The sequence below is a fragment of the Fistularia commersonii genome, chromosome 1 (assembly GCF_037954325.1).
Source record: "Fistularia commersonii isolate RoL2024-O1a breed Wild chromosome 1, RoL_Fcom_v1.0, whole genome shotgun sequence".
Lineage (NCBI taxonomy): Eukaryota > Metazoa > Chordata > Actinopteri > Syngnathiformes > Fistulariidae > Fistularia > Fistularia commersonii.
Window position 1 is genome coordinate 23,326,123 of NC_141284.1, and position 59,505 is coordinate 23,385,627.

The 59,505-nt window shown below is 42.9% G+C and overlaps 5 protein-coding genes across 9 annotated transcripts; 4 read left to right on the forward strand and 1 right to left on the reverse strand.

Annotated features, from left to right (window-relative positions):
* Positions 1-1,965: 1,965 nt before the first annotated feature.
* Positions 1,966-9,206, forward strand: fut9a (fucosyltransferase 9a). 2 transcript variants are annotated; one of them, XM_086155315.1, is made up of 3 exons: positions 1,966-2,343; positions 3,903-4,118; positions 4,781-9,206. In XM_086155315.1, the coding sequence occupies exon 3, from the start codon at positions 4,789-4,791 to the stop codon at positions 5,869-5,871; it is 1,083 nt and encodes a 360-aa protein (XP_086011441.1). In that variant the 5' UTR covers positions 1,966-2,343; positions 3,903-4,118; positions 4,781-4,788; the 3' UTR covers positions 5,872-9,206. The 2 variants fall into 2 exon arrangements, with proteins under 2 accessions (XP_086011441.1, XP_086011450.1); XM_086155324.1 differs by having other exon boundaries at positions 1,966-2,259.
* A 6,495-nt stretch (positions 9,207-15,701) lies between these two features.
* Positions 15,702-19,946, forward strand: fhl5 (four and a half LIM domains 5). Of its 2 annotated transcripts, none has more exons than XM_086159847.1 (6): positions 15,702-15,806; positions 16,011-16,188; positions 16,385-16,559; positions 18,417-18,586; positions 18,740-18,926; positions 19,084-19,946. In XM_086159847.1, exons 2-6 carry the CDS (start codon positions 16,027-16,029, stop codon positions 19,233-19,235), a joined length of 846 nt encoding a protein of 281 aa, XP_086015973.1. In that variant the 5' UTR covers positions 15,702-15,806; positions 16,011-16,026; the 3' UTR covers positions 19,236-19,946. The 2 variants fall into 2 exon arrangements, with proteins under 2 accessions (XP_086015973.1, XP_086016048.1); XM_086159922.1 differs by lacking the exon at positions 15,702-15,806 and adding an exon at positions 15,832-15,903.
* A 512-nt stretch (positions 19,947-20,458) lies between these two features.
* On the forward strand, positions 20,459-27,575 carry LOC147237873 (transforming growth factor-beta receptor-associated protein 1 homolog). 3 transcript variants are annotated; one of them, XM_086160025.1, is made up of 12 exons: positions 20,459-20,479; positions 20,560-21,336; positions 22,236-22,430; positions 22,600-22,754; positions 23,477-23,565; positions 23,679-24,026; positions 24,137-24,194; positions 24,282-24,425; positions 24,585-24,719; positions 24,802-24,952; positions 25,398-25,819; positions 25,922-27,575. In XM_086160025.1, the coding sequence occupies exons 2-12, from the start codon at positions 20,658-20,660 to the stop codon at positions 26,063-26,065; spliced, it is 2,520 nt and encodes an 839-aa protein (XP_086016151.1). In that variant the 5' UTR covers positions 20,459-20,479; positions 20,560-20,657; the 3' UTR covers positions 26,066-27,575. The 3 variants fall into 3 exon arrangements, with proteins under 3 accessions (XP_086016151.1, XP_086016275.1, XP_086016225.1); XM_086160149.1 differs by having other exon boundaries at positions 23,483-23,565; XM_086160099.1 differs by having other exon boundaries at positions 20,471-21,336.
* Positions 27,576-44,518: 16,943 nt separating this feature from the next.
* col10a1a (collagen, type X, alpha 1a) lies at positions 44,519-48,642 on the forward strand. Its single transcript, XM_086155338.1, has 3 exons — positions 44,519-44,639; positions 44,959-45,097; positions 46,616-48,642. Exons 2-3 carry the CDS (start codon positions 44,974-44,976, stop codon positions 48,454-48,456), a joined length of 1,965 nt encoding a protein of 654 aa, XP_086011464.1. The 5' UTR covers positions 44,519-44,639; positions 44,959-44,973; the 3' UTR covers positions 48,457-48,642.
* Positions 48,643-52,369: 3,727 nt separating this feature from the next.
* marcksb (myristoylated alanine-rich protein kinase C substrate b) lies at positions 52,370-55,290 on the reverse strand. The gene is made up of 2 exons (XM_086155350.1): positions 54,871-55,290; positions 52,370-53,874 (listed from the first exon to the last, which is right to left on the reverse strand). The coding sequence occupies exons 1-2, from the start codon at positions 54,964-54,966 to the stop codon at positions 53,293-53,295; spliced, it is 678 nt and encodes a 225-aa protein (XP_086011476.1). The 5' UTR covers positions 54,967-55,290; the 3' UTR covers positions 52,370-53,292.
* Positions 55,291-59,505: the final 4,215 nt, after the last annotated feature.

The following is a 59,505-nucleotide window of genomic DNA, read 5'->3' on the forward strand; positions in this document are numbered from 1 at the left end:
CCCCAGGACGATAAGATCTTTGTTTTAATATCTTTGATTGCTTAGCTTTGCTGCTATGCTTAGATTTTTTGAGCTTTTCCCCCATTTAAATCGACACTGTGCGGGCATTTCTTTCGTTTGTCTCCTTGTATTATCTTTCGTCAACTATTGGGCTGTTTCATTTATGAATATTTATGTAGCTGTTTTAATGGAATAAATGTTATCGGTCCCGGAGCTCTGGAAAATGGGACCTACATATGTCTTGCTCAGAAGTGCCCAAAAAAACGTAATTTCAATGACAGCTTTTACGTATGTTAGTATTTTTTGTTATTCGTTAGCCATAACTTTCGTTCTGTCTCATCACTACAATTTTGCCATCCTTGCACATTTGCATGTTTAATGATAGACGCGGCATGTTTTGGTACTGTTTTATAGCCCAACTCACTTCATCGAGACGCCTTGCTTCTTGACGTATTTTCTTACTGTAAACTGTGACGACAAGGAACCTCAATATAAAAATTATTAAAATGCACAACGGACGAAGAATAAAAAAAAAAGTAAAACATAGATGTTGCAAGCAACGTGGTGATTTAACACTGCTACCTCCATAATTTCTCTTGCAGAAATGTTTCAACACTATCAAGCACAAAGACGGATGCGATGACTGAAGAGCCAAAACACAAGAAGACGTCAAGTGAGAACTTTGATGATGTTCAAATATGTGCAGGCATTCACGAATAACCTTTTTTTTTTTAAATTTCTTGGTGACATATTAGATTTGTTTTAAAAATATATACAGGGTTTTCAATTCGGGAGTGACGAGGATAGATAGGATCAGGAATGACTCCATCATAGGGACAGCACATGTTAGATGTTTTGGAGCGGTAGTTGGGTCATGCACAGTGAATATAGTGAATATATTGGTAGACGGGTGCTGGAATTGGAGGTCTGGAGGAAGACAAAAGAGAAGATTTACGGCCGTATGGAGAGAGGATACAAAGTTAGTTGGTGTGAGAGAGGAGGAGACAGAGAATAGGTTTAGATGGAGAAGGTTGGTTCGCTGTGGCGACACCTGATGGGAAAAGCCGAAAGGGAAAGAGGATACAGTGTTTTCCATACTTGGGCAGTGTGAGATATGCTCACATCAAATGGTCAATATATTCACAATAGCCCACTTTTACGATAGATTAGATTATGAATATAGATATAAGATTCTGGGGAGATGGTTAGGATGATATGTATTATGTCCGGTATTTCAGAGTGACATCTTTGTGAGTGAATCATGGATGTTACTGATGCCACAGGACAGGCTTGACCTACCATGTGATTCGCTCAAGTTTCCTGCGTGTGGATTCACTACAAACAAAACAAGGCCAAGAGAATATTGCAGATAGTAAGAGTCGCCATCAAGCCAGTGTTTAAACAGAAAAAGGCCTTGAGTTCCAATCCGAGGGCGTGGAGTTTGGGGAGAAGTGGGCTTCTTTTTCCCAGCTAGTGAATTTCCAAGCACTGAATGAAAGACACCATTGACACCTTATTTAAGGGATTGTTGTTAAATTGTGGGAGTAAACATACTCAGCTCTTGTGGAAATACAGCAGATATTTGAGAACCTTATGTGGATGATCAGGTCTGACGGGTGGTGCAGGTCAGCAGCATCTTTGGAAAAGATCCGTCTTGCAACACATGCTGTAATTACCGCGTTATAAACGATTCACAAAGGTTGTTCTGCTCAGCGCAGAATCATGTGGGTTTTTTTTCTGAAATGCAACCTCCGAGCAGATGATTAAGGTGTAAAATGCACCACCCCTGTCCGTAAGCACGTCCACACACATGCACACGCGCACACGCACTGGAGCGCCGCCACGGCCTGCAGCTGCAGTGACGGTAAACAGCAAGGTAGCGCATGGGCAGCCGACAGGGAATTATTCCACATCGCATCACATCCCTGGGCATCCATGGCGTCCACACGCACGGAGCCATGCTTTTAGTGCAAGGCAATGAAGGGTTAGTCACCATATCTGTCATTTAAATAGACTGTTTTTTTTTTTTAATTTATTATTATTGTCATCAACCAATTGCGTCGGCGTGCAGGAGCGGTGGGAAGGAGGTGGAGGAGGAGAATCAGCGCACATTTTTTTTTTTCTCCAGCAGGGTTTTTTTTTTTTTTTTTCCTGAATCGAAGCGATGGATGCGGACACATCCGGCTGTTTTCCTGCAAACGCGGCGGACGGGCGCGAATTTTTATTCCAAACGCGTCCGCATCTTCCCGATGTTGCAAGGTGTGTTTGAGGAGCGTACGGAACCTCCGGGAGGGGGTGGGGAATGACCAGGAAGGTCTATTTTGACTCACGCCTGTCGAGATGGTGAGTGAAATATACGGTTCTTTATTTTCCCTTCCTGCACTCCATGACAGAAGCGCTACCTGATGTGGGCGAAGGACCCTCGCCAGCTAATTGGAATAGATGCTCTCATAATAAAAAACAAAAAATAAACAAAAAAAACCCAAAATGATAATATCTAAATCACACGTAATAGTCTGTTGGAACTCTTTATACGATACCCTGCTTTCAATCGACATCCAATCTGCACATGTATTATTCTCTTGCAACATCCATCCGGCACACTCACTTGTCTTCTGCACGTCTTTAAATGCGCAAAGCGCTTCTGGCGGATGTCAGGATAACCTTTTTAAATAGAAAACAAAAACAAACAAGCAAAAGAAAAAGAATACATTTATTGTGTTGTCAGCACAGCGTCATGTTGAAAATGACCTTCGGTGCTTGGTGGCCTCCGATTCATTCTCACCTGAGATGGGGTGTTTTATTTATTTCTTTTTAATTTTTTTTAAATTTCACAATGTGTGCAATGGCCTTGCTCATGTAAATGCACATAAAACATGAGTGCTGTAAAAAAAAAAAAAAAAGTACTCGTGTACCAAACCATATAGGGGGAATGTGATGTGTGTTTGATGAGTGATGCTGCCAAAATCTGTGCCAGCGTCCATCCCCATCCCCCTTTCTAGCATTGTCCCTCTGCAGACTACTCACCCATGCGGTGCGCCTTCCCTGTCCCAAATACATCACAATGCATTTGCCAAAACCCCTGCTACTCACTTAAAAGCTGAATGAATGAATGAATGAAGGAACGCCGGCGCCGTCCCAGCCTGCCGTCTGATCGTCGCAGGGTGAACAACACGCTCTATAATTCCTCCTCATGTTAAACACTGTGACCTCAGCTCCATTGCCATGGCAACTTGATAACTTCACTTGCGTGCCGCACATTGAACGGGCCTCGCTTTGACCTCTGCTTAAAAGTGATATACGTGTCGGCAAAATATGCATTTACGCACGTTCACCGTCCTCCATTATGCTAAGAGCTCATCGTAGACATTGAGTACTGTAAGAGGATTTGGCGACATGAAAATGCGGGAGAACGGCATGGTGAACAGATGTCGAGCACAATCGGAGTATGATCTTTTCATATTGATTTAAATCGGTCCGGACCTTAAATGCATGTGTATCTTAATGTCCTGTTTGCACACTTGTATGGCCTCTTTATCCATGCAGGTGGGTGAGAGTCAGGGGCTCTTCAGATTCCCCTCAGCCTTAAGATGGCAGTATTCTCTTACAATACTTGATACACACCAAAACTAATAACAGCTGGAAGCTTGCACCCAAGCTTAAAGTGGCACATAAAATATGCCAGATTTTCAAGCCACTTTAAACCTTTCTTATTTATTTATTTTTTTTAAATCCATTTAATTAAAAAGGCAATATCTATCGAGATGACTGGTTTCCCCAAACAATGATCGCTCCTAAAGACCCAAAAATGGTGCAGGGATTTTTCTTTCTTCGTCCCACTCCGGCCCTAACTGATTCTCTGTTTTTTCTTCTTTTTTTTTTTTTTCTTGCTTGTGTGAAAGGCGGCATCACTAAGAAGACCCGCGCGCCCGAGATCAAACACAACTCACTAGATCGTTGAGGACCATTGTTATCCTGCGCGAGAGCAAAGAGACGACGCCTGCCTTTTCAAAAGGAAGAATCAAACGGTGGACCGGTCCTGCTGATTCAGTCTAGGAACTCAAAGTCCCACGGCCTCTATTCTTGCTTGGATTTTATCATTCAGTCAGATCCACCAGGTTTGTATTCTAATGACTTGCCTTTAGCGGCGGCACATGCTCTTTACCAGCATCGATCTAATCTATTGACTACCCTGAGTGTAAAAAGGCTCGTAGTCCAATTACGAGATAGAGAAGGAGCTCGGTTCAAAAGCAGATGTTTGCAGGCCAAATAACTGATGAGCAAATGATTTCAAGAGTCGGCGACTGAGTCCTCGTTAAACCCACCCTTTGTGTGACAAATTTTAGGTGAATTATTTCATCGGCTAAATGAAATAGTGAATTTTGTTGGCAACTTCAGCCGAGTGTTTCGGGTCATCGTGGAAAACCCTCCAATAAATTGGCCCCGAGTCACAGAGTCATCTAGCAATCATGTTTACATATCTTTAAGTCGTTTCTTAAGAAACCGTATGACATTATTTGAAGAAAAGAGTGGGCATCAATTCAAAATCAGCCAGAAAATGGAGAATAGAAATGGTTTCAGTATCATGGGGAAGTGATCTGCCAAACACGGAGGTGATATGTATTTTCAAAAATGAAAAAAAGAATGATAATTGCACGTTTGTCACAACGGTCTATTACAGACTTTAACACAAATCAGAGATGATTTCGCTTCCTGCTGAGCTGTTTCCAATCGTGACACGTGTCTCTGTGGTTTACCTTTTTTTTTTTTTTTTTCTTAGGACAGAGTATGCCATCTGCACCTTTTCACAGAATCCTACGACCCCTTCTGCTCGGTACATTCATACTGGGATGTTTTGTGACTCTGTTTTTGATGTATTTTAAACCATCCACCAGCTGGTTGTTGGGTCCCGTAGAGTCGACGGTGTCTACGGACCGGGTCAAAAGCCTCTTCTCCACCAAGAGCGATAAAAATGTGACCACCGTTCTGATCTGGCTTTGGCCCTTCGGACAAACCTATGACCTGACTGTCTGCAGTTCGCTGTTCAACATCGAGGGCTGCTTCATCACGGCGGACAGGAACCTCTACAACAAGTCCGATGGGGTCGTTATCCATCACAGAGACATCAGCACTGACTTGTCCAACCTGCCGCCGCTCCAGCGTCCGTCCTTCCAGAAGTGGATATGGATGAACCTGGAGTCCCCGTCACACTCCTCTCAGCTGCCTGGGATTGAGAATCTGTTCAATCTGACTCTCAATTACCGTCAGGATTCTGACATTGAAGTGCCTTATGGGTCCATCGTAGCGGCGGAAGGCGAGGAGGATTTTGTCCCCCCGAGCAAAAACAAGCTGATCTGCTGGATTGTGAGCAACTGGAACCAAGACCACGTGCGGGTGAAATACTACAATAAGCTGTACAAACACATCGAGGTTCACGCGTACGGACAAGCTTTCGGGGAGTACATCTCTGACCAAGACTACTTTCCTACCATCGCCAGCTGTAAGTTCTACCTGGCGTTTGAGAACTCCATCCACAAGGACTATATCACCGAGAAACTCTACAACCCGCTCTCCATCGGGACAGTGCCAGTAGTTCTGGGCCCGCCCAGGCAGAACTACGAGAACTTCATCCAGGGAGACGCCTTCATCCATGTGGACGACTTCTCCTCGCCCAAGGAGCTGGCTGATTACCTCCTGTTCCTGGATAAGAACGAGGAAATGTACCTCAGGTACTTTGAGTGGCGGCGACACTTTAAAGTGAAGAAGGCCTATTTTTGGGCCGAGCACACATGCCTGGCTTGCGATTACCTTCGTCGGCATAAGGAGTACAAGGCATTCAATAATCTAGACAAGTGGTACTGGGGTGGGTAGTGCTCCGAAGGGCTATGCAGTGCTTGTTTTGTTGTAAAAGACAGCGCTTTAAGGTTTTTCACTCTCGGTTAACATGAAACGTCATGGTGGTGGTGGCTCAGTGAGACATCCCGTTTTTTTTTTTTTTTCTTTTTTCTTTTCTTTTGTGCTCGCAAGCCAATTCATCTCAGCCTTACTTTGCCTTGTTGAATTTATTTTTGTATTTTTAAAGCATCACACGCACACATTGAATTCATTTATTTTTTTGAAATCCACCCATGTTTTGCTCAACGTGACCTCTTTTGCTGCTAATTTTTTTACTGCTGTTGTTTTGGTCGGGAACAAATGCTCGTATGCTTGTTTGCAAAACAGATAAAATTGATGTCAGTTTTTGAAGTGGCACATCGACGTAGGGTTCGGCTGCTGAGTGGGACTGACACAAAAGTGGAAATCACGTGTAATATTCATTCGAGTGAGGCATTAACCGATAGAGTTAAACAATCTCATCCGTGCTAGTGGTGCATTCCCCTATGCAGGTTTACTGAGCAAAATGTGAACATAGTTCAATTGTGTCATTGTACATATTGTGTATTTTTTGAGATTATGTAGCCGTCATCTTTGTCCTATTGTTTTTTGCAAGTTTGTGCTGCTAATCCACACGCACAGTAGGACAGACGGTCGTCATACCAAGTGGCTGTAGGTGGCATATGGTGATCATTACCCCGGTAGCCTCGGACAGCAGATGTGACTTCTGCACAAGAGGGAGGTTACTATTTTAATCCGTGTTGTGAATTGTTCAGTGTCACATGTGATGTGTCACGGCGTAGTTGGATCCTGTGCGGATGATAGTACAGTACGGAACCAGCAATATGAATCTCCCCCACACCTCACTACACTGCATTCTGATTTGATTCTAAAGGGGGGTAGGGGGGAGTGATATATAATTAAGGTGGTTAAGAGCACAAAAATAGCACATTACTGAATAGGGCTGCACAATTTCTCACTCTGGCCTCCTGCAATTTTCAGAATGCAGAAAGAGGCAATACCTGTTGAAGATGAAATGTGTGTCAATACCTGGTGCTGCAGGGATGTCCTGCTGATGTTGTAATATTCTGCATTTCATTGGCAAAGACACCCATGAATATCACACCTTTCAATAATTCATCAATGAAAATAAAGACTATTTTATCAGGGATGCACTGATTCACGGGACGATTGGCTGATATTTCCATTGCAGATTATTTTCGAAAATGTGACAGCATTCACGGATGACCGTGGGTGTTTGTTTTTTTTATTTGCAATCTATTTTTCACCAGCACGAAGTGCTCGTTTCTCGCCGTGTGGATGAGAAGTGACGGATGATGTGGATGCAACTCAGAAAATACGTAAATTTTTTCCATATCGGGGAAGTTAGAATGTGGATGAAGCGTTGGAGGATCTTTAAAACAGGGATCTCTGCTTACCCAGAGGACGAAAACACGCAAAAACAAAAATGCCATCTGTTGCCGGCTCAGTCGTTACATTAAACAGTTCAAGTGGTCAGAATTAGTGCATCCCTGAGAAAGTGTAGTAAAACCTTTGCATTTCCCCAAATATACCAGATCATGTTGCAATTGCTGTGTCAGTCAAAGGCACCATTACATAAAGCCCTGTTATTGAGTAATTCTACGTGCTGTTTTAGTTAGTATATTGTACTGTCATCCCACAGAGGTGACCCGAAAAGAATTATTGCTATATTTTCAGCCACCTGAAGCAGTTGGTAAACAAATGTGAACAGTGACGACTTTAGATCGGGGATTCGGCCCTTGTAACGCGAAGGACGTGAAGCAGCTTTCGTAGCTGCTGCAAGATTATCTCTAATTTTTCTGTTGTTGAATCATCAAACCGCCATGTTGTTTGGAGACCTCTGAGGTTGCATGCAAAGACGATTCTTGGATTTTTTTGTTTACACTCCTGTTTACAGTCGTGTGGTTTGCCAGCCGACCTAAGCCGCTCAAAATAACTCTTCAAAGACGGTTTCCCATCTGTAGATATCACATTGCATTTCAGTGTGGACAGAAAAGCAAATCCACTGAACATTGCATGTGGAACAGCACTCAGCAGCTATTGACATGATGGTTATGTTTTTACAGAGAGTACTGTGCAAATCCATGTCAACATTTTATGCAAGATGAGCCGGTGGCTTCTTGGTCAGACAACTGAAACACCTTTTCAGGTTATTGGCGTTTTTATATATCCTCACTGTCAAAGGGACCACTGATGTAAAATATGACGTGAATTATTATTTTTCATATGGACTACCATTGGAAATGCCACAGAGCAACCTGTATATAAACACTGTCGTGAAGTCACTCTTCATCTGGATCAAAGTAGACCACAGATCATTGCTGTTCGTGCACCAGACTGAGGGCACTCCGAGAGTGTTTGCATTTGAAGGAAAAAAAGAGAAGAAAAATCACCTTGTCGAATATTTTACAATGTTCTTATTTCTCTAAAACATGCAAGTAGTGTTGGGCTACCGTCGTATGTAATGCTGGTGCTTCAGAAGACTGTGACTCCGGGTAAGATGAAGAGCGGCACTTGAAAAAGAACAACCTGCGTCAGAGACAATTGCGTTCGGTGATGTGAGGTGGACATTTGATTCGAAGGAGGCAAATTTAAACCTTAAAAGACGGCTTTTTGATGAGGTGGTGATTCCGTCGCCGTGACCTGATACAGCAGAGATCTAGCACTTTTATTCATGTGGAGTTGTGCGACTCATCGTGCTGGTGGCTGTCTTAGATGAAGTTATTGTCATCCAACATCTCTACTTCCTGCAAATGAACTATGAAACTGCCACCCATGGTCTTATATTGTATCGTCCAATCTCATGTATAGAAAGAAAAGTATCTTGTGGTTGTTTTTTTTTTTTGTTTTTGTTTTTTTTTTTGTTTTGTTTTTTTTTTTCTGCTTTTTTTTCGTGTTCGTCTCTTTCATCCTATCTCCCCATTCTTGTTCCCTCTCTGCTTATTCTTTCTCTTCTCTTTTTTTTTGATTGTTTTTCATTTTATTGCACAATAAGAGGACTTGTGAGTTCTCCGCTCCCTCTTGAGTCGGAGTGAGGATCAGCACCAGCACCTGGCGCTGAATCGGCACTGCTACTGCTGATGTCATTGAAAACACTGTATATGGGATGGAATCTTATTGTGCGGTTGGACGTTAAGATTTCTCCAGAAATGCTAAGTTTCACTGAGCTGCTCAGTGAGTCAATCAGTTGAAAAGTTTTGCCAAATCATTGTATTTTGCCAAATGTTGTGTTTTAACTGTAGATGTCTAATAGTGTCAAAGAAAATAAAGATATGGTTAAATGAGCAAAATGATGCATACTTACTGGCACTTATTGTACGATTATAGCTTTAGCAACGCAGCTACAATCGCCTTTTTTTTAAGCGTCAAACGACGATTTGTAACATTCAAGATACAACAATGTTGGACCCGGAGTATTCCCATGGGACTCTGAGCTTTCCTCAGCTTTGCAAAGCTCTGCAGCTCATCTTTGTGTGACTGAACCCCAAACCGTCACTGTTCTATTCACTTTCGAGGATGTCATTGTGTTTTTCGGTGCCGCAGGCAGGTCCCCAGCAAGGCAACCGACGGCAAATGCACGGCGAGTAACATCGAAGATTACGGAAGGAATCTTAAACTGTAATATCCCTTCTTTGCATAGATTATGGAATTTAAAATGACACAATTAAATAATACACTGGTTTATCCTAAAAACCACAACAACAAACAAATAACAACCTCAAGGTCTGGTCCATATTGATGAAATCAGGATTCAACTTTAAGGCGTTAGGGTTAAGGATCATACTGGGCATCAAAACAAAATAAATAAATCAATTCAGATTTTTTTGACTTCCATTCCCAAATGACATTCAGAATGACCAGTTCATTCTCGCTATACTATCAATCACAATAAATGTCAAGTTATTTCAAAAGTTATCATGATGACATGTTAAATGTTATGTCAGGACTGTGCACGCCCTTAGCCTCTCGCTGTTGTGAGAAGAGATGTAGTTCTGATTTTGACACTACTTTTGAAACGGTGAAAGATAAGTTAGTGGATAACGTTCAGTGAGACGGACATCGGACGTTTAAAGCGTTTTCATAATGACGCAATAAAAGTAAATGTTCATTCGCTCTTAAACCAAATTTTAGACATAAAGCCATTCAGTCTCATTCTCAGGTCTGTGCAATTTAGTCTCCAATGAACCTACTGCATGAGTGCGCGCATAAGTGAATGATGTATGTGTAACTGCATCAAACAACTCTGAGGATCTGCTGTGAAACAATCACACAGTGTAAGTGAAGCTAATTTTCATGGTTGGTTGCTGCCACTCATGTGCAAAGACGAGCATCCTGTGACTCTTCTTGTTTCAATTCATTATGTCAAATGACATTTCTATTTCAATGAATGTTTGAGCGTATTCAAAGGGAACCCGTTTAAATGCATTTTACTTCGCACTTGACTATCACCAACCCGTCGCGTTCCTTGATGTAGATCAAATGGAAATTCTACAGTTGTCGCACGCACTGTGCCATGCAATTCAGGCAAAGGTATAAATAGCAAACCAGAAGCCTTGATAAGTGATTGATGTGAGCAAGGGAGGGTGTTGTGTTGGTTACGAGCTGATCCTCTGGGTGTTGTTAGTTACCCGAAATCGGCCCGGGCACTTTGGTATTTGCGAACATCTCTTCCGCCACGTAGACATGAATCACACATCTTTCCACACATCACCGTAAACTGTCTTCACTTTACACTGCAGGGCAAAGTGTCTGCTGAGCGTACGCGATGCTGGGGCCAGTGGTGTAAATAATCCATCAATGTTATTTGGGGATTGGAGTTAAAGTTCAGTCAGCGGGGGTTGTTGCCTCTCCTGAACTCAAGGAAGAATAGCCGATTCTACGCTCGGCATCAGCCCTGGATTTAAGGAACCTCTCAAAACTCAACTGTATCGACCGATTCTACGGAGCACACATAATCACGAGGTTGGAAGGAAAACTGTGTACAATAGTATGTGGTGATACAGTTACGGTACAAAAATATCGGCGCTGAAATGAGGTCAAAACTGTCGGAATGGAGGCGCAGCGGTTGGCACTTCAACCTCGCAGGGAGAAGGTCCCCGGCTTTCTATGTGGCATTTGCAAAAAAAAAACATGCATGAGGTTCATTGGAGAGCCTAGATTGCCCAGACGTGTGAATGAGAGGGTGAATGGTTGTCTGACTGCACGTGGCCCTGTGTTTGGCTGGACACCAGTCTGCCCCGCGCCCTTTGACAGTTGGGTCAGGCTCTAGACCCCCGCCACCCTGAATGCTGGATAAGCAGTATAGATGATGAACAAGTGAGGTCAGTACATCCACATTTACACGTCTCTCTGCAGCTTTCATAAAATTTTCCAATAAACATGGAAGGATATAGTCATTTGGATCGCAACGATCGAATTGCTGAATATATTCTAATGCCGAGCCTTTTCAAAAAATTAAATAGATTCGGTTTTGCATCTCAGATTTAATCCAAACTGAATCTGCCTTAAAGGCTAAATCTATACCTCGTATCAGGTATTGCGTGTGACAAACTGATCAACCATCTCATCTTTTTGACATTCAGCCACTCCTTGGATCAGTTCCATTAAAAACAAAAAGTTTGTGGTTAGCCTCATAACCATGAGAGCCGTGGCAGATGGGTGTGTAGGCCAAGCTAATCTGGTGACCAACTTGCCAAAAAGGAAGGCTTTGCAACTGACGAAAAGGAGGGTGTCAGTATCCTGTAAACAATTATTTAAACGTTTACTGTGCGTTTGACTTCCTCATGGAAAATTTCGTGCAAACAATTCAGAGGATTATGAAGCCGCTGAGTAGATTAGTTTCCCAATACACTGACGGCTGCTCTGTCTTTTGGATCCGTCTAAGAATTTCATTTGTAGTAATCCTCAAACTTTTTTTTTCACGATGCAGTATTGCAGCGCATGAAATTGAGGATGAAAATACAGAAAGCTTGTCAAAGCTGGACGAGCCCCTTCATACTTGAATAAAAGCGTACAGAAATAGTGTGTTAAATACTGTAATATGTGTATATCATGGCAATACTGCAGACTCCCTCTGTCATTTGAAAATCCAGAATATAATGAATATGCACACGTTGTCAATTCTGGACATGAGATGACTGCTGCATGTGTCTCTTCAAATCAAACTTAAGTAGAGTTGTAAAAAAAAGACCACTTTGCACAAACACTGATCTGAATCTCCCATTTTCAAAAGGGTTAGGGTTATCGTTAGAAACAGCAAGAGAAGAAAAATTTTCAGACCATATAGACCTCCCATTGCAGGTCTGATGCTGTAAGTCAGGGGTCCCCAAACTTTTTCCTGCGAGGGCCAAACACTTTTTTCCCTTCTCTGATGGGGGGGTAGTTTGTAACAGTTTGTAACAAAAAGTGTGATGATCACAGAGGTGTCTAAACTTAAACATTTTTTGTTATCCAGAAAGCCACGCATAACCAAAAATCACCCCTTTCCTGGATCTTGACAGGAAAAAAAAAAAAATAAATAATAACATTATCAATGAAATAAATGATAATATTTATGAAATAAATGATTACCAAATGACCCTTTTCAAGTTTTTCACAGAAAAAAGGACCAGATAAGGCACAGACTGCAGAAAGGTGGAACAGAACGTTACGTTCTATGCATGTACAAAGTTACGACTACGTGGCCTGGATGAAAAAAAAATCATAACGCATCTCTGTTATTGTTCAGGGGCCGGGCAAAATGTGGAGGCGGGCCGTATCCGGCCCCCGAGCCATAGTTTGGGGACCTGCTGTAAGTAATACATTTCATGGTCATGCTTTGCTTTGCAGACTGTGAATAACTTCAACATTCATAGCTGTACAGTTTAATCCAACCGATCAACTGACAAACCCATTCCAGACCTGCCGTTGTCACCTGTAGTTAGTTAGCTGAGCTTTCTCTAGAAAGAATGTGGATTGTCTTCTCTCCTTTGCAGTAGAGATCACATGTCTGGATCTACAACTGGTCTCTCATACCATTACTCATTTTGGTGAGAACTTAGTGTAACTGCATGCCATTGTGTGTGTGTCTGTGTGTCTGTGTGTCTGTGTGTGTGTTATTGCTCGCAAAACCTCCCTGAAGGAGTGTAAGATTTTGCGTGAATTTAGACTCCTCAGATTGTATCTGCCAACCCCCTGTGTGGTTCTCCTGTTCATCTGCATTGAAATCAGGCTCTCCATGTGGCAGGATATCACATAGGCCGGCTCAGAATGCCAGGTTTGTATGAGTCCTCTCATTAAACACTAGAGCCGGTCCACATCTCTACCTAATGGAGTCCACTTATGCTGTCATCGCCATGCGAACCGGTTGTCAACTCGGGTGCAGTGAAGCTTTTGTTCACCTGCGCCATGTTGACCTGTCTCACTCTGCAACAAGTCCCCATCTCAAAGGAGCCCCCCAAGTAAATGCCTCTCATCTTCTCACATCTCTTTTGATTAAGGGACAAACAAACAGCGCCTGACACCTAATTGTTAAGGCTGAATACGTTGCGATAAGACATCCAAGTCTTGCTCAAATAAAGGCCTATTTATCGGGGCTCGACAGACCACATAGGAAATCTATTCGTGGCTGCCCGCCTGCTGACTCCAGTGGATTAAGCAGGTAAAAGAGTATGCAACATCAGCAAGCCTTTTGCTTCACAAGACAAAGACCAACATCTGTTATGTATAGGATGTGAGAAATAGCAAACATGTGTAGATTAATACAGCTTAACTTTGACAATAAGCAGAACACTGAATCATCCGAGCTTTAATATTCCGTGAATAATGCCATCTGCTGTCATGCGATTTTTTTTTTTTTTTTACGTATCTCATACTATGCCTCACTGCAAGAGATGATGATTTTTGTTTGCTGGTGAATATCGGTCACCTCCACCCTTGCATGATGTCACATGATGGCAGACATTCTTTGCAGGAGACTATATTCGTCCTTCAATTGGTTTGTGGGTTTATTTAAGGTCTTCACAGCTTTGTGATTTGCTCCCGTGATCAGGACACTGCCAGGCAACAGGAGTAGAAAGCAATTGTGATTTAATCCAGAGCTGCGCATAACTTGCTGTAATCTGCAAAATCCACCTACTTACAAATAAGCAGAAGTCGAACCAAACCAGAAACAGTTTCCTCTTCAACGTAGAACACATCTCACCGTTGCGCGCCGAGCCACAAATAGCCGACATTTAATTTATTTATTATAGGGTACAATTTCCGTACAAGGAAAGAATAGAGGTGAATGAGAAGATCGGCAGGGAGAGAGTTTATCTTGGCAGACTTGGCGCTCATTTCAGCCTCATCTGTGTCATTGACCTTCCTGTGTGTGCATAAGAGGGATTATCCTTGTTGGCTGGCCTGGTGGTCTTCCCAGGCTATTTTTATGAAGATGTCCACCCCTTGATCCTTTTGGAAAAATAATACGGGCACATGCTTTAAGATTCAAATTTAATTTGACACATACCAATTACAGGGCAGAAGTTTATGTACATGTATATGTATATTCACATCTACATTAAGTGTGGTATAAAGTGCATCTATGTTTGCATATTCGTAACGTAGTTGTGACAAAAAAAGATTCGCTAAATGACAAAGCAACAACTAGATTTGCTGGTCATGGATAGGATGTTGACTGAAAACCAATTAAAAGGAATAAATAGCTTAAAAAAATGACTGATAAAGAATAATTAATAATTGACTAACATGTCTCAAATGACCCAAAAATAATTAACAAATTTCCCTCAAATTAGCAAGAAATGGTGTGCAAGCGTGGAATTAAAACGCAGAACATGCAGGAGAGGCACTCGTTTGTAATTCATCTGTATTACATGTTACCAAATATTCCGCGGGAAGAAAGACATTGGAAGGAATAAATTAACAAATAAATAGATTAATAAATAAATGCATTTCAGAATTTTCTTAAAACTATGAAACATAAGTACAGAGGATGTGAAAATGAGGATTTGTGTTGTTTTTGACACACATGAAAACTACTGTACAATCACTAAAACTAAAATCCGTACATGCATACAAACAAACAATAACTTCCTAATATGCTAAAAAACCCATATAATGTTGTAAGCTTTTATTTTGTGCCAGATCTGGACATTAAATGACAGCAGTATCACCATCAGCAAGATCAAACGTCTCAGTCCCCCATCATTTTGAAAACAGAGTGAACATCCACAGACCCACGGCTTCGCCCATCTGAGGTGCTGCCAAGCCTCCCTCAAAATCCACCAATAGGTCCTGGCAATATAGTTCAGTACCTGGCAACCGCGAAACTGTTGGCACTTACATCTCATGAGCCATCTGCAACTGCTTGTGTGTAGCGGGTATCGAAAAAGGCCGCGAGTGTGTCCGAGCACGTCACGGCATCCAAATGGCCCCGTTCCTGTTCCGGGACAAATATCCAAATTGATAGTATTGCATAAAAAGAAAACATCTTGCGTGAAGAGGCTCATAGCTCTTACATTTCACTCGAGCGGCTCGAGCGGTCATCCGACTTTTTGGCCCCGTGACATGGCACGGCATACAAGCACGGGGTCTCATATAATGTTCTTCTGTCTCTTAAGTGCATCTCTGATTGCTCTCCTGCATTTCTGTGATGAGGCAACAGCAGTGATACAGTTGAAAGGCTTAATGATCTTTGCACCGTCCACTCCCTAAAAAGGTGTAGAATGAGTCATTGGAGAATGTCCATTCTCCCCGGAGATTACCGCTAATAAGAGGGCCAGTATTTATAGAAGACCCCCCTTCCCCCCAGCAGATACCCCTAATCCGTGCCTCACCCTCGTTTTCATCCCGCTGCCCGAACAACTGGCGCCGCGGAGCTTCCAGCTCATCCTCATCCTCGCCCGACCGAGGTACAGACTTTTTACTCCATTCATACGCCTCTTTTCAACAATTCCTTTCAAAGACGAGATAAAAAAAAGTACTGCGACATCTTTACTCGTAGAGATAGTGAGTAGAGAGAGAAAGATTGCCAGGACTATTACTTGCCATTTTCCATCCCACCTATTATCCTTCATTGTCCAATTTTCTTCCTCTTGCCTATTTCTGACCCGCAGCTAAGAAAAGAAAACAATGTCCAGAAGCGAGCGTTTCGACTGCCATTACTGCAAAGACTCCCTGCTGGGAAAGAAGTACATCATGAAAGAAGACACGCAGTATTGCACTAAGTGCTATGAGAATCTGTTTGCTAATTGCTGTGAGAGCTGCTCTTTACCAATTGGCTGTAACTGCAAGGTAAGGGAGCAACAGTGAAGCCATTAAACCGAGAGTGTGATGTAAGTAACGTTCGGAAATGTATGTCGTTTGTAAAGGTATTAAAAAAAAATGTTGTTTTTTTTTTTCGATTCGCAACCAAGCTTTGTTTTTATTTTGTTTTTTTTTTTCTTTTCCTGACAAAATCACCTTTTAAAATCTTCTTAAATGTTAACAGGACCTCTCCTATAAGGATCGCCACTGGCACGAGGAGTGTTTCAAGTGTGCTAAATGCAGCCGCTCCCTGGTGGAAAAGGCCTTCGCTGCGAAGGATGAGTTGCTGCTCTGCACAGAGTGCTATGCCCATGATTACTCCTCCAAGTGTGCCACATGCAAGAAAACAGTTATGCCAGGTATGGGCCGCAACTGTTTGAGAACAGGATCGGGCGGGATTAATCATACTGCGTTGGTAAAAATGCATTGCGCTGACAAATCTGGACGTCTTCCATTAAAATCAGTTTGTTAACTGCCTTTATCAGTTAAGAGGTGAAGAAGCCTGGCACATTCTCCATTAGTGAGGAATGCAAACGAACTCGGGCTACAAAGGCTGAACAGGAACGATCGAATATGAGGTCATTGCACATCTCTCTGATAGATGTGTGGTAAATAAGAACGCGTTGCGTAACACAACAGGCAAGGCAAGAAATAGGATAGAAAGGTTGTGGCTGTCCAAGCACCCACATCAAGAGTGTTTGTACTTTTCATGTCCTGTGTTCACTTTAGTGCTTTGTTACATATTTTTGATATATTTTTTCTTTTTTACTATTTATTGTAGGGCTTTCAGGGGAGGATGTTGTAAAAAAATCAAGTGTTTTGTTCAGACATTTCTGATAAGAATTGTATGAGGCTATTTATACAAAGGCTGGTCATGAACTATTAAGGGAGGAAAATATGTTTTATTGAAATGATGATGCATTTGACAGCAACAGTGTTGCAATGGCAAGGTTCGATTGAAACAGTAGTTTGTTTAGATTTGCGTGTTTCTGTGCCGTTCTACTCCAAAGTCTGCACCATAATGTTAGTTACTGTGGGTGGTGGACTTCACAAATGCAATCCAAGCAAAATAACATTATGTAAGCTACTGTTTTATGCGGCCGTGTCATCACAATATGTTCAACACAAATGACTAAACACAACTGGTTAGATTTTAAATTTTATTATCTCATCAACATGACATCTCTCCAAATCCTGTCAGAACAATGGCTGTGTTTGGTGGTTTGAAATGAAGAATCCCTCATCCCCTGATTCATCACACTACTCTTTCTATGATTGTATTCACAGGGACATTATATGCATTTCACCCCATTTGTGAGTTTATGATTGTGCACATCAGATGTGTTTGCCAGGTGTCATGTAAATGTGAGATGCTGAGCACTAAGGTCAGGATGAGGCTTCATAAGATTGTTATTAATACTGGCAAAAGTTGGTGAATGCATAATAATTTGTGTTATTGTTACAGAATAAGTCATTCTTAAGTCTTTAAAAATCCACTTCTTGACCGTGCATTGTTAATCAAATAGCATTAAAAGTTGTATAAGTTGTCATCGTAACTTTATTTTGCATTTCCATATTACCACAAAAGGAAAGTAAGTATTTCTGCATTTACCTGATCTGGGGTGAACAAAGGTTATTAAGGTTAAGAAATATATCAGACTTAAAGCGCACTGTAAATTATGCTATGTCCATCAAGGAGGGCTACCATATCTTGTGAGTGTTGATAAAGAATTCAGTGTACTTTTTGTTATCTTTTAACGATTCTGTTTCAGGGATGAATGGCAAAACAAAATGAAAAAAAAATCAGTTAGACAGCAGCTTCCACGATTAATGTACCTTGCAGCGACACCAACCAACCAAAATGAGCGTGTTCTGGATGATTCCATTAGCACCAATCAGTGCATAATTCCAATAAGCACATTATAAGGTCTTATTACAGGATTATTAGGACCTTATTAACTATTTAACTTGTAAATTGTAAGCCAGTTATTCCATGGCAGCTGAGCACTCTTCATCTGCTAAGGTTAATGCTGCTGAAATATTCTGGGGACCACAAACTTGTCCCTGTAGTGATTTTCTCAAAAGATGTACTCATCCAATGAAAAATAATGACGCTTGAGATTGTGAAGGTTGTCTTGTCCTTCCCCCCTCAGCGGCCATTGTTTCATCATAAAGGTGCCATATGTGGACTAAGCTGCTCTCATACCTTGTGCCAGGTTCCCGCAAAATGGAATACAAGGGGAACAGCTGGCATGAGACCTGCTTCCTGTGTCACCGCTGCCAGCAGCCAATAGGAACCAAGTCCTTCATCCCTAAAGATGAAGGCTACTTCTGTGTGCCCTGCTTTGAGAAACAGTTTGCCTACCAGTGCTGTGCTTGTAAGAAGGTAGGGTTACAGCTTCCTGCTGTGTGTGTAATGACTGAATGAGCAAATCCTCTTGACTTTGGAATTATAATATTACTTACACAGCAGTGACAGAATAAGAAATGGAATGAGTGGTGTTACGTGCCTGAATCATTGGGTTTCTTTTACGATGAGGCCATCACAACCGGCGGGGTCACCTACCAAGAGAAGCCCTGGCATCGCGAGTGTTTCCTGTGCATCGGCTGCAGGAGGCAGTTGTCCGGCTTGCGCTTCACCTCCAGAGAAAACTACCCTTACTGCATCGAGTGCTTCAGTGACCTCTATGCAAAGAAGTGTGTGGGCTGCACAAAGCCCATCACCAGTGAGTCACCGCCTCATGTTGGCCTTGTCTTTTCATTCATTCTGACACTTACTTTTACGCGCGCGGTTCTCGACTCAAATTATACGCACGGATTTGTTTTGCGGCCCAGTCATCACTGCATGATGTAAAGACACGGGTCTTTGTCGGATGTCTGCAGGTCTGGCAGGGGCCAAGTACATCTCCTTCGAGGAACGCCAGTGGCACAGTGAGTGTTTCACCTGCACACAGTGCTCTGTGTCGCTGGTGGGACGCGGCTTTCTCACCCAGCGTGATAACATCTTGTGCACTGACTGTGGGAGAGAGAAGTGACCTTTCTGTGAAGGGGTCGCAGCCGTATCTTAGCTGTATCCAGAGCCTGTAGTCGGATGCAGACGTTGAGCATTAAAAATATAAGCACGGCTTATGGGCTGGAAGACTGCAGCAAATGCTTGTTTGCCACAAAGGAATTCTCTCACATTGCTCATGCTGGCACACACGTAGATGAAATAAATTGCAATTATATATATGTGTATATACAGTATTCATATATACATATATATATATATATATATATATATACATATATATACACATAAACACCAAGAAAGCATTTCGCTCTCTTTTTGCTGTAATCTTTGTTGTCTTATGTGATGATGAAACACAAAAATAAAATGAAATATATATTTTCCTGCATGATACTTTCACACTGTATCAAAGTTATATTGTAAATAAAGCAGAACTGACATGTCATGTCACTAACCTTGCAAATCTTGCCAGTAATTGAAAGATTACCCGTTCATTATCAATATCAGGCTGAATATTATATATCCGGAGTATCTCATCGTCAATGTTGGCGCTGGGAAATTATGATTCCCTATTTGCAGTTTTATATTGATTTAATCAGCAGGGTAATTCATGCTGTAAGGAATCAATGATTCACATGGATTGTTTTGATAAAGTAAGACTCATTTGGAAGGATTCCCGATTGAGGCCTCACCCAGAATGCAACCAACCCTCAAGATGCGTCAATAAACCTTTTTCTATTTTGGTGAAACTGACATGCGTATCATTCCGAAGAAGAGATCTCATGAAATTCCCATCAGACACCATCTCTGGTGCACATTTAACTGTGCCGTTGGTTCGAAAGCCATATATCTTTTATGACCATATTGTCTCTCTTTGTCACCGTCGCAATGTGTTTATGTTGCCCGCTGACCTCATCACACCCACTTCATTCATGAGTCAGGTTGTAAACAACCTATGGACGACCATATTTGGTTGACAGTCCGACCGCAGACCAAAACCGCGCTGTGGGGCTGCACACGAGCCAAGACTGCAAGAGACCGTAACTGCGGGTGCCCGAAAATATCCTCGCCATACTCATTGTTTTGATGCTTGTAAAAGGGTGTTCTTGGAGAGGCGGCTCGGAGAATTGTGAAAGTGTCCGTCCAGGGCAGGGCGAACGGCGAGAAACGCTGACATAAGATTTCCTGTCAGGAAACGGTCACATGGGGAGGTGAAACTGCCTTACACTTTGGTGAAGAAATCAAAGTGGGACAGTGAGCGTTGTCGAGGTAGGGCCTTTTTATTTTTACACAGATTCACTAAGCTTTGTGCAATTTTCTCAAGGATACCTTCTTATCGCGGTTTACAGGCCCAAGAACTCATAAAACTGACCGTCACTTGCTTGAGAATAATCGTCATAATTAATTCGAGCAACATAAACAGTACCCGGCATCGATTCATTCTGCAATGGCTTTTACAGCATTCACACAAACACGCATTTATGAGAAGAAAGCAGCAAGTAAAGAAAAGGGCACATCCTATATCCAGTGTCTTGAGCACTACGATCAAAATGTATATATAGGAACCAAGGACGGCAGAGTGCATCAGCTCATTATTCCAGCTCTCAGAAGCAAAGACCTGTGCGCGGGCTCGAGTGGAACCAGAGAATTCAGGGCGACAAAACTGGGCTCCGGCGGCCCAGTGGTCCAGCTGAGGACGCTGCCACTTTTCAACCACCTGCTGGTCCTGTGGGACCGGAGCATTTGTCCCCTCAACATGTTCTCTTTAAACCCAGTCCCCGCTCTGAAGAAGATTCAGCATGTATCTTCATTCGCTGTGTGTGACACGGACGGCGCGGAGAGCGTGACGGTGGCGACTTCCTCGAGCCGCAAGAAGGTGATCAGGATCCACGAAGTCAGAGTGGATAGGTGGGACGTTGTCAAGGAGATCCCCCTGTTCCAGGATTCTGTGACCTTTGCAATGGACCGCACATGTGTGTGTGTCGCCACCAATGACAAGTACCTCCTATGTGACGTCGAGAGCGGGAGCATTGAGGAGCTCTTTCCTCACGATCACACCTCGCAACGTGTTCTCGTCACCTCAGTGGGGGGAGGGGAGTTCCTCCTGAACGGACCTGGATCTTTGGGTAAGAGCTGCACTCATTTTCACAACACCTGTAGCAAATCAACCGTGTTAAATCAGCATGTGCTGATTGGGCACAACCGTTCAACGTGGTGGCTGGTGAACTATGTGGCGTTAAGACCCATGCTGTCTGGTTTGTTTGGCCAATTGTTGTGTAGTTTGCTAGCCCAACTGAAGGTGTTGAGGCTGCTGATTGTTTCCTTTCTCCAGTTTCAGGTAGTGCAGATTTTGCTCCTCTTTTGTCGTCCTACCCGCAGACACCATGCCATTGGATTGTCCTCCTTAGGGGGACTCTTTGTTTTATTCTTAATTTGAGCAGCAACCAACCTGACCCCTTTCCCTAATAATTGTTACTCTGCACCTTCTTCTCCCGACTTTCATAGCTTATTGAATACCACTTACATCAGTTTTATGCTGCGTCCCTCTCCAAAACCAGCATGTAACCCCAACATTTTTTAGGGATGATACTGATAACTCGATATAGAAGACACTTATTATTGGTGTAGTTTGTATGCAGATCATAGTTCCGCATTATATTAAAGATTATGAATTCAGAGATAACAAATCGTTAAGTTGACATTATGTTGAGGATGTCCTAGTTTGTAAGCTGCTGTCTGTATCCTTACATGAAGAGTACATTTTGACTGCCTGATGATAAAATCACAGATTATATTTGACCAAATATCATTATTACCCATAACATTTCTGTCCGGCTTAGTGCCATTTTGGAAATGATAAAAACAAATCGATCAGCTCCTTTCAAGGTGCTCTGTAAAATTTGCATTTTCACTCAATATGCAAATCTGGGAAAGGCTGACAGTGGAAAAGGCCGGGAAAGGCCGGCCAGATTCAGTCATCTGGCCGGAGGAAATTTGTCTTGATATCCCCATTCTTGTCCCCCAGGCATCTTTGTGATGAAGACCGGTATCTGCCAGCGCCCTCCCTTGCAGTGGGTTCAGGAGGTGATGGCAGTCGCAGTATGTTTCCCCTATGTCTTAACTCTACAATCCCAAGCCCTGTCTGTCTACAGCATGTTAGATCAGCAGCTCAAACAGACTGTGATGCTCGGTGGAGCAAAGGGTCTCCTGTCTATTCCAGGTAAACCTGGCATCAATTCATCACCTCATACTGGAAAATTGCAGATTCCCCTACACTGTTGCTTTTGCTTTTGTCTCGCTTTACACGGATCCATGTCAATCAGTCTTGCACCAACTGTCTCTACATACTGGGTGTTTCAAAAAACCCCAAAACAAATCTCCCCCCCCAGATGGCGTGTTAGTGTTCACTGACGGCGACATTTTCAGCCTGCGTCTGGTGCCGTTAGAGGAGCAGATCCAGGCGCTTGTGGATCTCGACAGGGCGGAGGAGGCCTTATCGCTGCTGGATGGAGTTGAAAGCCGTGTGCAGTTTGACTCATGCAAGGTGAACTGCAATTTATAGACAGGTGGAAGAAAATGAATATGCCAGTGCAGAAAAATATGCGCCCATAAAATTTTATAATTGACGACTCTAAATTGTGTGTGTGTGTGTGTGTGTGTGTGTGTGTGTGTGTGTGTGTGTGTGTGTGTGTGTGTGTGTGTGTGTGTGTGTGTGTGTGTGTGTGTGTGTGTGTGTGTGAGAGAGAGAGAGAGAAGCTGACTGGTTGTATATCTCTGTACATGAACCTGCGATCATCCAGCTACTGTTCCTCTGGCCAGATGCCAGCTGTCTGCAAGATAAGCAGTATTAATAATGAATGAATTAAATTAATGAACATTTTTCCAATTATAAAGTGACTGTAGGTGGCAAATGTCCCATGAAATAATTTTTTTCATTTAAGATTTTATACCTAATAGATAAATCTGTGTGGCACTTCTCAAGATGACATAATATTTATGTCTCCACAACAGACATCAGGTGTTGACTATAGGCAATGTCAACTGCTAATGTAGGTACATGTTCCAGATGGATGAATACGGATGATTTTGTCCCATATCTCAGATTACAGTTGATGAAGAGAGTGGCAAAATAATAATTATTCATTTGATGCATGTTTTTCTGGTTTTCTAAAAAAAAATCTAAATCTAAGGATACTTACAGTTCTCAGCCTCGTGGCCCAATGATTATGTAAAGGCTTGTGTTTGGCTCAGGAGATGTCTTTTCAGTTGCAGGAGCTGCAGAAGAGCATCACTTGCCTGGCTGGGTTTGAACATTTTTACCGGGAGTCATTTTCCGAAGCGACAGATTTCTTCATGTGAGACTTGACCTCCATAACAAATTCCAAACACTTACAGTGTGTGACTGGTGCATATCTCTAAAATCATACCAAATCAATCATTATCAATACGCGTTTCCCCATAATCACAGCAAAGGCGAACTGGACCCCAGAGAAATCATCCACCTCTACCCCGGGATGAAGTCTTGTCTCAGTGAGGACTTTCAGTCACTGTACAATCAAACACGGCAGCAGAGGGATCTGTGGGCGCTGAGGGAGGCAGACAGAAACACATTTCATCATTACCTGACCTTCCTTGGACATTTTCTTTGGGAGATCAGAGGGAAGGCACAAAGCCTGAAGTACAGTAAAGAGGTGGACTGCACCCTCTTGAGGCTGCTCGCAGAACAGGGAGACGCCGAGCTCCTGCAGCAGCTTGTGGCATCCCCCAACGCCTGCAGCCTGAGCCTCTGTGTGCCTGTTCTGGAGCAACACAACAGGTACAGAAAACGCCATCGGTGACGTAAATCGCAAGCATTCATTTGGAAATATGCTTAATGTTCAGATGGTCACATAGGGAAATGCATTTTCATGTCATGTTTATTTTCAGATATTTTACATTAGGCTTGCTCTATCAAAGCCATGGGTTGCACATTGATGGGATCAAGGTGGGTTTTTTTTCCAGATTTACAAATGTGCATCAATTAACATGGAGACATGAGCTGTATTTAGCCTTTTTTTTTCTCTCCTCCCAGACATGGGTAAAGATTGCAGATGGCTTCCACAAAGACCCCTCTTGCACAGATGTCTATGGGCTCATAGTGTGGACTCTCAGTCAGCTGGACAACAGAGATGTGGTGTGGACATTTGCAGACTGGGCGCTGCAAAGAAATCAAGAGGTGTTCATTGCTCCGTGCTTTATACCTAACTGCAGAGGGCAGAGTTGTGCAAAACAATGCCGCAAAGGCCTCCCGATATTAATTAAAGTGCATAGCTTTTTAACACGTCTATGACTCACTTATGAAGATTATGGATATATCTTCCTCTCTCGAAAAAAGACAGGTGTGCGGATTTTCACCGAGCGCCCGGCAGGCGATCCTTTCGTGACGCAAGATGTCCTAGATCTCCTGGAAAAATACCCGCTGGCTCTGCTTTTGTATCTTGAGTTCTTAATTCATGACTTAAAGAGTGAGGTGGGGACAGCAGCAACCTAATCTGAAAGCCTGTGTTCTTTATTGAATGCACTGTGACATGATTTTTCTAATCTGCTCCCAGGAGGCGAGGCATCACAACCACCTGGCCCTGGCATATGTTACTTATGTGCTGAAACAGGAGGAGGAGAAAGCGTCCGACCCAATGGCGGCCAGAGGGAAGCTGCAGCAGCTGCTGTGGGACTCGAGAAATTACGATGTCTCGACGGTATATGGTGTGTGGACATCTTGTGACGAATAAATCAATTACGTAATCAACAAATAATCCTGCTCTGTCAAACTCCATCTTATACAAGGCCACATCAGCAGGACGCTCCCCCTGCAAGCGCTGCATAAACAGATATTAAACTTACATTTCCTTGTTACAGTGACCTCATTGAATCTGCATTGGACAGATTGCTATCACCGACGGCAAGCGTCGATGACCGGGAAAAACATAACAGCAAAGACATTCAAAGACTACCGCACAAATTTTATCTTACAAGATGAGAACGAAGGGCGGCATTTAGGGGCAAAACAGCTCTGTGACATGGAACTGAACTGTCTTGTGCAACCATTTAAAAAAAAAAAAAAATCAACATTGTGTGTAACAAGTCTGTGCAATCATGGTTAATTTGTATGGAACATCCCTGCATGAATCTTGCTGTGCTCTCATCACAGAGGGAATCAAGACAACAGCCCTGCACTTGGAGAAAGCTATTCTCATCGGTAAAACTGGCGACCACTTCCGAGCTCTGCAGTTGCTTGTACATGCAACAGGAGACCCCCAGGTTGCGGAGGCTTATAGCCGCAAGGTGTCCAGAGGCCAGGACTCACAGTTCAGGAAGGCTCTGCTTCTCGACCTACTTGACATTTATGTGCGCTCTGAGGGTCTCGTCTGTGCTGCGGTGGATTTGCTCAACAAAAACCCTCAGGTCTTTGCCGCAGGGGAGGTCATCCATCTTCTGCCTGAGTCCTGGTCTCTTCAACTTATCTCCCAGTTCCTTGTTGCATCTCTGAGGGAAACTTTACACCAGAGCCGCATGATGATGCTGCAAAAAGCTTTGACTAAGGCAGAGCTCCTGAGGCACAAGGTCATTCGGGTGAGGTTTGGGGTTTTTCGGTTATTTGCTGCAGCCACCATTGTATATTCCTGTCCGTTTTCAACTGATTTCTGTTTGCCCTTTCCAACTCAACCTTTTCAGATGCAGGCCTCCAAGTTGAAGTTCATTGCGGACAAGGGACAGGTCTGTACAGTCTGTCACAGAGAAATCAGAGAACCAAAGTTTGCCTTCAACCTGCGTGGTGAGCTAGTTCATACGGACTGCACTAAGAATCCAGCGCTTTAATGACCAAAATGTTTGTTTATGAAAAATACATGAGCTTTTAAAATGACCGTAAATTACTTTAATACCGTAAATGTTTCCCGGAAGGTGATCTTAGCAGATTACACGGTGTCATGTTTGCAAACTAAAGAGACTGCCCTCGGGAACTTCTGACAGCCACATTTTCCGATTGGAAAACCACAAATCAATCGCGCAAAGAGCTGCGTTCTGTGTGCCTTTCCATGTCTATTCCACCCGCTCCAGAGACACTGAAGACAGCAATAGCTTCCAAGTGAAATATGAGTTTGTGCTTAAATTCATCAATATATAAATATATAAACACAGTGGTGTTTAACATGGAAACCACCTGTGGTCAATCTGACGACCAAAGGGGTTTTTACCGTCCGCCAATGCTGTTGTATATTTGCATCCCGACTATCATGGTTTACACCAACTGTGTATATTTGTCTGCACAGCGCTGGAAATAGAATGTCAACAACAGAGCGACTGCACGTGAGAGGACTGTTTTTTGTTTTTTCAAAATTCGTCTCTGCATTAATGTACATTTATGACCAAAAAGAGGGCATAATTATGGGTTTTACAGAATGAAAAATAAACACACAAAGGAAGTGCAGTGTTTTCTGCCATTTATGTTATAAACTAATTTTATAAGCAACTAAATGATATGTCTGTGCTGTGCATGGAATATGAAATCAGAAGCAGTTTTGACCAACGCCATCCCTATATCATTAGGAACCAACACAGTTTCTAAATATTACCACTCAATGGGACTATTGCACGTAAAAAAACGAAACACGTATCATTAAGTTTAATGGCACTGGACTGAGTACATTTTTGTAGATCTGTCATAATTGCATCTCTAAGACCAACTCCATGACACTCCTTTGTGACAAACTTAAGGGAAAAACGGCACTGATGTGTTTGTTGTTTTTTGTCGTGGGATGACTATTGGAAATGACAGCAAGTGGATTATCAGGCATTATGATAAAATGAAATGTTCTTTACTAATGTGGCTTTGCGACAAATTGCTTTTGTTCTCTCTGCTTAGTCTGTGGTCAGAAATGTTTTAATTGTGACCTGAAACCTGCCATAAATGTATAAAACTGCTCACACATATTACTTATACCCTGGAAGTCCCAAGGAAAACCTAATGAGTTCACTTTTGTTGGGGAAAAAAAATAAATGAATGAATGCATACATTTCATCCACTTAATGAATTCCAGCATATTTTGTTGGCGCTAACATAATCCTTTGAGGAGGTGCTAGGAGGAAATGAGGCCCTTGCACTTGAGTATTCAACATGAATTACTTTAGTAAAATGTGGATTTTTGTGAACAACAGTTTGATAAATGATCATTTCAAGTATTGCATTTTTTATCTGAATATCTCAAAGCACTCTTCACTGGGTATTTTTCACTTGGATTATTTGTTTCATTGATAAAATCTAACATCACAGCTTGAATCTTAATCTAATAGAGTGTGACTTGCCACTCGTAGATGGGGAAATGTTGAAGGAGGCACTGACACTATAATGTAATCATTTTTTCAAGAATACCCTAAAATATTTCAGGACTCTTGGATTTTTCATCTCCACAGCATGGATATAAAACTGGGCAACCCTTTTTTTCCAGGTTTTTCAGATATCTCTGGATGTTGAACTTGTGAAGAAAATAGCACAAAGGGTCAACTCCTAGTGTGGACTTGTTTTGAGATGCAAAAGGATCATCTTTTAGTTTATATAGACTCACGCTGGGAGGCCGCTCCTTGAGATTGGACAAATTTTGGGTTGTGCCAGATGACGGGGCGCACATGGGCTGGGATTCGTCCACTCCTTCCCTCTCACAGACCTCCTCAGGGAGCATTAATGTTGTTTTGAACACTTGCAGCTACTCTGCAACTGAAAAACATTTTTTTTTCTCATCTTTGATGTCATCCAAAACCGCCAGCGTAACTGACTGGCAAAAATAAAATAAAAGAATACACGCAAGGACAAACACAACTTTTCTAGCTCTCTCTTGATAGCCTGGGTACACTTGCGTCAAAAACACATTTCACCTAAGAATGTCAAATCTGTCCTTGTTGTCCTGCGACAATCTGGAGTCCAGTGTCCCCAGAGTCTGTGCCCGCTGACCAGATGGTCATTTTACACATGAAGGGAGTGGATTGGAGGCAAAAAAAAAAAAAAATCAACAGTTATCTTGGGTTTCCAGACGTGGTGTCCAATTATAAATATCCACAAACTCAGCAGAAGGAGGGGAAGCAGGCACAGTTTCTTCTTGTTCTTTTCTAAATTTAAGGAACGCTGTCTGGGCTGCTGGGTGTAATTGTTTTTTTTATCTCAACTTAGTTTTGTTTTGCTCGAGGTACCGTATATAAAACATGCATGTATTTTATTTTTATTTTCTTCAGCTCGTCGTTCTATTTGAGGTCCTGAAGGAGATGCCTGTCGGAGCTGTTATGCTTTTCGGTTGTTTACACGTGAAGGATAGTGCCAGGTGCATGGATGGCTCACAGGCAATATAGAGAATCCATTCAAACCAGATTTATTTAAAATAAAGGAAACCCTTATGAAGCAATAAAAAAAGGTTTACAATACCATATTTTCTTATTTCTTTTCAATTCTTATTCAAAATTTTAAACTATCTTAGATTTTCATTTGTTTGGTGATGTTGATCAGACCTTTACGGGGAAAAAATAGCTGGCATTAACAGTAATTATGTCAATCTGTGTGGAGGGTTTTCTTTCCAGATGAATGTGCTGTACTTCTGGGCCTCACCTTGTGAGAGCTTATTTAAACTTTTTGGAACAGGTGACTCGGTTTAGGCCCCACCCAATTCCCACTTTAGCTGCTTTAAATGTTAATTTGATACTTGTTTTCCAGTCTTATTTTCTTGAAATCCTTACATTGAGGATGTCATTTATTTACATTTTGTTTTACTGTCTAGTTATGTATTCATATTATCATTTTGAGATATCCTTCTGCTTTCACAGAATGTGTGAGCTGTGACAGCCTGTGTTTGCCCTGTGGATGGGGTTGTGGTTTGATCTATTTTTTTTTTTTTTTGTTCTCATATTCGAGACATTTCGGATGCAAGTTCTGGTTTTCCTTGACATTTTGATGACTGTTATATGAACATTCCCACCCCTGACCTATTCGGGCTACTGAAAATTGCCACAGGTGCCACATAATGTGAAACCTATGGGAAAATGAATACACAATAACTCTCTGTGCATCATGTATCATATTTATAGTTAAGCCACAAATTGCTGTATCATGTCCCTTATGACGCATTTTTCAGTCTCTTGGCGGTTGACGAGCGACAAGAAGAATCTTAATTTGGTGCCCCTTTGGTAGCAATAATGGTAAGGTAGCAGAAAACCTAAATGATTGAACTTTAATTTCCACTTTGACCAGAAATACAAATTCTATAGATATAGCTGAACAAGTATGGGAATAAGTAGCTGAGGAGGATGATCAAACATGTCTTTTTTTAACTCCTTAGGCAACACTCTCATTTTCAGGGCCTGCTACCTTGGGTTTTCAGGGAAATGCCACTGGGAGAAATGTGTAGGGTGGCCACTGGAGACGCAGAGGGCAGGAACACTGACCACAGACACCCACCCTGCCTGCCAAGCTCCGCCGAGACAGCTTCCATCTCCATCCCACCGTGTAAGAGAATTAAGAAGGTTAATAGTGTTCAGGTCAGTGTTCAAATCACACAACAAAAAACACATTCAAATCACCTTCTACTTGTACACACACACACACACACACACGCAACGCAAGTACACAAACGCGTCTGCGAGTGGGTCCGTGGATCAATGAGAAGTGCCTTTCATGTCTATTTCAGCCAGCATTTTTGTCAATGAAACGTTTCATTTAATAACAGATTTGGGTAAATGATGTGTTCCAAACTGTCTCATTGTCTTTGTTCATTTTACACTAATTCCATCCTTTTTTTTATTACTTTAGTTATTCTCTGGTTATGCTCAGATAATTACTTGCCACTGTTGCATACCACATTCTGGCTAGGTTTTTCTTTTTTTTCTATCTGCATAGTTAAATGCTCATCCTCAGTTAATTGATTGTGGATGCTTCGAAAAAAATTCCCCAATAATCCTTGATGTTGGCACATTTGGTTTGATTTGCTAAGAAGGATAAGTAAGCCAATAATTTTCAAAAACAAAAAGTGTCTCATTCAAATTAGGCCATTATCTGGTTCAGATGATATCTGACTGTAGGTAGGAAAATTTTATCACTCAATATTGCATTATTGCATTTAAAGTATATCGACGGACAGCTGAGGCCCCGCTGAAAAAATAATAACATGGTAAATGAAAATAGATTTGCTTCAAGCAAATAAAGTATAGTTTTTGTTCAGAAAATAAAAGTGTTTAAGTGGCTAAATTGACCTGCTAAAAATCAAAAGCAGCTTCAAATGTATGCATTAATTTCCCCTTTTTCTCCATAAAAAAATTCCTAAACAAATTAAGTGGCATTAGGTTAATGACCTGTGCCGGGCACAAGTAATAACTAAATTTCTCCTGCAGGCAAGGCTTTTTTGGCGGCCGTACGTGTTTACACAGCTCCTTTCTAATCAGTGAATTTGAGTTTGAGAGTTAAGCACTTTGCCTTTGCGGTCTGCTTGTGGTCATCTACCTGCTCACGTTCTTCGGTCTCATTTCTCAGTCTAGCATTTCTCATCTCTGGACCATTTAGGTCTCTGGGAACAGGACCAAACAAGCCTGCCAAGCTTAAGGGAGAAACTCATATCTGCCCTATGGATTTTTGAATCATTATAAAGAATTAATAAAAACCCTTATCACTGACTCAGGCATGTACATTCTCTACAACTTATGCTAAACCTCCTCATTCCCGGTAGAATTGCAATAACAGTCGTTCTCGATTGTCTCAGATCTAAAAATTATTCTTAACGATGGAGTCTGCTTCAAAATATGGCCCCAGATCCAAACAGAGAGATTTTACCAGGCAGACACATTGCAAGGCCCATTTTGAGGCCACTTTATTTGATAAGTATCAGGAGACAGAACTGCAATGCGTGCACGCATCATATGCAAATATCAGCAGGAAATTACTTAAATGTGTAAACACAAGAAAATTGTAAAATAAATAGAAAATAACAATTTGCATTAATGGTAAAAGTTTGTTGCCATGAAACATATACATAGCTCATCTATTCGCAGTGATGACATTGCTGCAGTCACATCATCAGTTATGAAAAATGATCTCTTCAAAAATATTCATCAATGCGAGTCGAGCCTACTTTTGCTTTCGGGTACTTCTAAATTCTCATTTCCTTATGCTATTTAGCGTATCAGAGTGGTAGGGCTACCTCAAAAATGGCTTTGTGGCCCGTCCCATGTGAAAGTAACATAATTAAAGCTCTGACAACACAAGGACATACATTTTGCACCACAGGGTCCCCGATACTTTCCTAGCCTCATGTGTGAGAACCTGTCTCATGTGGGGTTTAACATCACTGATTATAGAGGTTGTGCCACATTAAGTTACTTTTACTGTACCCTGGGAAAGTTGAGCACATAGAATCCGACATAATTAGACATTTAACGCCAATCCTCCCCGGGGATGAACACACCCTTCACTCCACAACAGATAGGCCAAGGAGTTAAAAATGTCACGGCGCCCACTGATATCAACCGCCGAGGTTAAAAAACGCCCTCTCACCGTTATCTGGGACTGAACTTACTGTAACCCATATAGTAGAGGCTTGAAATCCAATGCTAACCCTCAAACACTGCATTTGTCCTTAAAGCTGGCACCGGCAAGAATCTTAAGTAATCTGTATTTTAGTGCAGAAAAAGTCCCATGATCTATCATAAAGTTATATATAGCAATCAGAGCGCCAGTCAGAGTTAGGAGAAGTAGAGGTATATCATTTGTTAGCATAGAATTACAATTCTATTTCTACAGATCGAACATCTCTGGATGCATTATACCAAGGTTATTTCAAGGCTTTCATTAAATCTTTCATGAACCCGAACAACGCACAAAAGAATGGAATGATTCTCAGCTGACGCGAAGCTGCACGACAACGCTACACTTTGTGGTTTCATGCACCGACACATACCCATACTTGAGGGTATTTCAGGAGTGCCCCGGCATCACTTCGCCTCTAAAAAAAAAAAAAAAATGCAAATAACAAGTCTGCAGCAATACGAGCTCTTTCCGAGCCAAAAATAGACATTAAAAGGTAATATTTGTCTCCCTCGCTCATTTGATTTGTGCTGTCTTTCCATGACACATGCTCCATAAGGATTAATGTGCAGGAAACCCTGTCCTGAGGCTTGAAGTGCTGTGTTCAACAAGCTATATATTCAAACTTTGTGGGACCAGATACAGCAGCGAATCAAAGAGCAGTCGCTACTCTGTTGACAGCGCAGTGAATCACAGTGTCCTAAATAAAGCTCTCTGGCTTTCCATTGTCTAAACCCCAAAACCAACTCCGAGCTCTGTAACATAACATACTGTATGCTTAACATGTTGCTTAATGAAGCAACCAAACCACCATGGAAACAGCCACAAGCAAACTAGAGTCAGCCTGTTCTCAAAGCGGTGGTGATGGTGGTGGTGAGATGGCGGTGTTGGCAGGGGTCATTTGCATGAAGTGTTCCACTAACGTGTGCTTTAAATTTCAAAATCATTTTTGTATGTTGAGTTGTTAAGTTGCACAGCAACAAGTTTGGCATATTGTTTCATCTGAAGTTTATGGCAAACATCATGTCCTGATGTCACCTGAACCCGATCACCAGCCTCAGAATCCCCTGGTTGCCAGATCGTCATCCCCGTCAATGCCAGCCTAGTTCCTCGTTCCCTGTGATCCGTTACTTCTCTTGCCCAATCTCCTGGTTCTGACCCATCCTCCGCTCACCTGCTTCACCAGCTGCTCTCATCAGTTTTATGACTCGGACTGCCGGCCCACATGGTAACTGACTCCACTTGCTAGGACCGACAATCATTAAGACCTTGTTGAAAAGATCCTGTGCATTTGGGTCCCACAAAACTCCTACCCCTATCTGTACAATTCAAAGACCAGATATCATTATTTCAATGTAATTGCACAGTATCAGTATCAGTATCACTATGAAGAAGTTTCCCCATTATCTCTGTTACGTGGTAACCATTCATTAACCATGAACAAAAGATTGGGGAATTATACCGCGCAGATACTCACCCAGGCTCTTGTCATCTCTCGTCTGAATCACTGCAACTCCCTCCTTGTCGGTGCCCCAGCGGTGACCGTCAGGCCTCTGGAGCTTATTCAGAAATCGGCAGCCCGCCTGGTGTTCAACCGTCCCGAATTCTCCCACGCAATTCCCTTCCTTATGTCCCTTCACTGGCTCCCGGTAGCCGCCCGCATCAAGTTCGAGACCCTGGTGCTCGCCTACCGGGCTGTGAATGGAACAATGGGATATGGTCAAGCCACATGTCCCAACCCGTCTCCTCCGATCTGCCACCTCTCGGCGACCGTCCACCCCATCACTCAGAGCCGCCGGCCGCCGATCGAACCGGTCTCGGCTCTTCTCGGTCTTGGCTCCTCGGTGGTGGAACGAACTCCCGGAAAAGGTCAGAACAGCAGGGTTGCTGCCCATCTTTCACCGTGAGCTGAAAACATCCCTCTTCCCCAAGCACTATCCTACTAATCACATTTAGCCCCCAACTCCCCCGAAAAAAAAAAAAAAAAAACATAAAATGAATGTATGTATGTTTATTGTTCTGAGATGGCTATTTGGATGAATGGTCACTTCTAACTTCCCACTACTGGTGCTTTGGATCTTCGGTGACTGAATTGCACTTTTTGAGAGTCGCTTTGGATAAAAGCGTCTGCCAAATGTTTGACTCGCTTATACGACTTATGCACTTGTATGTAACACAGTATGTCGTGGGCAACCGATAAAATTAAACCGAAGTCACTCATGACGCATTCAATTCATAATCCCTCTTCATGCTCTGCTGTGTTTAAACTATGGGAAGCAGTCACAGTATTGGCTTCATTGATCTGTGAGGAAAAACAAAGGCTGTGTTACTGAATATGTTTGTTAATTGTATTATATAGATAGATAACAGATGATTGACATTGAACTTGCTACTTTTAGTGGACCAACTGTTCTGAACTGGAGGTGTACCACGTTAGTTGCGAGCACTGTGACAGCACCTGCTCAGAGGCAGACCCTGCTTCCACCGTCTGTCTCCACACATACCTGTCTTTTATTATCAGCTGGTGATTACCGACAGACGCTTTATTGCTGTAATTCATCACAGAGTAGAAAGCTGCAACTGTCTGGAGTACCTCATCTCACCTCTGCATGAGCTGAAAAAGAGGACTGACTCTTACTCTAAGCCCTCTGTTGTCAAACTGACACAGACTGACAGACTGGAGAAACTGGGATTTTTTTTTTTAATTTTTTTCACAGCCAAAAGGCTCCCCAGCTCATAATGTTAGGTTCCGACCTTTAATTAAAAGGGTGTTTTGCAGTCGTGAAATTTCGGGAAGATAATAGCGGGTGAAAGTATACCTTATAGTGGCTGCACGTGTACAGGCACGGGATATAATTAGCTAAGTTTTCAATGAAGCAAGCCTGTGAAGTACAGAGGGGAACACGCACTCCAAATAGCAGAGGGGCTTCACACTGTATGAAGTGAAAGTGGATGAGAACTTTGATTTGAGAGTCCAGAGCATAACACTGATCTCAGTTTGGTCTGAGCTCTTTCTATTTAGGTCTGTCAGGAGAACGAGTGTATGCATTTTCCGCAATAAAGGGTGACGCTTCTCTGTCATTTGAAATGCAGTGTTAAGAGTGATTACAAACATTTAGCATCCAGATAAACGGTAACTTTGTGGGCTTTATTCAGCGCTCTTGCACAGTATTATAATGCATTATATGTATTCCATCCATTCATCGTCCGCCGCTTATCTTGCACTCAGGGCCATGGGGGATGCTGGGGCCGGTCCCAGCTGTCATCGGGTGAGAGTTGGGGTACACTCTGGTATGGACCCCAGTCAATTGCAGGGCCACATATACAGACAAACAACCATTCACTCATTCATTCAGGGCAACTTTTCCCAATTTTTTCCAATTAACCTGGTGCATGGTTTTAGACTCTGGGAGGAAACCCAGTAACACAGTCTGCCGGAGGCCGAAGCGCTAACCATAGCACCACCGTGCCGCCCTTTATATGTATTCATTCACACCTTATCTATACTGGAGCCTGTCCTGGCTGTCAATGGACAAGAGGCGGGGCTCCCCCTGGACCGTACCGGTCGCCTGTCGATCGCAGGGCCAAGTATAGAAACATAAAACCATTCACTCTCTTATTCACACATCATACAGAGACATACGACCATTCATTGTCGCGTTCACACATCATATAGACATATAACAACTGACTCTCTTATTCACATGTAGGGGTCATTTAGGGTCCCCAAAGAACCTACTGCGTGTTTTTGGATCTGGAGAGGAAACTGAAGAACTTGAAGGAAATCTGTGCAGACAAGGAGAACATGTAGACTCCACGAGCGAGTCCCCCCCACCCCCCGTCAGAATCCAACTAGGAACCCGCCAACCACCGTTCATCTTATGTTTAACATTGGTAAAATTACAGATTTGCAGGGAAAACTCTTCGTTTTCTTGAGCTTTTATGAATGAAATTCGTGGAAGTCACTTGCTGTCTGAGTGGTGGTTATTCCACGATGACGTTTAAGTACACACGACCCAAGTTACATAAAGTATGCCGATTTCACTTGCCAATACTGTCCTCTCCCAAGTGTAGTGGTGTTGGAATGATATATGTTCAGCACTGTATCCCAAGACGCAGTATCATCTGAACTCTAAAAGTAACTATCAAAAAAAGGTCTCTTCTGTAATTACATACTTTTTGGTGATTTAACCAACAAGATGCGTGTGTACAAAGGCGCATGCACATGTATGACATAATTGTGATTAAAAGATATACAAAGCAATGCAGTACAACATATATCAAATGTAATTTTCCACAGTGATCGTCTATCTAGTGAGATTCTAAGCAATGCATAATTTAAATGCATACTTTGCACATGGTTAGTGTTTTTCCTCACAATCTGTCAGCCTCGGCTTTAAATTGCATGCCATCTTCTCTCTTCAGCACATCATTCCCTGTCCTCTCCTCATTCGGGATAGAATTTTTTCAAGAGAGGCCCCTTTTGCCAGCTTTGTTACCAATTTCCTGAAAGACCTCCTCAACTTGGTTTCTCCAGTTCCTCGGAATGATTAGTTTTGCGACCCTTGTGCTGGTCAGAGGAAAATATTGTCCTTGTTTTTGACAGGGCCTTTAGATGACAAGCTCGTCTTTTTTTGCTTTCCACATTGTTACTCGTCCTTCTAAACAGTAGATTTGTTTGATGGTGCAGGCATGCTATGGTTAAACTGTGGTTAGTTTAAACCCCAAAACAACTTGGTTAGATTGAAGGAAAGATCATGTGGTGGGTCAAAGAACCTGGTTCATTTCCCAGAAGTTGATGATGTTTTCTGTCATGTATGACACAGCGCTTCCCTGCATATGACATTTCCCAGAAATCCTCACTCCATATTCTCCAAGTTTATTGTAATTTATGGTGGTTGAGATATATTTATGAAAAAAAAACAAAACTGAAATAACTGAAATTAAATCGACAAATAGAATGAAGTTACAGGGAACACTCTTCAAAACTGTAAACTAAAGCAAAATGCAACTGCAAAGAAAATCTGAACAGATGAAATGGGCCAGATTGCACAATCTAAACAGGTCTTAAAAGGACAGACTTGAATTTTTTGACATTTGTTTTAGAAATATCTTTTGACGTTAAACGTTAAAAAGTGTATACTTCCATATCATAAAAATGCACTTGCAATGCTGTGTGTTTACTACGACTGACAGCAGATGTAGACGTGGTCGTGAAATACATTATTTATCACCCAAAGCCCAAAGAAAGGTGGTGACAGCATCTGTCAGCTCAGTGAATGGGGATGCAGGGGGCATCAAACCTCGTCCTTTTCTTAGATATCCAAAATGTGTCTTTTGTTTCATTGCAGACGTTTCCAGACACCGTCTAAGTCCACCTGTCTGTCTCGCATAAGATGGGATCTATGCAGCGGCCGCAGCTACGGTTTTAATTCAACCGCACGCTGTTGCAATCTGACCAAACTGTGACTAGACCAATGTAAACACAGCGGTAGAAAAAGCGTACCAGTATTAGCCCTGCGACTCTCTCTTCCTCCCGCCACACAACCTCAAACTTCCACATTTGGATATTTTGTTTGAAATACGGAACCATAAATAGGTTCAAAAAAGGAAAGCAATTTGGAAACACTTCTAAGTCTCATAAGCAAAGTTAGCTGCACCGTTTTGACTTTTCCGTCCAGCTCGAACTCCAGGGTGAAAGACGTCCAACTTGGAGGTTTCAGATGAGCTTTAAAAGCAAAGGCCGTAACCTGGGGGGAAATTATATTCAGAGATCTGCATTGTGTAGTAAAAAGGACATTTGGTGCAGGAATTATAGAGGAGATTAACAGAGGCTCTTTGTCAGGAAAGAAGGTCAGAGACCCAAAATAGTCATCGTGCCCGTCCTAGAAAGCTCCTCGGCCAAGCTGTCATTTCAGTTAAACCTGTACATGCTGCAATGGAGGGAAGTGACATTACAATTATTATGTTAAGAGGAAAGGAAAGTTTTACATGTGGATCAGCCTGGTTAACAGGTCTGCAGCCGTGGTCACTTAAGGCAGCTGCAGTGCGCAGAAATTACAGAGTGCAGTGACTCACATGCGTTCTGTTTTTAAGACGGCTCGGCTCCGCTCAGGACGGGACTGCATAACGGGCTCTCCACACAAAAATTGGTGGCTCATCAAAATAACAAACTCTTTGTTCTGCTTTGCAACATTGGCCCTGCAGACCACCGGGGAGCATTTATTGTTTCAGCCATTACAGGCTGATCAACGAATAGAAATGCGACGAAAAAAGGAATAGGCTATGCCGATGTATTTATGACGTTAAAATAAATAATATGGACCTCCCCTGTAGCGGTTTAGATTTTCATTTATAAAGTTGCATTTCCAAAAGCTTTAATCTATATAATGCATCTGACAGGCATACACCATTTAACAAAAACCAGACAGGATCCAGGCCATTAGGTGACTGAGCTTTAAACGTCCCCTCCAGTAAAAAGTGCATGTTAATGTTAAAATCTAAACGTTAAAATGTTGTTTTTTTCTTTACGTGCTGAACAAAAGAGCGACCATCTAGAGCGGGGCTCTCACAGCTCATTTCACATAAATGCTCAGCTCTTTCGAACACTTGTTCAACCATTACTTACTTCATGTGAAAAAAGGGGATCGCAATCATACGCAAGTCTGCAGGAACCTGCAAAACTTAGTTACATTTTTGAGGAAATGCCCAGCAAATACGGCACAGCTGAATTTATTTAGCCTGCCAGATTTTTTTTTTTTTCGCTGTTCAACCTCAGAGTTGTTTGGTCTGGACTAACAGTCTGAGATGTACCTGTGGTCAGACAAGGCGTAATGGTTGCCTCCTTGCGGAGGTCAAACAGAGAGAAATATCCCAGACCCGTGCTGTTTCAGACAGCTTTCCATTGATGAGGTCCGAGCAAAACTCGCAACACTTCCAAGCTGCCAAACAGTACCTTGAACGCAGCTGGCAAATATGAAGTTTATTTCTCTGAACCCCCCCCTTGTGGAAACAGAAGTCAGCATGCAAACCATAGTGAATGGACCTTTACTTTGTGTTCCCATCCTGACTTATTCTGGGATGTTTTGTGTCCACAAACACCAAAACACGGGCAGTGAGCCTTACATCGAAACGACTGAATGCTTTGTTTCAGGGGCTCTGGGAAAAACACACGAGGCGTTCGAGAGATTAATACACGTGTGACTGTTTATTTTTTTTTAGAATAATTTAAAAAGATTTCACAAGGAAAAGCGCTGAACTGCTGGCCCCATGACTGCGGACCAATGTTTTCATCCACAGGTTGCAGTTCTCTTTGTATTCATGCAAATCAGTTTCGCGACAGTGCCACCAATGTTTTTTTAATTATCCATTCATCCATTATCTATACCACTTATCCTGCAATGCGTTGTGTTGCCAGTCGATCACAGGGCCACATGTAGAAGCAATCATTCACTCTCTCATTCAGATGTCATATAGAGACATCCTGGTATTCACACGTCTGGGCAATTTAGGGCCTGCAATGAAACACCTGCATGTTTTAGGATTAGACCAGGGTAGCCGGGGGAAACTTATAAAGACACGTGGAGAACACGGAGAAGCCCTGACCGGTGTATTGCTGTGCCGCCTGTTGTTTTTAAATTGGTATCTTTATCCTTTTAAAATCTGGCAAAGTCACCACAGACCGTGGCTAATAGCTTGCAAAACAAAATCCTTCGAAGCCTCACGGGCAAAAAGAACCGAATCTAACCATAAAATTGTATTATTGCCACAAAATGACTTTGCCTAGTTTAAAAGTAGCCAAAATAAAGCTTTTGGACAAAACAAGAGCCTGTGAAAACCAAAAAAAGGAAAGGAAAAAGAAGGAAACCAAAATATAAAATTGCCTCTTCTGCAGCACTGGGAAGTCTTGATTGACTCAGCTGAAACCAAGAGTCCTGGACCAAAACTCAGAATATTTGGCTAAACTGCAGGCAGTGGAATTCGTTGTGGAAAAAAAAAAACAACAAACAAACCAAAACAAAATTGTAAACACCTTATTATAGCAGCAGAAAAACTCAAATACTTTGCATATCATTGTGTCAGGAAAGGTCCAATTTTGTTCAAAATGTCTTTTTTTTTTTTCTTTTCATTTTATGAATTACAGTGTTGTAACTGTCCGGCGCTTCTGGTTCGAGAGACGACTGCTTTTTTCCCACGGAGGTGGTGGACTCCAGAAAGCGGTAAATATGAACCCATAATAATAACAATAATGGTAGATATTTGCTCAGCAAAGATATCACTCAGAATCAATGTTGAAATCACTGTATTTTTTTTTTTTAAATAATGATTACAACAATATTACTTAAACAAAATGTATTTTTTTAGGCTATATAATGTGGACTCCTTTTGACATAGCTAATCTTTCTGGCTCTGACCAGACCATCTCCCCACATGGCCTCCGAGCAAACCTCAAAAGCCAAAATGGATGGAGCTCGACCCCACCATTGTGATGAGGCTGTACACGTTGAACTCCATGTGACTCCCTGCGGCCAAGTCTCACTACACGGCAAACAATCTGCGCACATACATGTGAATCGTGTGGTGCGAACACACAGTCACGAACGGAGGCAAGTCAATATAGTGTGCGGAGACAAGTCATTATGGCGCAGCCCAAACTGTCTGCTCCTGCAAGAGAGGTGACATTGTCTTCTGTAAACATTGTCTCTTGCTTGTCACTTCGCATCAACTTTGCCACTTCCCCCAAAACACACACACACACACACACACACACACACACACACACACACACACACACACACACACACACACACACACAGAGTATGTGCTGAAATCAAATGTAATTATGAAATGACATGTCAAATATAAATCCACCCCTGCTTGGATGCAATTTACTCCACATTAAGACAGTTGGGTGTATTTACCTTCCTGTCTCTAACAAAGACGTCTCCTCACAGGGTTCTTTTTGAGCACCGGTTGAGAAATCACTGACGCAGCCCAATACAGATGGTGAACCCTGACATTCTCGCAAGCCTGATAAAGTAGATTAGTCTTTATTCTTAAATACAGGATAACTCCAGCACCGAGACCCGTCCACTGAAAATCCCGTAAAGGTGGTTTTATTTGAGTTTGATACCTTTAAAACCGTCGACACTAATTCAAGAAGTCTGTCTTTTGTTTGATGGGAGGGTTTCTAACCTTGTAAAGATTCCGTCAAGTAGTGGCAAACTTTGTGTAAAGCGAGAAAATGAAGATTGCAGCTGTACTAACCAGGAGGAAAAGTAGCCTACAGTCAGTATGAATATACATTTTTCTGACCTTTTTACCTCTCTACCCACTGTGTGCACCACCGCTGCTTTTCAGCACCTCGTAAACCGTCTGGCTTAATATTTCCAGTTCTGTAATTGGTTTTTGGCTGCTGCGACTCCGATTTTCTTGGCTGAATATAGGCTAACAGCAGCTGAGTCAGTGCTTTCCTGAAATAAACCTATGGAAACAGATTTTGCGGCACAGATAAGCTCACACTTGACTTGGATGACTGACAATAGGCAAGTTCCTGCTTCTAGAAATGAGTCGTATGGCGGTTTCATCAGATAACATCGCGTGAGTGTTCGGCTAAGATGAACAACCCAACTTAGTTGCTCTGTTTTTGTTATAGTCCCTCCTCGATTCCTCCAAAAGAACCGTCGCAATCTCAGCAGATTCGTTCACACCTGAGAGTTGCCGCTGCCCACGTCAAATCGGCCGCTGCCGGCCACCCTCGCTTTTTTGCCGTTCTGGGATTTTGACCTCCCAAACATCACCACCTAAGCTGCCACCACTACTTTTCAGTTACTTTTACACTTCCGGCTCCATTTGGGTCGTCCATGTTTGTTTTCAGGACCCTGTAATTTCCCCACCAATCATTCACAAGGGCCCTCGTCAAGCCTGCCATTCATAAAGTTTAAGGTAGCTCTTAGTGGTCCACGGACTTTATTGAAACATCAAATTTGTATCCCAGCCATGATGGTGTATCTTTAGCCGTTGCCTAACTCACGTGCTCGGTTTGGTCCCCCTTACATCAACCGCCAATTATGTTCTCCTCCTGGGTGTGGGTTGGGCCTCGGTCAGCACGGCGAGGAAACCAGAAACATCAATTCCTGCGCGCCGGAGTCGAGCAGGAAAAAAAAGGGCGAAAAGCATAAACCGTTTTTTCGAATGCTGTTTTCATTGTAGGGTACAAGCACAAATATCACAGTCACAGGGTTCGACTGCTCTCGGGAGATTTAAGGGCTGTTTAAACGGATTGAGGTCCGAACAAGTAGGACCCCAGGATGTAAGCTCACTGTATATTGTCTGCATGCGGTTCAGGCAACGAAGGATTGCCCAGTCACAACTTCCCATGCTTCGTTTGGATCCGTAGGAGAAAGTTTTCATTTTGCCTTAGGTGAACATCTGTGCAGGATCCGTTGGTATGCTCTGTATAGTATAGTAGTATACTCTGTAGTATAGTATAGTAGCATACTCTGGTTCCAGGACGTACATGAACGTCCCTGCCTCCTCGCCCACTCACATGTAGATACACATTGTTGATATTTTCGTGCATGAAAAGATGAATCATTGTTCTGCAGCTAAAAAAGGGAGAACCTCCTTCCCAGCGGTTTAGCCATGTTTGAAAACACAAATAAACTGAAGTGATTTGAACTTTAAATATATAAATTTGTAACTCCACCCTCTCTCGCTCTGTCATTTTATCTAAATCTGACTTAAAATGGTCTCTTGTTGGGTCTGAAACATAGGGAGGCTTTAAAATAATACAGTGCTACTGAGAAATACAAAAATGGTGGTGCGGGAAAAACACGGTGTTGCACTCACTCGCGTTAATCCGCCTCCGACGCGTTTCATTTTACTCATCTGAAAAGCAAAGATCCAAACACACGGAATCGAAATGAGAAAACACTGCTTTCCATTTATATTACAGACTGAAATCGGAGGAAGCCCTCTCTCCAGCTTTGCATGCACATGCAATAAAATATTTTGAGCAATTCTGTTATCAAGCGGCATCTTTGATACCGTCTGAGTTATGGATAGAATCTCACACGTCGGGAGGAGAGGATCCCAGTGTATACCCCATGTTATTAAAAGAATGTATGGGAAAACAAGTTCGGGAAGGTAAGGCTGTGGGAAATTGTAGATGCGGTGGTCTATTTCGGAGAGTTTGAGAATCTTCGATGGGCCACAGTGGGAGAAACTGTCGTCACATGTTCTTTAATTTGAGTGCATAACTTCAACGCATGTATGTGTCTTTTCTTGCCATCATGACAACATGACACAGAGAGCATCTACCGCAAACGGCTCCGTGTTCAGCAAGGTTCGGGATGGGATCTCGAGGCCCCTACACATCACTTATGGCCACTTGTGTGTTTAAGAACATGTGATTATTTGGGTGTATGCATTTCCTATGCGGCCGGGGGTTGAGATTGAGAAATTACAGTTGGGGGAACCGAAAAGTAAGCAAGACAAGGTGGAGGATGGGGGAGGATAATACCGGGGGACAAAGCTGATGGAGGAAATACAACATCATGACAGAAACCAGCTGTAACTGTAGAAATAGGCTCTAACCCTCTGATGATGTATGCACCGTCAGGACCAAAAATATCAAATGACCACAGAGGCATGGCCCCCTCTGCAGCCAGAGGCGCCGTGAAACAGTAAAACCTGCCACCTGGTGTCTGAACACTCTTACTGCATGATTAAAAGACGCTCACACTGGCAGGCATTCACAAGACTTGAAAGAAAGAAACCCAAATCTATTTTCCAGTGACTCCTTTTATAGCTTTATTAGTGCTTTTGAGGGAGAGACACTGTTCATCCAGAAATAGAGACTGAAATCTAGGACACTCTGTCTTCTTTTCGCCACCGAGGGGGGGCAAATAAAGTCGGGGACTTTAACTCAAAAAAGAATATAGAAAAAGTGAATGCATGAAATATAGATCGGTGCGGTTACCTAAGCAACAAAAATAAGAAATATATTATTTACTTTGAACTTGTATGTGGGGCACCTCCATGGATCCTTTGTTCAGCACGCACCGGGCCGCATTTTACCACCGTTCCTGTTGTTTACCTTGACCTGGGGAGCCCAGGGGGGGTCAGACAGTCAGAATAGGTGAGGGGGCCAAATTTCCCCCCTCAACTCGGACAGGCAAGGTGTAAATTTGAAGATGTTGATTTGAAGAGTCTGGTTCTGAGCATCAATGCAGGCTTTGTAGGGAAATACAGGTGCAACTACCACAAAGCAACCCGGTGCTTATATTTATTTATCTATTTATTGTAAATAGATCTGTAGGGACTATTTTCAGAAGACGTCATATTTGTTCAGGTGGTCTGAAAAACTTGTACTGATGAACATGTGTTCTGAGCTGAAAAAAAAAAGAAAAAGTCACTGATGAAGGAGTTTACCACTATATATATGAAAAAGTGGAACTGGAAAGAACTTTTTAAAAAGAGTTTCATTTTTTCTTTTTCTGCGTGAAGATTATTATTTTCTAGTTCAGGAAAAATGATTTTTAAAAAACGTGATAATCATGTGTCTGGATGTTTCAAGACATGGAGGCACCCTGATGCGACATGCCCGCTTTGGGCAGATCTGTCTGCAAATTACAGCCTAGCTTTGGGGAGGGAGGTACTTGTGTGGTGGGGGCTTTTCTTTTTTTTTAATGATGTGAGGGGTAGATATGGTATAAATACTCACAACCTTGTACTAGAAAGCAGCATATCCTCAGTTGTGCTCCTACCCCAAGGATATACAGCAGCACCAGGGGCGCACTGGTGCTGAAGAGATTTTTTTCCCCCCATTGGATGCTGGTATGTGTGTTTTCTTCTCTTCCTCTCTAGACAGCTTCCTCTCTGGAGGAATCAACATCTAGGCTTCACCTAGGCCTTTGGAGAGGAGAATAGATTTTGGGTGCTTTGGAGCTTCATGATACTTGGGAACCCCGCAGAAAGCCAGAAATCTACATTACAGGGGATCTGATTGCATTTGCTACTTCTGCTGTAATTTAATAAATAATAAAAGCTTTGGCAAAACAGCTTTATCACCTTGAATTGACTAGAAACATGAGAAGTTTAAGCAGTTTCACACCCTGTGCCTCCAGACTGATCTTGCTGACTTTCCCTCTTGCAGGTTTGACCTTGGAAGATGGACATTCGAGTAGCAAGCATCCTCCTCCTCATGGTGGCGTTGACAGCAGCCCATGGGGAGCGATATGTGATGAAGAAGATGGTGAAGGCTGCCCCGCAGTACCACACCGTGAAGAGCCATGGTAGGAAAGCACCAAGTACTCATTCAGTTTCTTGTGACAGCCCGGGCAGGCAGCAGTTTAGTTTCTGCTTATTCTGAGTGAAAGTTTCCTCTCAGTTTCCATGGTTACCTTCTTACCGATGAATCCTCAGCGAGGGGAGATGTGTCTTTTTGTGACCGTATGAAACAGCATCAGTTGTCAGAGAGATGCAGCAGTAGTTTACTTGGTAAAATAATCTCGGACTTACTCTGGTACCGTCTCGCGCTGTGATTGGCTGCATCGCTGCGCACTCTTCTCCAATCACTGAGCTGTTTGAATCTCAGTTTTACACATCGCATTCATGCAACTCAGTTACTTGTATTTTTGACACATCGGTTTTTCCATCTTACCTCAGTGCTGTATGACATTTTAGTGATATTTTACTCAGAAAATAAATTTGCAATTTCAGTCTCTCCATTAATTTTTTTCCTTTTTTTATTTGCTCATGACAGTCAAAATGACAGTTGTTAGGTAAACAGATTCATGTTCATGTTCTTTGCTATAATAGGTATACAAACCAAATGTTTGCCTTAATCACATGCACGGTATTATCGTTGCACTTGATGCCGTCATTTGTGGAACTGATCTTATTTTGACTTATGTTGAGGTTTCACGTCTAAAAAAATACAAAACGGGCAATTCTGGTGTGTATTTCGAGAGGCTTGCGAAATACAACGGAAAAAAACATTTATTGCCATTTTCTTTGAACATAACTGGTATTATTTTTAGTTGGAACCTGACAATTACAGTCCAGTCACCCAGCGGTGCGGTTTTCTTGGGTGTGCCTGCTTCACACAGAAGTAGAAACATCTGTTCAGTGCCATCCACTCAAAGCTACAGGAACAAGATCTTTAAAACAAAATATGGGACCACATTAAACCAGAAGTAATGGCCTACTGTTTTCAAACAATTCTGTTGTGTTTTACCGGGGGGAGGTTATTTATTGAGTAGCATTGATTAATATTATTCAAATATGAGGGAATTTATAGAATACTTATTATTCTACCTTATTGCCTGACTATGTGACGATGTTTGTACATACAAATCAAATTGGACTTTTAATCCAAGCAAATGATCTGTAGGTTAAAGTTACATCCATGCCACATCCCTGTTAATTCACATTTGACAAAACAATGATTGTTTTGTTTTTTTTTACATCTGACCTGTTTTTTTTATAAAACGTGCACCCTCTCCAAAATATAGCACTTGAAACATCATGCTAAGTCAGAGTGACTGTCTGGTCAGTGCAGCCATGATATTGAGGAGCTGGAGATCACAGAGTTTATTGTTTAAGAAAAATGGTCATGAAAATGTCTCACAAATGACAGCATCTGGCTACAATATGACCAACACCATTTGGTAATTGTTTACTTTTTTTTTTTATTTCAGCGCAAACCATTACAGTAAACATTTGAAAGTTAAAGCAAAATGCATCAGCAAATCCATCAGGTGTGCTTCTACTTGATTCACTAACCATGATCACTCTTTGAATATTCACAGTGGTGTCAGTGGCAGGTGAGCCTGGTGCCCCAGGTGAGCCCGGCCCTGAGGGCCCCGCTGGCCCTCCTGGCCCCCCAGGTGAGAGTGCTGAAGGTGAACCCGGACCCCAAGGACCCCCCGGAGCCCAAGGACCCCCCGGACGTTCCGTCACTGGCAAACCTGGATCTCCAGGTGGACCTGGCAAACCTGGCTCTGACGGAGCTCCTGGTGAGAAAGGAGACACTGGTGCTACCGGCTCTCAGGGACCTCGCGGGGCTCCTGGAGCTCCTGGCAGCCCTGGACCCGCTGGCCTCTCCGCCACTGGCAAGCCCGGAGCTACAGGTCTCCCGGGCGCAATGGGGCCCAGAGGCGAGCCCGGTCTGAAAGGACATCCAGGTGTGCCTGGCCTGCCGGGTGCCAAGGGAGATAGAGGGGTAGGTGTTGCTGGTCCTCAAGGTGCCACAGGACCCGTTGGGCCTATGGGCCCTGCTGGAGCCCCAGGTCAGGCTGGAGTTGGCAAGCCAGGGAAAGCGGGTATGCCCGGTGAACCAGGAAAGTCAGGTAGCCCAGGTAGAGATGGTGCACCCGGTCCCATGGGACCACAGGGACCCAAGGGACACACTGGTGCCCCTGGTGTAGGTGTTTCAGGCAAACCAGGTGAGAATGGTGCCCCAGGTCTGCCCGGTCCAGCTGGACCCAAAGGTAGCCAGGGAGCTGCAGGTGCTCCGGGTGCCCCTGGAGTCCCTGGATATGGAAAGCCAGGTGCAAATGGAGAGAAGGGAGAGAGGGGAGCTACAGGTAGCACAGGTGCCACTGGTGCAAAGGGTGAGCAAGGCCCAACAGGATACACTGGTGCTACTGGTGCTACTGGAGCTACTGGTCCTGCTGGACCTCAGGGTCCAAGAGGTTTCCCAGGTGAGACTGGTGCTGCTGGCGCTAAGGGTGACACAGGTGCAACAGGAGCTCAGGGACCTAAGGGAAACAAGGGAGATCAGGGAGCACAAGGTTTCCAGGGCAAGCAGGGTTATCCAGGTGCCGCTGGTCCTGCTGGACCCAGAGGGGCCACTGGTGCTACAGGCGAAAAAGGAAACGTAGGTGCCCCAGGTACCCCAGGTGCCCCAGGCATTCCAGGCCCCGCCGGACCCAAGGGTCTTCCCGGCCGTGCTGGTGAGTCAGGCGCCGCTGGTTCTGATGGCGCCCCAGGTGCCAGAGGCCCTACTGGACCTCAAGGTCCCGCTGGTGCTCCTGGCCTCAAGGGACACCCAGGTCTTCCTGGAGCTCCCGGCCCCGCTGGCTTGGCCGCTAAGGGTGTCCCTGGACCTCAGGGCCCCCCTGGTCTGCCCGGTGAGCCTGGTGCTGATGGAGAGGCCGGTCCATCTGGCCCTCCCGGTCCCCCCGGTCCCCCTGGTGAGGTTGTCTTTGAGAAAGGTATGGGCATTGGCATGAGCGAGGTTATGGTCAAGTCCCCCATGTCTGCCTTCACTGCATCTCTGGCCACACCCTACCCCGAGGCCGGCTCTCCCATCAAGTTTGACAAGATAGTGTACAACGCTGAGAATCACTATGATCCCGAAACAGGCATCTTCACCTGCCAGGTTCCCGGAGTTTACTACTTCTCATACAGCATCCATGTGAATGGTGCTCATGCCCTGGTGGCTCTGTACAAGAACGACCAGCCCGTTATGTTCACTTATGACGAGTACAACAAAGGCTTCCTGGACCAGATGTCCGGCAGCGCTGTGCTGTTGCTCGATGAGCAGGACACAGTCTACGTCCAAATTCCCGACGAGGAGGCCAATGCCGTCTTCGCCGCCGAGAATGTCCACTGCTCTTTCTCCGGGTTCCTCATTGCCTCAACGTGATACGTTAATGCGGTAGTGTCCCGAAGCCAACCAACTAAATTAGCAAACTATTTCTCGAACTGAAGTAAACTCCCTGTTCATTTGCCTCAAAATAAATTGACAGGCAGTTCACTCTCAACTTCGGTAATAGTGGCATCTCGACTTGAAATCGACAAGAAATAGGTGTTTAGAAGAAGGAAAACTAATTTATGAAAACAGGTGATCAGGGATGGGGAAAGCAATTCGCAAAATCACCAGTAGGTTTGGACAGCATGTGAAATTGAGGTTTAATATCTATGTCATGTCCTCACTTGTTCTTTTCAAATCTCCTTTTACAATGACTTCATCTGGTGGTTCTTAATTACGTGTTTGTCTGTTTTTGTTTGTTTTTGTACAACCTTGTTTTGTTTTTGTTTGGGTGACCAATAATCTTATTAAAAGGATACAAATACTGTCTGTGCAACATGTTGTAACTGTCGTCCTCATATGTGACTTGAATATTGTGAATGGTAATGGTCAAATTGACCATTATAATGCAATAACTTACCAGATCATTGTCAAGGAAACACAAACTGTTTACCAGCAACATCATAATCCCTGAACATTTATTATGTCATGGAAAACAAAATGACTAAAATAAAAGATGTCTAAACAAATGTTTTGTGCCAGGCGCCATTTTTAACAACGTACTCGAGAGTACTCCAAAACATGTGTAGAGATGTATCACGTGATCGTAGATGAAGTCTTCATAAGATCATACGGTCAAATTCCAGATCAGCTCTCACTGCAGCAATAAAGATAAATACATTAATCCTGATAAATCATCAGACTAACACCACAACGCTTTGGAAACGGCGCCTGCGCGGCTTAAAGTGCAGGGAACGCCAGCATTTACAATTCTGTATATGTTAAAATGGAGAGAAAATCACAAAATTTCAAAGATTCAAATCATGGTACGATTCAAATAAGTACTCTTTAAAAATACATATTGATAATAATTTACCTTCTTATTTTGTGTTGCCTTGACGACGATGGCTGAAGCTGTTGGAAATTTTGTGAATTTTCGAGGCGACCCCCCTTTTCGGAGGGTTTGTCGTGTTCTGTCGGGTTGCAGCTGTAGAATTCTTTGACTGCTGCAACCTGATGCCGAGAGGTCAGAGGTCACGGGTCGGAGTAGCAGAGTAATGGCCACTTTATAGCTGCTAGGAGTTTCGTGTCCCATCACTAAGAGGGGGGCATCCAGACACGCAACAGAAAATCAGAGAAGGGATGTAGTTTGTGGCTTCCCAATTGTACCTGTCTATTTACAGAAAAGGGGACGAAGCAACACAGCATTTCGCCAACATCCTCACTAATACTTCTAAATACAAATATAATTTTGAGAGAGCTATACCACCTTCTGTGTCAAGAACATTACTTTTCACGTGCTCAAACACAGAATATCGACATCCTGTTCACTGAGCTTCTTCGTCGATGGTGTGTTTCTTGGGAAACCATGACAATACCACAAAACTTGCAACCCAGATCTGGGAACATAGAGAAATAATTAAGACTTTGAATTTATATTCATAACGTATTGAAGTAGCTGGGATACAATGAAAAGAGTATCAGATCAGTTTCTGAGCCCGATTTTTTTTTCCCAATCATCAATCATCACTTATGTCAGTATTAGAATAACTACACAATACGGACAGAAGTCAAATGAATTATTGACATACTGTATTATTACATTAGTCTCCTACATCTATTGTAGATATGACAGCTTATGTCTACAATAGATGCGCAGAAGAGTCACTTCATTCTACCGCAGTTAAATGAAGCAGTAAAAGTGCCCTCTCGGGGGCATCTGGGAGGCAGGATAACACATTATACAGCCCTCTCGGTTGACCCAGATAGACGAAGTGATCAAGTGCTCTCTAAGGTGCCCTTCCGTGGGCTAATGATAACAAAGTGCTGCTCCTGGGCCCTAAAGCAACAAGCCAACACCCTTTTTATGATTTTGTTCCTGCCCTTCAAACAGGCTGACTGTCGCCGTGGCGAATCTCGATTCTTGCTCGGTACATGTCAAGCCCTCAACGAAGGGCAACAAATGAAAATTAGCAACCGCTGTAAGGCCGTAGCCGGTACTGGGTAGTGGAAGAGCACCAGCCATATTAATTTAAAAAAAAAAGGATTTGAGAAGATTTATTGGATGTATGGAAATGCATAAGTATAGGGCTTGAAAAAATGTACTTTTCCATCGCTGGCGTGATAGCTGAGATTGACGAGAATCGTAAAGAATGATATCGCTTCCCGCACAGGGACCAGTGGATTTCAACTTGGCGGCCATAGTTTACGAAAACTACTCTACCGTGCAGGCCTGAGTATGGTTTTGCTAGAAATAGTTAGCATGTGGGGTTTGGGACAGGGATGGTCCTCTGGCAGCACAGAGTCTATTTGATCTTCCCTGAGAGCAAGCGACATGGCGGTGAGGTGAGGGGGCCCCTGGGGCCAGAACAGAGGGGAAGCTTGAAGTGGAAACCGCTAAGGGTTGAGGGAAACGCCATTCAGAGACACTTGGCGGTTGCCCCATGAGACGGGTCAGACAGGAAGAGAGACAAGGCACAGCCTCTGGTTCATTCCACAAACCGTACTCCAAAATAATCCTCTGCAATAATTCACTTTAATATATGTTTTTTTTTTTTTTGTTTTTTTTTTTTAATCTCACCTATTTACTTCTTGACTGTCTATATTCATTTGTATGGGGCTGTCTTGAAGAAAAGAAAAAAAAAAAAACTAAAGCACTTCAAATGAAGGAACTTAAAAATATTTAGAGGTTTTCCAGCTTCCCGGGGTATTTCATGACTCTTAGCATGTGGGACAAACACCAGCTGAAATTAGCAGCATATCCCTCAACCACCTGACCAAGATGGACATGCAGACCAAGAAGCCGAAATAGAAATATTATGTGTTAAACACACCCTTCTTGTGGTGACTAAAGCAGGGTTTAAAGGAAATAGATGGTTTGACATGAGCGCTGGTGCAGCTCTGGGTGGATATAAACATCCCCGGGGGAAGTTTATTGCAGCTCCGGCGTGTTTATAAAAAGGAATCCTGACACTTCGGCGGCGAGTCCAACTGTCAGTTACACTTAAACTTCAGACATTGTAAAAATGTATGTTTGACACACTATCATTTAAAGTCAAAAGCGAAGGTTATGCGATTGAATAAAAATAATTGTCCCTGTCTATTTACATAATCACATTGTGGTTGTTCCTAGAAGTAAAATTGAGGGGGTGATGGATGTCGCACTCGGTGCTTTATTGCGATGAAAACACATTACAAAAGAAAACAGTTTACTGAAGTCCCAGAGTTGATAGGGAGTACTTTTTAACACTGGAGAATAATTTGTCAATCTTACCATGCGTGATGTGAATAGCAAGCTCTGTCACACGGATATCTTCATTTAGTGTACTTCATGACTTTCAGGTGTGTATTTTCAGTCAAATGTCTCAATCTTTAAGCTTTTAAGTGTTTTTAAAGACTTCTACAAATGATTTCTGCAACAACTAGTCATCTAGTTCCATCCTTTCAAATGTCAGTTTCTGACATGCCATACCCTACCTTCAATGTAAAGAATTTATGCTTCCAATTCCTGATCGTCTTTGTGCACTATTTTAATCCACCCCATCCTAATATAAATATTTTCTCTGAATTGCAATTCCTGCAGTGAGAGAAAATCATCTGGATTGCGAATTCTACAACGTTGGAGGGGGTTGGGGGGAAAAAAAAAATCTAATCTGAAACCGGATTAAAAATATTTATATATATTGGCGCCACACGAGGGCGCTGTAACATAAGTGTCCGAACATTGAATCAGGTTGGGCTCTCGGTGGCTGGTCAGGCGTCACGACAGAGGCTGTGCATTGAAACACTGAATAAATGAGCTCAGAGGGCCAATTCACACTTTTCTTTATTCTTCAGTGCTCACAGAAAATAAACTGAACACCTCAATACCATGTCAAAGCCAATATTACATTCCATATTGAAGTGAAGCCTTGTTATATACAAAGGACAAAGAAAAAAAAAAATACCCTAAACGCTTAATTGTGTATGTTCTAGTCAGGATCTGAAAGAGTTGTAGTCATCACAGCTTCGTCGACATTTGCTTAAAACATCTCCCAATTTTATTCAATCTTACAAATGGTGAAAAACAAGCAAAACTTCATTTACAATGGGTAATCTGTTAAAAATGTCATTTAGGTACATTTCAGTCATAAAACCAGCAATATCAAAGTCTATACAACGTGCATTACTACAGAGTTTGAAAATGTTGGATTCTAATGGAAAATGATGAGCACCTATTGTTTTGAGAGTAACTAAATCTAGTTTGTTCAGGAATGGTTGAGTCCACAGGAGTGTTGAGCTTAAGGGTTGTAAACAACAGTGCACTGCAAAGACAACATTTAAGACTTGGTCGAGGGCTTTCCCTTTAAATATCACCATGTGTCAAATCTTGCAGACACAGCTTTAGCTGCTACATCCAATTGCCCAGCACCAAAGACTTCAATTAAATATGTCAGATTCAGCATTGTGTCAACACAGTCATGGTTTCATGTAGAAAAGCATTCACGCACACATTCGCACCTTCACACTCACCCACGTCACAAATGCAAGCACCAGTGAGCGGTGAGGAAGCAGCACACTCTCCGGTCCATCACCGCCACGGACATTGCAGTCATTATGGATGAGATGGTTTCAAAATAGTAAACGTACACCAACAAAAAGGAAAAAAAAATCCCTGGTTTCAGACAAGTCCTCGCATTCCTTCAGACAGGCTCCGTTGTCTCCTTCATTCCGGTGTCATATTCAGCAGGATTACTCGGCAGCGGCTTCGGCCGTGGCATCTGGACTGGCTGCCGGCTCTTGTTCAGCAGGTGAAGCCTCGGCTGGTTTTTCTTCGACTTCGGCAGCCGCCGCTTCTGTCTTCACCTCCTCTTCAGCTTTCGGCTCCTCCGCCTTGGCCTCGTCGGCTCCTTCCTCGGCGGCTTCGGCCGGCTTGGTTTCCTCCTCGGCCGCCTCGTCAGACGCCGGCTTTTCTCCCTCCGCGGGCTCTGCCGCTGCAGCGGCTCCCTCCTCCGCCGCCTCCTCGGACTCCTTCTTGGTTTTCTTAAAAGAGAAGCCACTGAGCTTAAAGGAGGGCTTCTTGAAGGAGAAGCGCTTCTTCTTCTGCTTGCCGTCTTCACTGGTGGACGGGGTGGCTTCGTCCGGTTTGGCTGAAGCCTCTCCGTTCGTAGCAGCAGCCTCTTGCTCTCCATTGGCCTCAGCACCCTCTACTTTCTCTCCGTCTTCTTTGGGTGCCTCCTCTGTAGGAGTGCTGCCATTGGCCTGCACATCAGCTTTGTTAGCCTCTTCTGCAGCTGGAGAGGCATCTCCATTGGTCTTGGCGTGACCATTCTCCTGGAGGAAGACAAATGATTTTGAGCGTGTTCGGCATTAATGTGCAAAAAAAAAAAAATTCAGGTCGCTTTTAATTAACATATTTAAGAGAACTCCTCAAATTAATTGTTATATAAATTTAATCTGATTAGGGGGGCGGCGGTGGCCAATTGAAAAATAGCTCTAAAACTGCAGCAACATCTGTTGCTAGGAGAGTGACGACAGATCTGGCTGCGAGCAGGAGAGTCGATGAGACTGTAATATCAACAAAATCCACTAGATGGCGTGAGGTTTGGAGTAATGGAAATAACAGGAATTTGGGGGATTTTAAGCCTCTTCATTAAATGATCGACATCTATGAAAGAACCGTCTAATTTATATTTTTTTGTATTTAATCATTCATTTTCTTTCAATTTGACTCGGCTTTTGCAATGTATAACGAGAACAAAACCCGTCTCTTTTCTTGACTCTGGCAACAAAGGCGTGGCGGTTCTAAAATGGCCATGCAGCCACAGCGAGGGCGCCCACAGACCCCCACTCAAAAAATAAAACACCTTTAAATGAAGAGAGTGAAAATGAATAGAGTGAGCGGAGGAGGGAATGGTGAAAGAAAGACAAAAAAAAAATCACACACACACACACACACACACAAAAGATAAAATATTCAAAAGAGAATGCAAAAAAACGGTTAATCAAATTAGTGCGCGTTAAAAAAGAAATCAATATAACACGAGGTGGTGCTGAAACTGAACGCTTTTTTGGGGAGGGAAATGATTCAGTGTAAATATAAATGTGGGGAAAACGTGAAAAAAAAATCCACGCGAGGCGGTGGTGAGTGGGGGGGCGAAAGAACACGCCGGGAAGATGGATGCATGAGGTGGGGGGGCACTTTCTCCGAGCGCCGGTGTGCGTGGAGATGCGCCGCGCAACATGGAGCTCGCCATTGACGCAACACATTGCCGGCCTGAGGTTTCTCTTTCGAAGAGGAAAACAGCGAATAATTCAAACTCCGTTTACCTGCCCGTTGGATTTGGCCGCGGCGGCCGCGCCTTCCACCGGCTTCTCCACCGCCGCCTCCTCTTTCCCAGCGTTTTTGGAGATTTGCGATCCCATGCTTTTTTTTTCTCTCCCCCGGTCCAACAAAGGAACCCCGACCGATGAAATGAATGAACAAAGACCGCAAAGCCTCCTTCCGAATTCCCCCCAGCCGAACTCCGAGACCCTCCTTCTCCGATCCGACGCCGAGGAGTCAAGCCCGAAACCCAGACGACCGCAAAGTGACGTGCGAGAATTCGGCCCCCCGACCAAAAAAAAATGTGGCGAAGACGCAAAAGAAACGCGAATTCTTTCAATTTTTTTTCCTCTTCCCCCCCGAGCCGGAGTTTGTAAGCGAGAGAAATTGGCCCCGCCGCAAATGAGATGCTGAGTACAACGCCCAGGTCCGCTGATGAATGGGCGCCGGGCCTATGACGACACAGGGAGCGCGGCTCGACCAATCACAAGTCGCCGTTCCAACGAGGAGGGCGGGGCCAGGGGGATTGGGGAGAGGACAATGGGAGCGAGACAACAACATGGCCAACAACTTGTTTTTATATCCACTTGGCAGAATCCAAAAACTTGATTTATTTCTTTCAAACCCCCCTCTCCCCCTTTCATCAAAAAAAAAACACGGCGAGCGGGGAATCTTGATGATGTTTACGGGCGGTCGAGAGACGCCGCGTTTGATTCCCCGGGATGAATTGTTCGATCCGATCAATCGCTGTCGTTCGATCGTTGGGAAAAGAAATGATCGTTGATTTGTCGAGTAGGCCCGAATCCGCTGATCTCGAATGTAAAAAAAAACAACCAAAACGGCCGAGTTTGAAAGGATAGAAAGACAGATAGACAGACAGGTAGGCTGTTGCATGAATGCAAAACCATTTACATTTCAATATATCACCGTTTTTTCTCAAAATATTCAGAGAAAATGTGTGTGCGGGGCGTGGGGGACACAGGTTACTATTTTCCAACAAGGTACTCTCAAACCATTTCACTCATTCCACGTATTTTCAATAAAAAGGTGAAACAGCCAGGAAAGGTAGAAACACTTCAAATGTAATGCTGGGATTGGAGAGTTCTCATCTCTCTTTCCTAATGACTCGAGCGGATTATACAATTATGGGAATAGGAGATGGTTAGTTGTAGTTAGTAACTAATGGTTATTCTCCTCGCAGTCAGAGGCGTTAGATGAGTCGCTCAAGTGCGAAGTCGATGAAGCGTTCAAACTAATGAAGGCTGGTGAAAACAGACTGTATTTACATGCAATAATAGGGTCTAATATGCCGCTTGCATTGTGTCGCTCGGTGCAACACAACCCCTTTTTCAGACCCAATTCCAGAGTTAATTGTATTTATTGCTAAACAATGGTGCGGTGAAAAAAACCTGGGATGTTGTTTGTCGCAGCGTTGGAATTAATTTGTGCATGTGTCAAAACAACCAAAAGCTTAGCTGACAAAGCAGCGCTCAGCTGGTCCACTGCTCGACATGTTATATCATCATGCACCCCTCCGACATATGCCTCACTCAGAAAACAGACATCCCCTGTAAATATAAGCCCCTGTGCCCACAACTTCCTTCATCCCTCTTCTTGCATAATAGCGTCTTGTCTGCTTGTTACAGCTGGAGCATCCCAGTGACCCAGATATAATGAGAGTTTATGGCCCTCTGCAGCCTGCAGTGCTCTAACTCGACCAGCAGCCACATGTCTCCTCTCTCCCATCAATGCGTGACCCACATCTCCATGGTAACAAGTCCAAAATGGCTTTAAGGATGAAGCTGCACGACGCAGCCTCGAGCTCTTGTGACTCCCGGCTATGATGGAGTGAGGTGAGAGTGAGTTTTTAATATGAGCGAAACGCAGACAGCAGTTGAGGATTAGGGTGACTTCTTTCACCCACCCTCCCCTCATCGGGCTAACTAGGCCACGCTCATTGTTGTGATATTCTGATTACATGCAAAGCTGCCATTTTTCTACGGAGAGATGCCATGAATATGTAAACCGGAGGACAAAGCCAGCAGGGCATTGAATGTTCTCAAAAAGCACCAACGCATTCAGACGGCAAGGTTTCACCTGTCAAGCTTGTCTGTGTGTGCATATATGTATGTGTTTGTGTGTGTGTGTGTGTGTGTGTGTGTGTGTGTGTGAGAGAGAGAGTTGTCTGTATGTGAGTGTGCGTGCATGAGTGCAGCTGAGTGAGAGGACAAGGAATTTTCATGATTCTGCAAATTGCTAAATACATATATGTAATATAAACACACACACACACACGCGCGCGTCTGTGCTCTATGTTTGCTATTAGGATGTATTCAAAAAATCCATATCCGACACTTTCCTTGATTAATTGTTCTTGTAAATGTTCAAGTCAAGGAATTTACCTGCATGTTTTACTTGTTTATATCACCCGAAAAAGCTCAATCATTGTGAACATATTCTCGTTCCAGTTGCTTGATGCAAAGAGTCGACATTTGTTTCCTTTTCGTGATTCTGTTTCAAATGAACGTGAAAGCAGAAAACCAAAGCATTAAGCTTTGAAGTGGATTTTTTTTAAATGGATTAATTACTTCGGATGTGATCCGGAGAACACGCCAGGGCACTATATCTATGAATTATGTACTTTGAATGAGAGTTAGACCAAACAAGACATTCAAGGACACGGGTTCTGTGTTTGGCAGTATGATTAAATCATAATGAAAATAACTGTTTTCCATAAGCTGAATTTTGGATAATTCTGTTCTGACTGTAGCCCAGGTGGTGCTGTGGGTCCAGCGTTCAACGTAAAGTGGCAGAGGTAGTTTTTCTCCTTCATGCCAGCATGGCCTTCATGTCAACATAGCATTTAGTACTTACACTGCTGTTGTGAGCATCATGCAGTTGTTGTTGCTCCACCTATTGGCAACTGTTCTGAAAGAGTCTTGAGTTTCATCATTGTTGCATACAGTACAAAGACCCAGGGCTGCTGTTAATGTTTTTACTCTAAAAAAGTTGCACTGTTCAGGTCTTGACTAAAATTTGCTGACAGGAAACAAACTATCCTTCTTTCAGATATCCGGGCATCTCTTTCTGATGTATTGAAACGATTGTTGTACTTTTATTGATACTGGTTCATTTTTTTTCAACTTCTTTGTTTTTGTAATGATAGGTATTTTCACTCAAATGACAGTGTTTTTGCCTGATTTATAGCCATTACCTCTTTTGGAAAAAGACAATTTTAAAGCTTTTGCTGATCCTTACTCATTTCCATGTCTTTTGACTTTCAGGCTATATTATACAGATTGATTGTTTTGGGATTTCCCCCCTTTACTCTTCAACTTTGATTTTAACTGTGTAACTGATCTGCAGTTTGAATGTGCAATTTCTTTTATTTTTATTTTCGTGAGCGCCTTAAGTATTTTTAACCCCTGTCTGATCATTTCCTTATTGAGCGCCTGTTTGCACTTTTCAACTACATTTCTGTCAAAAATATGATCAACATTTTTAAGGGGTCATCGCAATCAGTGCATTATATGGATAATCGAGCCCAGAGACAATGAGATGTTAAGGTAATAAACAAAATTTACACAAGATGATAAAAAAAAATACATCAAGCTAAAATTAATTCAAATAGCAATACAAATATATAGTCCCACATCTCAAGTAAGGCTTGTGTCACATGAGGCTGGAAATCAGCAGTAAGTTTTTGCTTTTAATAAAGATTTTCAAGTCTTCATTTCATCCGTCAAAGAAATGGGGCCAGTCCTTTCTGCTGTGCTTGTAGGGGGCGGCTGTTGAGACGAATGTTTGGCTGGTGAATGTCCTTGATCTGCTCTTTCCGCCTAAAGAACAAAATGTCACTTGTTGTTGATTTGAGCATGGGTACTGGATCTTTTTCTTTAATCAAAAACAAAACAAAATTTCACATGAATAATTCTTGTGCATTCTGCTAAATTCTACGCCTGCTTCATCATAATTTATCATATATGAACTGGCATGAAGGCAAAGGGTTTATCATGCTGAAGAATGATATCTTGAAATGCTAATTTGAATTAATACAGCATGACAACCACAATGTTAATATGCAAGGGGATAGAGTAAAGGTCAATACAAGGAACAACAAATAATCACAAAAGACAAAATAAAAATAAAAAACACTAAGATTCGCTATGACAACAATAAGCAAAAACAGTGGAAGAAGTGCACAGTTGTAGTCATAACAACAGGTTTAACTGATTAGTGGGCAGAAAAAGGCCAAAGAATAGTTACACAATCATGGAAGAAGCAGCTGCACAGGTTTTTTCATTTTTTATTTTTAGTCGTGACAAGAGTGGGCCAAATAGAATCACGATTATCAACAGTGCAACGTTTGGACAGACGAACTCCGCAATTCAGTTACCGAAAACAAAACAATTTCACGGGGCTCAATAACTGACATGTCAAATCTGTGAGTGCATCATAAATCGTATCATGTATAAGAATCCGTGGGTATTTTCAATGTGTGAGAGGCTAAATGGAAATCCCACTTAGAAACTAGAGATGCAGAGAAGACTTTGACCATTTAAATAAGAGCAGACAATCTGCCAACCCTGCCCTGTTTTTCAGTCACTCCAAAGACAAGGAGGTACCGCGCTACACATTGT

Bases quoted from the DNA above. Each gene is read 5' to 3' on its own strand.
- fut9a (XM_086155315.1), top strand. From the start codon at position 4,789: ATGCCATCTGCACCTTTTCACAGAATCCTACGACCCCTTCTGCTCGGT.
- fhl5 (XM_086159847.1), top strand. From the start codon at position 16,027: ATGTCCAGAAGCGAGCGTTTCGACTGCCATTACTGCAAAGACTCCCTG. The intron at 16,189-16,384 runs GTAAGGGAGCAA...AAATGTTAACAG, and splicing joins CAATTGGCTGTAACTGCAAG to GACCTCTCCTATAAGGATCG. The intron at 18,587-18,739 runs GTAGGGTTACAG...TTTTACGATGAG, and splicing joins AGTGCTGTGCTTGTAAGAAG to GCCATCACAACCGGCGGGGT.
- LOC147237873 (XM_086160025.1), top strand. From the start codon at position 20,658: ATGGCTTTTACAGCATTCACACAAACACGCATTTATGAGAAGAAAGCA. The intron at 22,755-23,476 runs GTGAACTGCAAT...ATGTCTTTTCAG, and splicing joins TGCAGTTTGACTCATGCAAG to TTGCAGGAGCTGCAGAAGAG. The intron at 24,195-24,281 runs GTGGGTTTTTTT...CTCTCCTCCCAG, and splicing joins TGCACATTGATGGGATCAAG to ACATGGGTAAAGATTGCAGA.
- col10a1a (XM_086155338.1), top strand. From the start codon at position 44,974: ATGGACATTCGAGTAGCAAGCATCCTCCTCCTCATGGTGGCGTTGACA. The intron at 45,098-46,615 runs GTAGGAAAGCAC...GAATATTCACAG, and splicing joins CCACACCGTGAAGAGCCATG to TGGTGTCAGTGGCAGGTGAG.
- marcksb (XM_086155350.1), bottom strand. From the start codon at position 54,966: ATGGGATCGCAAATCTCCAAAAACGCTGGGAAAGAGGAGGCGGCGGTG. The intron at 53,875-54,870 runs GTAAACGGAGTT...GTCTTCCTCCAG, and splicing joins CGGCCAAATCCAACGGGCAG to GAGAATGGTCACGCCAAGAC.